The 71,325-nt window shown below is 43.9% G+C and overlaps 3 protein-coding genes and 1 pseudogene across 5 annotated transcripts in view; 2 read left to right on the forward strand and 2 right to left on the reverse strand.

Moving 5' to 3' along the window:
- Positions 1–24,379: 24,379 nt before the first annotated feature.
- On the reverse strand, positions 24,380–43,921 carry UPF3B (UPF3B, regulator of nonsense mediated mRNA decay). Of its 2 annotated transcripts, XM_025373597.1 has the most exons (11): positions 43,666–43,921; positions 42,664–42,770; positions 42,387–42,493; positions 35,152–35,250; positions 32,816–32,926; positions 31,338–31,381; positions 30,679–30,861; positions 30,245–30,283; positions 27,981–28,141; positions 27,371–27,665; positions 24,380–25,386 (listed from the first exon to the last, which is right to left on the reverse strand). In XM_025373597.1, exons 1-11 carry the CDS (start codon positions 43,819–43,821, stop codon positions 25,237–25,239), a joined length of 1,452 nt encoding a protein of 483 aa, XP_025229382.1. In that variant the 5' UTR covers positions 43,822–43,921; the 3' UTR covers positions 24,380–25,236. The 2 variants fall into 2 exon arrangements, with proteins under 2 accessions (XP_025229382.1, XP_025229383.1); XM_025373598.1 differs by lacking the exon at positions 30,245–30,283.
- A 15,946-nt stretch (positions 43,922–59,867) lies between these two features.
- Positions 59,868–61,796, forward strand: LOC112615541 (annotated as a pseudogene). Its single transcript, XR_003117401.1, has 2 exons — positions 59,868–60,388; positions 60,510–61,796. The product of XR_003117401.1 is annotated as a cyclin-I-like (transcript).
- Positions 61,797–68,000: 6,204 nt separating this feature from the next.
- RNF113A (ring finger protein 113A) lies at positions 68,001–69,294 on the reverse strand. The gene has a single exon (XM_025372291.1). It carries the CDS (start codon positions 69,083–69,085, stop codon positions 68,051–68,053), a length of 1,035 nt encoding a protein of 344 aa, XP_025228076.1. The 5' UTR covers positions 69,086–69,294; the 3' UTR covers positions 68,001–68,050.
- Positions 69,243–71,325, forward strand: part of NDUFA1 (NADH:ubiquinone oxidoreductase subunit A1) — a 5,524-nt gene continuing 3,441 nt past the window's right edge. The window contains exons 1-2 of the mRNA XM_025372292.1: positions 69,243–69,485; positions 70,756–70,845. Of these exons, the coding sequence (XP_025228077.1) occupies positions 69,384–69,485; positions 70,756–70,845 (192 nt within the window). The 5' untranslated portion in view covers positions 69,243–69,383. The remainder of the gene's footprint in view (positions 69,486–70,755; positions 70,846–71,325) is intronic.

A 71,325-nucleotide genomic window follows, 5' to 3' on the forward strand; every position in this document is an offset into this window, starting at 1 on the left:
ACTTGTAAGAAGGGACAAGACGATGTTGACGATGAAGCCTGCAGCAGCAGGCCATCCACATCAATATGCAAGGGAAAAAATTAGGCTGGGCGCAGTGGCTCACTACTGTAATCCCAGCACTTTGGGAGCCTGAGGTGGGCGGATCACAAGTTCAGGAGTTCAAGATCAGCCTGACCAACATAGCGAAACTCCATCTCTACTAAAAATACAAAAATTAATCAGGCTTGGTGGCATGTGCCTGTAGTCCCAGCTACTCGGGAGGCTGATGCAGGAGAATCGCTTGAACCCAGGAGGCGGAGGTTGTGGTGAGCTGAGATCATGCCACTGCACTCCAGCCTGGGCAACAGAGTGAGATTCCTTCTCAAAAAACAACAACAAAAAAATCCTCTTTGTGCTTTAACTGAAAAGCATCAGCCGGGCATGGCGGGTCACCCCTGTAATTCCAGCACTCTGGGAGGCCACGGTGGGCAGGTCATCTGAGGTCAGGAGTTTCAGACCAACCTAGCCCACATGGTGAAACCCTGTCTGTAATAAAAATACAAAAATTAACTGGGTGTGGTGGCAGGTGTCTGTAATCCCAACTACTCGGGAGACTGAGGCAGGAGAATCATTGAACCCGGGAAGCAGAGGTTGCAGTGAGCCAAGATTGTGCCACTGGCCTCCAGCCTTCGTGACAGACTGAGACCAATGATTAACAGCAAAAACAACAGCCATCACCATAGACATCACAATTGGTTCAGCTTACAAAATTCTGACTGAAAAATTAAAAGTTGAGCAAACTTTCCACTCGATGGGTGCCAAAACCAGATCAGCTGCAGACAAGAACAGAGGTTGCAATGGAAATTTTAAACAAGTGACATTAGGTTGCTGCATATTAATTGCGGTTTATGCCATGGAATGTCAAAAGCCGCAATTATGTTTGCACCAACCAATAGATCATGAAGCATCTATTGGGAAAGTGTAATAGGAGGTGATATGTGGGTTTCCCAGTATAACACTGAAGACAAAGCACTATCAAAGCAATGACTCTGAAGAGGTGGAAGTAATCCAGTCAAAACAAAACTGGACTGGTCAAGAGCAAAGGTCATGGCAATAGTTTTTTGAGCTGCTTGAGCAACTTTCCTTATTGACTTTCTGGAGGGTCGAAGAATAATAACACCTGCTTTTTTTTTTTTTTGAGACCAAGTCTCGCTCTGTCACCCAGGCTGGACTGCAGTGGCACAATCTCGGCTCACTGCAACCTCTGCCTCCCAGGTTCAAGCTATTCTCCTGCCTCAGCCTCCTGAGTAGCTGGGATTACAGGCATGCACCACTATGCCTGGCTAATTTTTGTATTTTTAGTAGAAACAAGGTTTCACCATGTTGGTCAGGCTTGTCTCAAACTGCTGACTTGTGATCCTCCTGTCTCAGCCTCCCAGAGTTTACAGGCGTGAGCCACCGTGCCCGAGCAACACCTGCTTATTATGAGAGTGTTTTGAGAAAGCCAAAGCTTTAGCAGCAAAATGCCCAGGAAAACTTCACCAGAGAGTCCTTTTCTACCACGGCAATGCTTCTGCTCATGCCTCTCATCAAATAAGAGCAATTTTGAGAGTTTCAATGGGAAACCATTAGGCATCCACCTTACAGTCAGGATTTAGCTCCTTCTGACACTTTTTGTTTCCTAATTTTAAAAAGTCTATAAAGGGCAACCATTTCTCTTCAGTTAATAATGTAAAAAAGATTTCACTGATGTGGTTAAATTCCCAGGACCTCCACTTCTTAGGGGATGGATGAAATGGCTAGTATGTAATTGTTGTGAGCAAGAGACATACATACATACATACATACATACATACATAAATGGCTAGTATCATTGCTTACGAAAGTGTCTTGACCTTGGTGGATCTTATGATGAGAAGTTTATATTTTTTTCTTTTATTTCTATTTTCCACAAACTTTTCTTTTCTGTTTTTACTTTTTTTTTTTTTTTGAGATGGAGTCTGGTTCTGTTGCCCAGGCAGGAGTGCAGTGGTGCGATCTTGGCTCACTGCAACCTCCACCTCTCGGGTTCAAGCGATTCTCCAGCCTCAGCCTCCTGACTAGCTGGGATTACAGGAGCCCTCCACTGTGCCTGGCTAATTTTTGTATTTTTAGTACAGACTGGGTTTCACCATGTTGGCAAGGTTGGTCTTGAACTCCTGACCTCAGGTGAAGTGCCCGCCTCGGCCTCCCAAAGTGCTGGGACTACAGGCATGTGCCAGCATGCCCAGCCTTTTTGTTGGTGGGGATGGAGTCTCCCTCTGTCGCTCAGGCAGGAGTGCAGTGGTGAGATCTAGGTTCACTACAACCTCTGCCTCCCGAGTTGAAGTGATTCTCCTGCCTGAGCCTCCCGAGAAATTTGGACTACAGGTGTGCTCCACCAAGCCCAGCCAAATTTCTTTTTTGTATTTTTTGGTAGAGATGGGGTTTTACCATGTTGGCCAGGCTGTTCTCAAATTCCTGACCTCAGGTGATCCACCCACCTTGGCCTCCCAAAGTGCTGGGACTACAAGGCATGTGCCACCATACCTGGTCTTTTTTTGAGTGTGGTGGGGGGTGGGGGTGCAGATGAAGTCTAACTCTGTCGCTCAGGCAGGAGTGCAGTGGTGATATCTCTGCTCACTGGAACCTCTGCCTCTTGAGTTCAAGTGATTCTCCTGCCTGAGCCTCCCGAGGAGTTTGGACTACAGGTGCGCTCCACCAAGCCCGGCCAATTTTTTTTAAAATTTATTTTTATTTTTTGGTAGAGATGGAGTTTCACCATGCTGGCCAGTCTGGTCTCGAACTCCTGACCTCAGGTGATCCAACCGCCTCAGCCTCCCAAAGTGCTGGGATTACAGGCATGAGCCACTGCCCCTGGCCTCTGTTCTTTTAAAAATCTATATAAAGCTGGACACGGTGGCTTATGCCACCGTGTAATCCCAGCACTTTTCGAGGCTACAGTGGACAGATTGTTTGAGCCTAGGCATCTGGCAAACAGATGCCATGTTAGGAAGGGCTGGCAAGATGAATGAAAATCAGGCAAAAGCTCAAGGATGTTGTCTCACATTTTGTTCTTATGGGACCAGAATAGTTGATGTAGTTTTGAAATTTGTCCCCACCCAAATCTCATGGAAATATAATCCCCAGTGTTGCAGGTGGGGCCTGGTGGGGTGTTTGGGTTATGGGGCAGATCCCTCATGGCTTGGTGCTGTCCTCTCCATAGTGAGTGCTTACAGAGCTGGTTGTTGTAAAGTGTGGCATCTCCTCCCCGCACTCACTCTCTTGCTCACTCTGTGATGTGAGACGCCTGCTCCTGCTTCACCTTCCACCATGAGTAAAAGCTCCCTGAGGCCTCCCAGAAGCTGAGAGATGTCAGATGCCATGCTTGTACAGCCTGCAGAACTGTGAACCAATTAAACCTCTTTTCTTATAAACTACCCAGTCTCAGGCATTTCTTTATAGCAATGCAAGAATACAGGAGTGAACCATGAACTGATCTTTCTCTGGTGGACAAAACAAAGACAATGCCTGTGAAGGCAGAAACTAATATCATTCATCTGCTTTCAATACTTTCAAGAGGCTAATTCAGTATCAAAAAATTTAATTTCTCAAAACTCACAGCTATTTACTAAAGTTACTCACTACACTTAGCTTCATAGTTGAATGCTGTTACTATGTATTGACATCAAAACAAAACACCTGAAACTAAAAGCTGATATGTAACAACAAGAGACATTGGTGCAGTTTCCTTCCTGGAGAGGAAGCACTCAGATCATGAGACCTGAGATGAAACAAACTAGATTGTCAAGAATCCAACAAGGACTACATTTTACCCCAGGCCGGGCGCGGTGGCTCAAGCCTGTAATCCCAGCACTTTGGGAGGCCGAGACGGGCGGATCACGAGGTCAGGAGATCGAGACCATCCTGGCTAACACGGTGAAACCCCGTCTCTACTAAAAAATACAAAAAACTAGCCGGGCAAGGTGGCGGGTGCCTGTGGTCCCAGCTACTCGGGAGGCTGAGGCAGGAGAATGGCATAAACCTGGGAGGCGGAGCTTGCAGTGAGCTGAGATCCGGCCACTGCAATCCAGCCTGGGCGGCAGAGCGAGACTCCATCTCAAAAAAAAAAAAAAAAAAAAGACTACATTTTACCCCTTAATAGAAAAAATGCTGGAGACAAAACGAGATGTTTAAAAATATTCTTCATGCTAAGCTTATGTAAGCAAATAAAAAAACTAAAGTAACCCTAAAACTTTAGGACATTAGATACAGAAGTAACATTACTAAATGTTTGCATCAATGAAAGTTTGTTCTATCCTTCCCTGTAATTATACTACAAGGACATGCTTGTTGCTTCTACACTACCCAAAGTCAACAGTTACATTAGCAATGCAATAGAAATAGATGGGAATAAGGCTTCAAAGTGACTCTGCTCCACCAAAATTTAGAAATTCAATTCAGGATGAACAACAGCTTTTGATTTTAAAACCAGCTCTTACTTTTCTCTTGTGTCATATGTGATGAAGTCCTCACTTGACATTTCCCCCTGCAAATTGCAATGCATGTCCTCGCCATCAGCATTTTCTGACACTTTAATTTATAGGAATTGCAAAAACAATAAAATTGTCCTTCCAATTCTGAACCTCTGATCGGATTCCTGCTTTGAGACAAAACTTACTCTTCTGTTGCGTACTCCTCTCCTCTTCTTTTCTTTCATTCTTTTTTTTGGGGCGGGGGAGATAGAGCCACCCTAGTGTCATCCAGGCTGGAGTGCAGTTGCATGATCATGGCTCACTGCAACTTCCACCTCCCGAGTTTAATCAATTCTCCTGCCTCAGCCTCCCGAGTAGCTGGGACTACAGGTGCCTGCAACTAAGCCCAGCTAATTTTTGTATTTTTAGTAGAGATGGGGTTTCACCATGTTGACCAGACTGGTCTCAAAGTCCTGACCTCAGGTGATCCACCCATCTCGGCCTCCCAAAATGCTGGGATTACAGGCGTGAGCCACCACGCCCGGCCTCTCCTCTTCTTTTCTATGTAATACCACTTTCCTGCTTTCTTTCTACTGCTGAATCTCCAGACTTGTCATCAGGGTGCCAGAGTTGACCTCGGCTTCGAGCTCCTGGATGGTAACGCTGCATCCGTGGATGATCCTGAAGTACAATGAAATATGATACTGTTACAACAATGCTACTAAGCTTTTACATGGGATTTTTGGGTTTTACTTTATATATTAATATATACTAAAGCCCAATCATTTAAGACCAAAAATGTGAGGGCACGGTAAATGACAACTTGCCCACTTCCTCTCTCCATCTCCAAAGAAAAGTAATCATTTCCTCATTATTATTTTATAAGGCTGGCATCACTTTTTTTTTTTTTTTTTTTTTGGCGACTTGGTCTCATTGTGTCACCCAGGCTGAAGTGCCAGTGGCAAGATCGGGGCTCACTGCAGTCTTGACATTCTAGACTCAAGTGATCCTCCCACCTCAGCTCCCTAGTAGTTGGGATTGCAGGCACGCTCTACCACACTGGGCTAAGTTTTAAATTTTTTAATAGAAATGGGGTCTCCCTATGTTATCCAGGCTGGTCTCGAACTCCTGAAGTTAAATGATCCGCCTTGGCCTCCCAAAAGTTAGGATTACCTGCATGAGCCCTCATCCCTGGCCTATTTCTTTCTTTTCTTTTCTTTCTTTTTTTTTTTTTTTTTTTGAGGTAAGTTTCACTCTTGCTGCCCAGGCTAGAGTGCAGTGGTGCCATCTTGGCTCATTGCAACCCCTGCCTCCTGGGTTCAAGCAATTCTCCTGCCTTAGTCTCCCAAGCAGCTAGGACTACAGGTGCATGCCACCATGCTGGGCTAATTTTTATATTTTTAGTAGAGACAGGGTTTCACCATTTAGGCCAGGTTCGTCTCCAACTGCTGACCTCAAGTGATCCACCCGCCTCAGCCTCCCAAAGTGCTGGGATTATAGGCATGAGCCACTGTGCCTAGTCTATAGTTATTAAGGACATGAAATTATGCTTTATGAGGAAGTGGTCCTCACCCCTCTTGCCTGCAACACAAGAAAGGAGAACAAGGCAGCAAATTAGAAGAAGAAAGGTGGCGCTGAGGAAAGGATATTAATTCAAGATGGATTTTAAAAATTGCTTAGCAGGAGGGAGGGCCCTCCTGTGGTTTCACCAGTTGATCTCCTTGAAGGGTTTTCTCCAGGATCACTTGCAGCTTAGGGGCAGGAGGCTCCCACACCACCCTGTACTACTACAACCCTTCTGACATTGTGCATCATGATCTGATTATTGCTATTTGTCTCTTGCCAACACTGAAACATGAGTTCCATATGCCCAAGGATTTATTTGAATCCTTGACCTCCAGGGCCTGGCACATAGTCAGTGATTGGTACATGTTTGCTAAATGAATCAGAGGGTGGAAGAAGTTTAAGAGGGTGGGGTGGGGATGGGTGGTTTACCCAGAGCTGGACAGGCAAGGCAAGTAGAACAAAAGAGGGAGTTGCTGACATGAAAATGGCCTTGAGATGGCTAGTAACAGGCTAGACAAACAGGCAATGTCAACTCACACCTCATGGTTCAGGAGCACTGTTTCTCCTCTAACCTCTACCTTGGCTACCATTTTCACCTGCCTTTGGAGGAAGTCTACAGTATTCACTGCCTCTTTCTCTTGGCTCTTCATCTTTCTAGAGCTTTCCTTTTGGCTTCTAAACTTACTTTCTCATACTTAAAATGATGCTTCATTAAAACCATTAACCTATGTATCTCCATTTCTTTCATAGCTGTATTAGATGTTTTCCCCACTGGTAGAAAGAAATGCCTGAAAATGGGTAATATATAAAGAGAAAAGGTTTAATTAACTCACTGTTTCCCATGGCTGGGGGAGCCTCAGGAAATTTACAATCATGGTAGAAGGGGAAGTGGGCACGTCTTATATGGCAGCAGACTAGAGGTGAAGTGCGAGCATAGGAAAAACTGCCTTGTTTAAAACCATCAGACCTTGTGAGACTTACTCACTATCACGAAATAAGCATGTGGGAAACTGCCCGCCGACCCTGAATCCAATCACCTCCCACCAAGCTCCTCCCTTGACACATGAGAATTACAATTTAAGATGAGATTTGGGTGTGGGCGCAGAGCCCAATCTTATCAACAGCCATATGAGAAGTCTTCAAAAAGTCCACGGAAAATGTGTATTATCAAGAAACTATGCATGGATTGCAAAATCTTTTGGCACCAAAATAAACTGCTACTAACTCGTTAAAAAATATCTCGACAGGATCTACCTTGTGGCATTAAAAAGGAGAAGTCATCAGTTTGAAAAGAGCCCCTATCAGAGCAAAATAGATTCTGCTAAAATTGAAGGAAGAACAAACACAAAATTTAAGATGAAGCTTGGGTGGAAGAACGGTAAAATCACTGATGCTTTACCCAAAGTTTATGAGGACAGTGCCCCTAAAGAGATCAGCAGTTTACAAATGGATAACGTGTAAGAAGGGACAAGATGATGTTGAATATGAAGCCTGCAGCAGCAGGTCATCCACATCAATCTGCAAGGAAAAAAATTAATCCTGTTTGTGCTCTAACTGGAAAGCTTCGGCCAGACGCATGGCACCCCTGTAATCCCAGCACTCTGGGAGGCCAAGGTGGGCAGATCACTTGTGGTCAGGAGTTCGAGACCAGCCTGGCCAACATGGTGAAACTCCATATCTAAGAAAAATATAGAAATTAGTTGGGTGCAGTGGAGGGTGCCTATAATCCCAGCTACTTGGGAAGCTGAGGCAGAAGAATCATTGGACCTGGAGGTAGAGGTTGCAGTGAGCCAAGATCGTGCCACTGGCCTCCAGCTTGGGTGACAGAGTCAAGTTCTGTCTCAAAAAAAAAAAAAAGGCCGGGCGCGGTGGCTCACACCTGTAATCCCAGCACTTTGGGAGGCTGAGATGGGCGGATCACGAGGTCAGGAGATCGAGACCATCCTTGCTAGCACGGTGAAACCCCATCTCTACTAAAAATACAAAAAATTAGCCGGGTGTGGTGGCGGGCGCCTGTAGTCCCAGCTACTCGGAGGCTGAGGCAGGAGAATGGCAAAAACCCGGGAGGCGGAGCTTGCAGTGAGCCGAGATCGCGCCACTGCACTCCAGCCTGGGTGACAGAGCGAGACTCTGTCTCAAAAAAAAAAAAAAAAAAAAAAAAAAAAAAAAAAAAAAAAAAAAAAACAACAACAAAAGAAAAGGACCAACAATTAACAGCAGAAACAACAGCCAACAACACCATACACATTTCAATAGGTTCAGCTTACACAATTAAAAGTTGAGCAAACTTTCTACTTGATGGGTGCCGAAACCAGATCAGCTGCAGACAAGAACAGAGATTTCAATGGAAATTTTAAACAAGTGAGATATATTAGGTTGCTGCATATTAATTGCAGTTTGTGGTATGGAATGTCAAAAGCTGCAATTATGTTTGCACCAACCAATAGATCATGAAGCATCTATTTGGAAAGTGTAATAGGAGGTTAAACATGGCTTTCTCAGTATGACTCTGAAGACAAAGCACAATCAAAATAATGGCTCCGAAGAGGTGGAAGTGGTCCAGTCAAAGCAAAACTGGACTGGCCAAAAGCAAAGGTCATGGCAATAGTTTTTGGAGCTGCTTGAGGAACTTTCCTTGTTGACTTTCTGGAGGGCCGAAGAAAAATAATGTCTGCTTATTATGAGAGTGTTTTGAGAAAGCCAAAGCTTTAGCAGCAAAATGCCCAGGAAAGCTTCACCAGAGAGCCCTTTTCTACCTCGGCAATGCTTCTGCTCATGCCTCTCATCAAACAAGGGCAATTTTGAGTGTTTCAATGGGAAACCATTAGGCATCCACCTTACAGTCGGGATTTAGCTCCTTCTGACTCCTTTTTGTTTCCTAATCTTAAAAAGTCTGTAAAGGGCACCCATTTCTTTTCAGCTAATAATGTAAAAAATATTTCATTGATGTGGTTAAATTCCCAGGACCTCCACTTCTTAGGGGATGGATGAAATGGTTAGAATGTAATTATTGTGAGCAAGAGACAAAAATAAATAAATAGATAGATAGAAAGTATCATTGCTTACGAAAGTGTCTTGACCTTGGTGGATGTTACATGTTACAGTGAGAAGTTTATATTTGTTTCTTTTATTTCTATTTTCCAGGAACTTTTCTTTTTTCTTTTTTCTTTTTTTTTGAGATGGAGTCTGGCTCTGTCGCCCAGGCAGGAGTGCAGTGGCATAATCTTGGCTCACTCAACCTCCGCCTGCCGGGTTCAAGTAATTCTTCTGCCTCAGCCTCCCGAGTAGCTCAGATTACAGCCCTTGCCACTGTGCCCGACTGATTTTTGCATTTTTAGTAGAGATGGGGTTTTGCCATGTTGGAGAGGCTGGTCTCAAACCCCTGACCTCAAGTGAAGTGCCCACCTTGGCCTCCCAAAGTGCTGTGACTACAGTTGTGTGCCATCACGAGCGGCCTTTTTTTTTTTTTTTGCCGGGGGTGGGGGCTTTGGGGGGTGCTGAGTCTTGCTCTGTCGCCTAGGCAGGAGTGCAATGGTGTGATCTCTGCTCACTGCAACCTCTGCCTCCTGGGTTCATGCCATTCTGCTGCCTGAGCCTCCTGAGAAATTTGGACTACAGGTGCGTGCCACCACGCCTGGCTAAATTTTTTTTTTTTGTATTTTTTGGTTGAGATGGGGTTTCGCCATATTGGCCAGGCTGGTCTCACACTCCTGACCTCAGGTGATCCATCTGCCTCGGCCTCCCAAAGTGTTGGGATTACAGGTGGAAGCCACCGTGCCTGGCCTCTGTTCTTTTAAAAATCCATATAAGGCTGGACACGGCGGCTCAGGAAGGGCTGGCAGGATGCATGAAAATCAGGCAAAAGCTCAAGGATGTTGTCTAAACATTTTGTTCTTATGGGACCAGAATAGTTGATGTGGTTTGGATATTTGTCCCCACCCAAATCTCATGGAAATATAATCCCCAGTGTTACACAGGTGGGGCCTGGTAGGGTGTTTGGGTTACGGGGCAGATCCCTCATGGCTTGGCGCTGTCCTCTCCATAGTGAGTTCTTACAGAGCTGGTTGTTGTAAAGTGTGGTATCTCCTCCCGCACTCACTCTCTTGCTCACTCTGTGATGTGGGATGCCTGCTCCTGCTTCACCTTCTGCCATGAGTAAAAGCTCCTTGAGGTCTCTCAAAAGATGAACAATGTCAGATGTCTTGCTTGTATAGCCTGCAGAACTGTGAACCAATTAAACCTCTTTTCTTATATATTACCCAGTCTCAGGTATTTCATAATAGCAATGCAAGAACGACCTAATATAGGAGTGAACCATGAACTGGTCATTCCCTGGTAGACAAAACAAAGGCATGCTAGTGAAGGCAGAAACTAATATCATTTATCTGCTATCCAAACTCCAAAGAGGTTAATTCAGTAACAAAAATTTCTCAAAACTCACAGCTATTTAGTATTCGTTACACTTAGCCTCATACTTGAATGCTGTTACTATTTTTTTCTTTTTTTGAGGTGGCATCTTCCTCTGTTGCCCAGGATGGAGTGCAGTGGCATAATTTCGGCTCACTGCAACCTCTGCCTCCTGGGTTCAAGCAATTCTCCTGCCTAAGCCTCCCGAGTAGCTGGGACTACAGGCACGCACCAACATGCCTGGTGTTTTTTTTTTTTTTTTTTTTTTTTTTAATATTTTTAGTAGAGATGGGGTTTCACCATATTGGCCAGGTTGGTTTTGAACTCCTGACCTCGTGACCTGCCCGCCTTGGCCTCCCAAAGTGTTGGGATAACAGGCGTGAGCCACTGCGCATGGCCGAATGCTGTCACTATTTATTGACATCAAAACAAAACAAGCTGAGACTAAAAGTTGCTATTTAACAGCAACAGACATGGGTGCAGTTTCCTTCCTGGAGAGGGTAGGCACTCAGATCATGAGCCCTGAGATAAAACAAACTGGATTGTCAACAGTCAAACAAGGACTACATTTTACCTCTTTTTTTTTTTTTTTTTTTTTTTTTTGAGACAGAGTCTGGCTCTGTCACCCAGGCTGGAGTGCAGTGGCCGCATCTCAGCTCACTGCAAGCTCCGCCTCCCGGGTTCCCGCCATTCTCCTGCCTCAGCCTCCCGAGTAGCTGGGACTACAGGCGCCCGTCACCTCGCCCGGCTAGTTTTTTGTATTTTTAGTAGAGACGGGGTTTCACCGTGTTAGCCAGGATGGTCTCGATCTCCTGACCTCGTGATCCGCCCGTCTCGGCCTCCCAAAGTGCTGGGATTACAGGCTTGAGCCACCGCGCCCGGCCTACATTTTACCTCTTAACAGAAAAAATCCTGAAGATAAAATGAGATATTTCACAATATTTTTATCCTAAACTCATGTAAGTAAACAAAAAACTAAAACTAATCCAGAAACTTCAGGACATTGGACACAGAAGTACCATGACTATTTAAATGTTTGTATCAGGTGGGCGCGGTGGTTCACGCCTGTAATCTCAGCATTTTGGGAGGCCTAGGCGGGCGGATCACCTAAGGTCAGGAGTTTGAGACCAGCCTGGCCAACATGGTGAAACCCCAACTCTACTAAAAATACAAAAATTATCTGGGTATGGTGGCAGGTGCCTGTAATCCCAGTTACTTGGGAGACTGAGACAGGAGAATTGCTTGAACCCGGGAGGCAGAGGTTGCAGTGAGCCGAGATTGCGCCACTGCACTCCAGCCTGGGTGACAAGAGTGAAACTCCATCTCAATATATAAATGAATGAATAAATGAATGTTTGCATTAACAAAAATTTGTTCTATCCTTCACCGTACTTGTACTACAATGACATGCTTATTGCTTCTACACTAAACAAAGTCAACAGTTATCATCAACAATGCAATATAACAAGATTGGAACAAGGCTTCAAAGCGACTCTACTCCACCCAAATTTAGAAAATTCAATTCAGGATGAACAAGAGCTTTTGATTTTAGAACCAGCTCTTACTTTTCTCTCGGTCATATGTGATGAAGTCCTCACTTGACATTTCCCCCTGCAAATTGCAATGCATGTCCTCGCCATCAGCTTTTTCTGACACTTTAAATTGTAGACCGGCCGGGATCAGTGGCTCCTGCCTGTAATCCCAGCACTTTGGGAGGCTGAGGCGGGCGGATCATCTGAGGTTGGGAGTCCGAGACCAGCCTGACCAACATGGAGAAACCTCATCTCTACTAAAAAATATAAAATTAGCCGGGCGTGGTGGTGCATGCCTGTAATCCCAGCTACTCAGAAGGCTGAGGCAGGAGAATCGCTTGAACCCAGGAGGCAGAGGTTGCGGTGAGCTGAGATCATGCCATTGCACTCCAGCCTGGGCAACAAGAGCGAAACTGCCTCAACATAAATAAATAAATAAATAAATATTAAATTGTAAAATTGCAAAAACAATGAAATAGTACTTCCAATTCTGAACCTCTGATCAGATTCCCGCTTTGACACAAAACTTCTCTGCAGTGTACCCCACCAGCACAGCAACCCCCTTTATCTCTATTCCTTTGCCCTCTGGATTGCCTAACATGCTCTTTGGCTGCCTAGACAGTCAGGACACCTAAGGCCATCTGGACTTATCACTCTTCTCCTCCTTCTTTTCTAAGATTAATACCACTTTCCTGGTTTCTTTCTACTGCTGAATTTCTAGACTTGTCAACAGGGTGCCAGAGTCGACCTCGGCCTCGAGCTCCTGGATGGTAACGCTGCATCCATGGACAATCCTGAAGTACAATGAAATATGTTACTGTTACAACAATGCTACTAAGCTTTTACATGAGATTTTCAGGTTATACCTTATATATTAATATATACTAAAGCCCAGTCATTTAAGACCAAATATATGAGGGCATGGTAAATGACAACTTGCCCACCACTTCTCTCCATCTCCAAAGAAAAGCAACCATTTCATAATTATTATTTTATATGGTTTCTTTGGAGATAGGGTCTCACTGTGTCCGCCAGGCTGCAGTGCAAGTGGCATGATCCAGCCTCGACATTCCAGACTCAAGGCATCCTACCACCTCAGCTCCCTAGTAGCTGGGATTGCAGGCCTGTGCTGCCACATTGGGTTAAGTTTTTAAATTTTAGCTGAGACGGGGTTGCCCTATGTTGCCCAGGCTGTTCTCGAACTCCTGAAGTTAAGTGATCCTCCTACCTTGGCCTCCCAAATGCTAGGGTTACCTGCAGGAGCCATCACGCTTGGCCCACTTCTTTTTTTTTTTTTTTTGAGGCGGAGTCTCACTCTGTCGCCCAGGCTGGAGTGCAATGGCCAGATCTCAGCTCACTGCAAGCTCCGCCTCCCGGGTTCACGCCATTCTCCTGCCTCAGCCTCCCGAGTAACTGGGACTACAGGCGCCCGCCACCTCGCCCGGCTAGTTTTTTTGTATTTTTAGTAGAGACGGGGTTTCACCGTGTTAGCCAGGATGGTCTTGATCTCCTGACCTCGTGATCCGCCCGTCTCGGCCTCCCAAAGTGCTGGGATTACAGGCCCACTTCTTTTCTTTTTTTTTTTTCCTTTTTATTTTTTCTTGTCTGAGATAGAGTCTTGCTTTGTCGACCAGACTGGAGTACAGTGGTGTGATCTCAGCTTGCTGCAACTTCTGCCTCCCCAGTTCAAGTGATTCTCCTGCCTCAGCCTCCCAAGTAGCTGGGACTACAGGCATGCACCACCATACCTGGCTAATTTTTGTATTTTTAGTTGAGACAGGGTTTTACCATGTTTTTCAGGCTGATCTCACACTCCTGACCTCAAGTGATCTGCTCGCATTGACCTCCCAAAGTGCTGGGATTATAGGCATGAGCCACCAACACTGGCCCCAGGCTTGTCTTGAATTCCTGGCCTCAAAGTGATCCTCTCGTCTTGGCTTCCCAAAGTGCTAGGATTACAAGCATGAGTAACGGTGCCTGGCCTATAGTTATTAAGGACATGAAATTACACTTTATGATGAACTGGTCCTCACCCTCGCTGCCTACAACACAAGAAAGGAGAGGAAGGGGGCAAACTAGAAGAAGAAATGTGGTATTGGGGGAAAGGATACCAATTAAAGATGGATTTTAAAAATTGCTTAACAGGAGGGAGGGTCCTCCTGTGGTTTCACCAGTTGATCTGGCTGAGGGATTTTCTCCAGCAACACTTGCAGCTTAGGGGCAGGAGGCTCCCACACCACCCTGTGCTACTACAGCCCTTCTGACATTGTGCATCATGATCTGATTATGGCTATTTGTCTCTTGCCAATACTGAACCATGAGTTCAACACAGACAAGGACTTATTTGAATCCTTGACCCCAGGGCCTGGCACACAGTCAGTGATTGGTACATGTTTACTAAATGAATGAGCAAATGGAAGAAATTTAAGAGGGTGGGGTGGGGATGGATGGTTTATCCAGAGTTGGACAGGCAAGGCAAGTAGAACAAAAGAGGGAGGTGCTGATATGAAAACTGCCTTGAGATGGCTGGCAACAGGCTAGACAAAGAGGCAAGGGATGTCAACTCATGCCTAGTGGTTCAGGAGCATTGCTTCTCCTAGGGCCAACTCCTCTAACCTCTACCTTGGCTTCCATTTACACCTGCCTTTGCAAGAAGCCTACAGTATTTGTTGTCTCTTTCTCTTGTGTGTTCATCCTTCTAGAGCTTTCCTTTTGGCTTCTAAACATACTTTCTCATATTTAAAATAAAGCTTCATTAGCACCATTAACCTATGTATCTCCATTTATTTTTTTTTTTCTTTTTTTTTTGAAAGAGTCTTGCTCTGTCACCCAGGCTGAAGTGCAATAGCGTGATCTCCGCTCACTGCAACCTCCGCCTCCTGGGTTCCAGCGGTTCTCCTGCGTCAGCCCCTTGAGTAGCTGGGACTACAGGTGTGCACCACCACGCCCAGCTAATTTTTCTATTTTTGGTAGAGACGGAGTTTCACCATGTTGGCCGTTCTGGTCTCAAACTTCTGACCTCAGGTGATCCACCAGCCTTGGCTTCCCAAAGTGCTAGGATTACAGGTGTGAGTCACTGCGCCCAGCCGTATCGCCATTTCTTTCACAGCTGTATTAGTCCGTTTTCACACTGGTAGAAAGAGATACCTGAGCGTGGGTAATTTATAAAGAAAAGAGGTTTAACTGACTCACAGTTCCACATGGCTGGGGGATCCTCAGGAAACATATAATCATGGCAAAAGGGGAAGCGGGCATGTCTTACATGGCAGCAGACTAGAGGTGAAGTGCGAGCATAGGAAAAACTGCCTCATATGAAACCATCAGATCTTGTGAGACTTACTATCATGAGATCAGCATGTAGGAGACTATCCCCATAATCCAGATTCCTCCCTAGACACATGAAGATTACAATTCAAGATGAGATTTGGGTGGGTATACAGAGCCAAACTGTATCAACAGACATATCAGAAGTCTTTAAAAGTCCATGGAAATTGTGTATTATGAAAAACTATGCATGGATTTCAAAATCTTTTTGCACCAAAATAAACTGGTACTAACTCATTATAAAACATCTTGACAGGATCTAGTTTGAGGCACTAAAAAAGGAGAAGTCATCAGTTTGAAAAGAGCCCCTATCAGAGCAACATGAATTCTGCTAAAATTGAAGCAAGAACAAACATCAAATTTAGGGTGAAGCTTGGGTGGAAGAATGGTAAAATGACTGATGCTTTACCAAAAGTTTATGGGGACAATGCACCTTAAAAAATCAGCAGTTTACAAATGGATAATTGTAACAAGGGAAAAGATGACATTAAAGATGAAGGCTGCAGCAGCAGGACATCAATTTGCAAGGAAAAAAATTAATCCTCTTTGTGCCCTAACTGAAAAGAATCAGCCAGGTGTAGTAGCTCATGCCTGTAATAACCGCACTTTGGGAGGTCAAGTGGATCCCTTGAGGTCCAGAGTTTGAGACCAGCCCGGCCAAGCTGGTGAAATCCCTTTTCTACTGAAAAAATACAAAAATTAGCCGCGCATGGTGGTGCGCGCCTATAGTCCCAGCTACTCGGGAGGCTGAGGCAGGAGAATCTGTTTGTGTCCGGGAGGCGGAGCTTGCAGTGAGCCGAAATCGTGCCACTGTACTCCAGCTTGGATAACAGAGTGAGACTGTCTCAAAAAAAGAAAAGGACCAATGATTAACAGCAGAAACACGGCCAGGTGCGGTGGCTCACGCCCGTAATCCCAGCACTTTGGGAGGCCGAGGAGGGTGGAACTGAGGTCAGGAGTTCGAGACCAGCCTCGCCAACATGGCGAAACCCCATCTCTACTGAAAATACAAAAACTAGCCAGGCGTGGTGGTGCGTCCCTGTAATCCCAGGTACTAGGGGATGCTGAGGCAGGAGAATAGCTTGAACCCGGGAGGCAGAGGTCGCAGTGAGTAGAGATTTACCCACTGCACTCCAGCCTGGGCAACAGGGCGCGACCTTGTCTCAAAAAAAAAAAAAAAAAACAAAACAGCAGAAACAGCCAACACCACAGACATCTCAATGGGTTCAGCTTACACAATTCTGACTGAAAAAGTAAAAGCTGAGCACTTTCCACTTGATGGGTGCTGAAACCAGATCAGCTGCAAAGAACAGAGATTTCAATGGAAATTGTAAACAAGTGGGATCTATCAGGTTGCTGCAAAATTAATTATTTTATTTGCCATCGAAAGGAATGTCAAAAACAGCAATGACTTTTGCTCCAACCGATAGATCATGAAGCCATCTATTGGGAAAGTGTAATGAGAAGTGATACGTGGCTTTCCCAGTATGACTCTGAAAACAAAGCACAATCAAGGCAATGACTCCAAAGAGGTTAAAGTGATCCAGTCAAAGTGAAATGGACTGGCCAAGAGCAAAGGTCATGGCAATAGCTTTTTGAACTGCTTAAGAAATTTTGCTTGTTGACTTTCTGGAGGGCCAGATAATAATAATATCTGCTTATTATGAGAGTGTCTTGAGAAAGTTAGCTAACTCTTTAGCAGAAAAATGCCCAGGAAAGTTTCACCAGAGAGTCCTTTTCTACCACGGCAATGCTCCTGCTTGTGCCTCTCACCAAACAAGAGCAATTTTGAGAGTTTCCATGGAAACCCATTAGGCATCCACCTTACAGTCAGGATTTAGTACCCTCTGACTTCTTTTTGTTTGCTAATCTTAAAAAATCTGTAAAGGGCACCCATTTTTCTTCAGTAAATAATGCAAAAAAAGATTGCATTGATGTGGTTAAATTACCACGATCTCCAATTCCTTGGGGATGGATGAAATGGCTAGTATCTAGGTGCTGCAAGCAAGAGACAAAAATAAATAAATAAATAAATGGCTAGTATCATTGCTTACAAAGTGTCTTGACCTTGGTGGAGCTTATGATGAGAAATATATATATATATATACACACACACACACACACACAAATATATGTATGTGTGTGTATATATACACACACATATATATACACATATATACATACACACACACACACACATATATATATTTTCGAGACGGACTCTCACTCTGTCACCCAGGCTGGAGTGCAGTGGCTGGGTTCAAGCGACTCTCCTGCTTCAGCCTCCTGAGTAGCTGGGACTACAGGTGTGCCACCACGCCCAGCTAATTTCTGTATTTTTAATAGAGACGGGGTTTCACCACGTTGGCCAGGATAGTCTCGATCATTCGACCTCGTGATCCATATGCCTCGGCCTCCCAAAGTGCTGGGATTATAGGCACAAACCACCGCGCTCAGCCTTTTAGTTCTATTTTCCACACACTCTTGGGTTTTTCTTTTCTTTTTTTTTTTTTTTTTTTTTTTTTTTGAGACGGAGTCTCGCGCTGTGTCACCCAGGCTGGAGTGCAGTGGCGCGATCTCGGCTCACTGCAAGCTCCGCCTCCCAGGTTCACGCCATTCTCCTGCCTCAGCCTCCGAGTAGCTGGGACTACAGGCGCCCGCCACCACGCCCGGCTAGTTTTTTGTATTTTTAGTAGAGACGGGGTTTCACCATGTTAGCCAGGATGGTCTAGATCTCCTGACCTCGTGATCCACCCGCCTCGGCCTCCCAAAGTGCTGGGATTACAGGCTTGAGCCACCGCGCCCGGCCTCTTTTCTTTTTTTTTTTTGAGACGGAGTCTCACAGTATCACCCAGGCTGGAGTGCAGCAGTGCGATCTCAGTTCACTGCAACCTTTACCTCCCGTGTTCAAGCGATTCTCCCATCTCAGCCTCCCAAGTAGCTGGGATTACAGGCACCCACCATCATGCTTGGCTACTTTTTTTTTTTTTTTTTGTATTTTAGTAGAGACGAGGTTTCACCATGTTGGCCAGGTTGGTCTGGAACTCCTGACCTCAGATGATCCGCCTGCCTCAGCCTCCCAAAGTTCTGGGATTACAGGCGTGACACCGTGCCCAACCTTTTCTTTCTTTTTTCACATTTTGTCTTCTTCTTTTTTCGAGACAGAGTCTTGCTCTGTTGCCCAGGCTAGAGTGCAGTGGCTCAATATTGGCTCACTGCAACTTCTGCCTCCCAGGTTCAAGCGATTCTCCTGATTCAGCCTTCCAAATAGTTGGAGTTGGAAGGAAAGGCACACGCCACCATGCCTCACTAAATTTTTTTTTGTAGTTTTTAGTAGAGACCAAGTTTCACCATGTTGGCCAGGCTGGTCTCGAACTCCTGACCTCAGGTGATCCACCTGCCTTGGTCTCCCAAAGGACTGTGATTACAGGCATGAGCCATCGCGCCTGGCTTCTGTTCTTTTGAAAATCCATATGAAGCCAGGCACAGTGGCTCATGCCTGTAATCCCAGCACTTTGGGAGGCTAAGGTGGGCAGATTGCTTGATCCCAGGAGTTTCAGACCAGCCTGGACAACATGGGAAAACCCTCTCTCTACAAAAAATACAAAAAGTAGCTGAGTGTGGTGTCACATGCCTGTAATCTCAGCTACTCAAGAGGCTGAGGTGGGAGAATCATCTGAGCCCTGAATGTCAAGGCTGCAGTGAGCCGCGATTGTGCCATTGCACTCCAGCTTGGGTAACAGAGGGAGTCCTTTAAAAAAAAAAAAAAATCCTCATAGGAACTTACTGCATATCATGATTCTTTCCTCCTTTTTTTGAGACGGAGTTTTGCTCTTGTCACCTGGGCTGGAGTTCAGTGGTGCAATCTCGGCTCACTGCAACCTCTGCCTCCTGGGTTTAAGCAATTTTCCTGCCTCAGCCTCCCGAGTAGCTGGAATTACAGGTGCCCACCACCACACCTAGCTAATTTTTGTATTTTTAGTAGAGACAGGGTTTCACCATGTTGGCCATTCTGGTCTTGAACTCCTGACTTCAGGTGATACATCTGCCTCTGCCTCCCAAAGTGCTGGGATTACAGGCGTGAGCCACCATGCCTAGCCAATTCTTTTTTTTCTGAGATGGAGTCTCGGTCTGTCTCCCAGGCTGGAGTGCAGTGGCGTAATCTCAGTTTACTGCAACATCCGCCTCCCCGGTTCAAGTGATTCTTCTGCCTCAGCTCCCAAGTAGCTGGGACTACAGGCGTGCACCACCACGCTTGGCTAATTTTTGTATTTTTAGTAGAGACAGGGTTTCACCATATTGGCCAGGCTGGTCTTGAACTCCTGACCTTGTGATCTGCCCGCCTTGGCCTCCCAAAGTGCTGGGATTACAGGCGTCAGCCGCCCTGCCTGGCAATTCTTTCTTATAATTATACTTTGATATGTTCAGAAGAATGTGAAGGAGGCCTCAGAGTAGAACTAAGGGTCCACAGACTTTTGAAGTTCCCTTGTACTTCTCTAAAAAGTTGTATATATTGTTTCCTTTCTCAACCCAGTCTGGCTTCCCTGTTCCATAATTGTAGGTCATCAATGATTTGCAAGTCACTGAATGCCATGGCCTTTGTCAGGCATCGTATTTGACCATTCAGCGGCATCCAACCCTGCTGGCCACTCCTCTTCCTTGAAACTTTTCTCTGGGTTACTTTGGATTAAGTAACCCAGAGTCTTCTGGTTTTTTTTCCTATTCTCTGGCTAGTCCTTCTGTCTTTGTAGATATGTTTTCTTACCTCTATGTAATGTTAGCATTATTCAAGACTGGGGCCTAGGTCTGCTTCTGTTCTTTTCTCTCTCCCCCTAAAGTGACAGAATCCATAGCCAAGACTTCAATGACCACCTAAATAAAAATGGATGAATTTCAAATCTATACATCCATTTCCCACCTGCCATTCACCCCTCACTGTAAACATGGTTTCTGTCTCTTTTAGGTCATCAGTTTCATTAGTTCACTAATGAAATCACGACTGCCAAATCCAATGAACACTTCCATTTCTTGTCTTCCTTAACCTCTCTGTGGCATGGGACACTGTCAGCCAATCTCCTTGAAATTTTCCCTTCCCTTAATCCTCTCTCCCAGTTGAGTCATTCACTTTCAATCATTATTGGGGGCTCTTCTACATGCCTCTTGGGCTACTTGTTTCTAAAAGCTGAGGAAACAAAAAGTGGTGATTTAGAAAGTAAAGGCAAACTGATGCCATGTTAGGAAGGGCTGGCAGAATGAATGAAAATCAGGCAAAAGCTCAAGGATGTTGTCTAAACATTTTGTTCTTATGGGACCAGAATAGTGGATGTGGTTTGAATATTTGTCCCCACCTAAATCTCATGGAAATATAATCCCCAGTGTTGGAGGTGGGGCCTGGTGGGGTGCTTGGGTTATGGGGCAGATCCCTCATGGCTTGGCACTGTCCTCTCCATAGTGAGTTCTTACAGAGCTGGTTGTTGTAAAGTGTGGCATCTCCTCCCGCACTCACTCTCTTGCTCACTCTGTGACGTGAGATGCCTGCTCCTGCTTCACCTTCCGCCATGAGTAAAAGCTCCCTGAGGCCTCCTAGAAGCTGAGAGATGTCAGATGCCATGCTTGTACAGCCTGCAGAACTGTGAACCAATTAAATCTCTTTTCTTATAAACTAACAAGTCTTAGACATTTCTTTATAGCAATGCAAGAATGGCCTAATACAGTAGTGAACCACGAATTGATTTTTCCCTGGTGGAAAAAAACCAAGGTAAGCTAGTGAAGGCAGAAACTAATATTGTTCATCTCCTTTCAATACTTCCAAGAGGTGAATTCAGTACTCTGTCTCAAAAATAAATAAATAAATAATAAATAAATGTTTGCATCAACGAAAGTTTGTTCTATCCTTCCCTGCACTTGTACTATGAGGACATGCTTCCTGCTTCTACACTACACAAAGTCAACAGTTACCATCAACAATGCAACAGAAGGAGATTGGAACAAGACTTCAAAGAGACTCTATACCACCCAAATTAAGAAAATTCAATTCAGGATGAACAACAGCTTTTGATTTTAGAAATAGCTTTTACTTTTCTCTCATGTCATATGTGATAAAGTCCTCATTTGACATTTCCCTCCTGCAAACTGCAATGCATGTCCTCACCATCAGCTTTTTCTGACAATAAAGTTAATTTGTAGAAATTGCAAAAACAATGAAATTGTACTCCCAATTCGGAACCTCTGACCAGATTCCTGCTTTGACATAAAATTTACTCCTCTGAAGTGTACCCCACCAGCACAGTGACCCCTTTTCTCTCTATTCTTTTGCCCTGAAGGCACTTTTGGATGGCTTACCATGTGTCCTTTGGCTGCCTAGACAGTCAGGACACCTATGTCATCAGGACTTATCACACACCTCTCCTCCTCCTTTTTTTTTTGTTTGTTTGTTTGAGATGGAGTCTTACTTTGTTGCTCAGGCTGGAGTGCAATGGCGCAATCTTGGCTCACTGCAACCTCCACCTCCTGGGTTCAAGCAATTCTGCCGCAGCCTCCCCAGTAGCTGGGACTACAGGCACCTGCCCCAACACCTGACAGATTTTTGTATTTTTAGTAGAGACTGGGTTTCACCATGTTGGCCAGGCTGGTCTCGAAGTCCTGACCTCAAGCGATCTGCCCGCCTCCGCCTCCCAAAGTGTTGGGATTACAGGTGTGAGCCATCGCACCTGGCCTCCTCCTTCTTTTCTATGGCTAATACTACTTTCCTGCTTTTCTTCTACTGGTGAGTATCTATAGTTGGTGCTGTCATCAGGAAAGTAGTGTTGATAGTGGCTTTGAGCTCCTGGATGGTAAGACTGCATCCCTGGATGATCCTGAAGTACAATGAAATATGTTACTGTTACAACAATGCTACTAAGCTTTTACATGGGATTTTCTGAATCATAAGTTATATATTAATATATCCTAAAGCCCAGTTATTTAAGACCATAAATATGAGGGCATGGTAAATGACAACTTCTCTACTTCCTCTTTCCATCTCCAACGAAAAGCAACCATTTTGTAATTACTATTTTATAAGCCTAGGTAGATTTCTTTTACAGGGTCTCACTGTGTCACCCAGGTTGAAGTGCAAGTAGCACAATTGCGGCTCACTGCAGCCTCGACATTCCAGATACTGGTGATCCTCCTACCTCAGCTCCCTAATAGCTGGGATTGCAGGCACACTCTCCCACACTGGGCTAAGTTTTAAAATTTTTTAGTAGAGATGGGGTCTCCCTATGTTGCCCAGCCTGGTCTCAAATTCCTGAAGTTAAGTGATCCTCTTGCCTTGGCCTCCTAAATGCTAGGATTACCTGTATGAGCCATCACACCTGGCCCATTTCATTCCTTTTTTTGAGAGGGAGTCTCACTCTGCTGCCCAGGCTGGATTGCAGTGGCACGATCTTGGCTCACTGCAATCTCTGCCTCCCAGGTTCAAGCAATTCTCATGCCTCAGCCTCCCGAGTAGCTGGGATAACAGGTGCCCACCAGCACACTTGGATTTTTGTATTTTTAGTAGAGATGGGGTTTTGCCATGTTGGCCAGACTGGCCTCAAACTCCTGACCCCATGTGATCCACCCACCATGGCTTTCCTAAGTGCTGGGATTACATGCGTGAGCCACCATGCCTGGCCTTTTGTGAGATTTCTAAGGACGACTAATCCTATGTATATAGCTGTCAGCATATACTTTCCAAGAATTCACCAAGTGTAATCTTGGCTACCTTGAATAATGATACAATTGGTATAATAAATTTTTGTTGTATAAAGGACAGCCCAGAGGCAGTAAAGAAAAATCTAGGCAGCCTGCCCCTACCCTGCCATCAAAAACATGTAACATACAGGACTCTTTATACCAACAAAAAGTTACAAAACCTCCTTAATTAACCTTTCCTCTATGGAATTAAAGATAACATCTGTGAATACCATAGAAAGTTACATCTTAATTTTATAATCAAAGCTTAATTACTATCTCCGGACTACCTTATGCATGCATGCTGTGGAGGGTGGTCCAGTTCCAGTTCCTCCAGATTTTGAAGGCATTAAAGCTTCATGAATGCCCAAGTCATCCTTTTTCACTGCCCTGGAACTAGTTACCCCCACTGCCCTCACTCTTTCAATTTTTCCTGCCTCCTTCCCTTAGCATCACTTCTCTCCACCAGAGCAGCTAACTCCCCATGGCTATAAGCATTGTGAGAAAGCAACCACGTTGTGTTCACTACCATAGTGTCAATGCCAACACATACTGAGGTGCTCAATTATTGTTTAGATAGCCAGGGTTTGAGTTGTCTCCATCCTACCTTTATTTCCAAAGAAATCAAACATGTATCTGAAGAAAAGGAGGCAGAAAATGAACAAACACTTGCTTTCCTATTGTTTCTAACAGTTTATTTTTAAATTATTATTTTTAAAAATTTTTTGAGGCAGGGTCTCACTCTGTAACCAAGGCTGGAGTGCACTGGTATGATCATGGCTCACTGCAGCCTTGACTTCCCAGACTGAAGTGATCCTCCAGTTTCAGCCTCCTGAGTAGCTGGGGCTACAGGTGCACACCACCATGCCCAGTTAATTTTTAAAAATTATTTTAGAGATGGGGTCTTGCTCTGTTGCCCTGGCTGGAGTGCAGAGGCACGATCTTGACTCACTGCAACCTCCACCTCCCAGGCTCAAGCAATTCTCGTGCCTCAGCCTCCCGAGTAGCTGGGATTACAGGTGCCCGCCACCACGCCCAGCTAATTTTATACTTTTAGTAGAGATGGGGTTTCACCATGTTGGCCAGGGTAGTCTCGAACTCCTGACCTCAAGTGATCCGCCCACCTAGGCCTCCCAAAATGCTGTGATTATAGGCGTGAGCCACTGCGTCCAGCCTATTTTGTTTAAATTAATAGACTTTTATTTGTAGAGAAGTTTTGGGTGAGATGACTGCTCCTGCTTCACCTTCTGCCATGAGTTAAAGCTCCCTTCGGCCTCGCCAGAAGGTGAGTGATGTCAGATGTCAAAAATTTAATTTCTCAAAACTCATAGCTATTTAGTAAAGTTAATAAACACACTTAGCTTCACACTTGAATGCTGTTACTATTTATTGACATCAAAACAAAACAAGCTGAGACTAAAAGTTGCTATTTAACAGGAACAGACATTGGTGCAGTTTCCTTCCTGGAGAGGGTATGCACTCAGATCATGAGACCTAAGATCAAACACACACTGGATTGTCAAGAATCAAACAAGGACTACATTTCACCTCTTAATAGAAAAAATGCTGAAGACAAAACATGATGTTTAAAAATATTCTTTATGCTAAGCTCATATAAGCAAACAAAAAACTAAAACTAATCCTAAAACTTTAGGACACTGGATACAGAAGTAACATAACTATCTAAATTTTTGCATCAATGAAAGTGTGATCTATCCTTCACTGTACTTGTACTACAAGGACATGCTTGTTGCTTCTACACTACCCAAAGTCAACACTTATCATCAACAATGCAATAGAACTAGATCGGAACAAGGCTTCAAAGCGACTCTGCTCTACCCAAACTCAGAAAATTCAATTCAGGATGAACAACAGCTTTTGATTTTAGAACCAGCTCTTACTTTTCTCTTGTGTCATATGTGATGAAGTCTTCCTTGACAATTCCCCCTGCAAATTGCAATGCATGTCCTCGCCGTCACCTTTTTCTGACACTTTAAAATTAATTGTAGAAATTGCAAAAGCAATGAAATTGTACTTCCAATTCTGAACCTCAGATCAGATTCCTGCTTTGACACAAGACTTACTCCTCTGCAGTGTACCCCACCAGCACAGCGACTCCCTTTCTCTCTATTCCTTTGCCCTGAAGGCACTTCTGGATTGCTTAACGTGTGCTCTTTGGCTGCCTAGACAGTCAGGACACCTAAGGCCATCTGGACTTATCACTCCTCTCCTCCTTCTTTTCTATGGCTAATACCACTTTCCTGCTTCCTTTCTGCTGCTGAATCTCCAGACTTGGTGCTGTCATCAGGGGGACAGAGTCGATTTCGGCTTCGAGCTCCTGGTTGATAAAGCTGCATCGCTGGACGATCCTGAAGTACAATAAAATATGTTACTGTTACAACAATGCTATTAAGCTTTTATATGGGATTTTTAAGAGTCATAGTTATGTAATACTCAAGTGAAGTCATTTAAGACCAAAAATGTGAGGGCATGGTAAATGACAACTTGCCTACTTCCTCTCTCCATCTCCAAAGAAAAGCAACCATTTTGTAACTACTATTTTATATGCTTGGGTAAATAAATTATTTTTTGGAAATAGGGCCTTACCCTGTCACCCGGGCTGAAGAGCAAGTGGGACGATCATGGCTTATTGCAGCCTCGATATTCCACACTCAAATGATCCTCCCACCTCAGGTCCCTAGTAGTTGGGATTATAGGCACGCGCTACCACGCTGGGCTGTTCTTACATTGTTAGTACAAACGGGTTCTCCCTATGTTGCCCTGGCTGGTTTCCAACTCTTGGGCTCAAGTGATCCTCCTGACTTGGCCTCCCAAACTGTTGGGATTATAGGCATAAGCCATCATGCCCGGCCCTAAGTGCCAGTTTTAAAGGAAGCACAGAAGATAGAGGAACATGTTAACACCACGGGGATGTAATCTGCCAATTCAGAACAGGAAAAGCCCTACAAGACAAATTGGTTTCTGCAACAAATGGTAGGAAAACAAGAGAAGGGGAAATTGTTTAAATTAAAAGAAAACTTGGCTGGGTGCAGGGCTCACACCTGTATTCCCAATACTTTGGGAGGATCGGTCGAGCTCAAAAGTTTAACACCAGCCTGAGCAACATAGGGAGACTTCATCTCTACAAAGAAAATTAAAAATTAGCTGGGCGTGGTGATGCATGCCTGTAGTCCCAGGTACTCTGGAAGCTGAGGTCGGGGGGATCGCTTAAGCCCAGGAGGTTGAGGCTACAGCGAGCTGAGATTATGCCACTGCACTCCAGCCTGGGTGACACAGCAAGACTGTCTCAAAAAATACATTAAAAACAAAAAAGAACTGAAGGAGACATTTCAAGCAAGTATAATTTGTGGAATTTGTTTAGGTCCTATTAAAAAAAGACATTAGGCTGGGCACGGTGGCTCACGCCTATAATCCCAGCACTTTGGGAGGCTAAGACAGGAGGATCACCTGAGGTCAGGAGTTCGAGACCAGCCTGGCCAACATGGTGAAACCCGGTCTCTACTAAAAATACAAAAATTAGCCAGGCATGGTGGCTCGCACCTGTAGTCCCAGCTATTCGGGAGGCTGAGGCAGGAGAATCACCTGAACCCGGGAGGTGGAGGTTGTGGTGAGCCAAGATCATGCCACTGTACTCCAGCCTGGATGAGCTGAAATTACAGGTGTGCACCACCACAACCAGCTGATGTTTGTATTTTTAGTAGAGACGGGGTTTCACCATGTTGGCCAGTCTGGTCTAGAACTCCTAGGCTCTAGCAATCCACCCACCTCAGCCTCCCAAAGTGCTGGGATTACAAGTGTAAGCCACTGCGCCTGGCCCATCATACTATTCTCTATTCTACTTTTGTGTATGTTTACAATTTCTATAGTAAGTTAATAAAAGCCCAGCCAAGACTGAAAAAAAGTTGGCCGGGCATGGTGGCTCATGCTGTAATTCCAGCACTTTGGGAGGCCGAGGCAGGCAGATCACGAGGTCGAGATCAAGACCATCCTGGCTAACACGGTGAAACCCCGACTCTACTACAAACACAAAAAAATTAGCCAGGCATGGTGGTAGGTGCCTGTAGTCCCAGCTACTCGGGAGGCTGAAGCAGGAGAATGGTGTGAACCCAGGAGGCGGAGCTTGCAGTGAGCGAGATTGCGCCACTGCAGTCCACCTTGGGCGACACAGCAAGACTCCGTCTCAAAAAAAAAAAAAGAAAAACAAAAACTTGCAGATTATTAAAGTTCCCCTTTAAAAAATTCTATAATAACAGTGAACTAGCCCTTTCTTTACACTTGCAGGAAAGGGGAAAAAAAAAAACCCTCATAAACAAGTTTAATGACAATCAGTACCTTGTTTCTTATTCGATCTCTCTTGACCACTTCTTCTTTCTTTTCAGTTTTTTCTGAGCTGCCTATTGATTCTGTACTTTCAGCCTTCTTTCCTTTATCCCGAAGTGTGTCTTTCTCTTTTTTCATTTCTTCTTCTTTTCTCTTAAAAGTCTTCTCTTTCTCATAGCGCTCCTTCTGCCTACGGCGCTCTTCTTCTTGCCGCTTCAGCCTCTCTCTTTCTCGAAGAATGCGCTCCTGATCTCGTTCATATTCCCGTTCTCTCTCCCTGTAGTCTCTGCCACTCTCATCTTCAGGTCTGCATGAAAAACAACTCTGAGACAGAACCCTGAAAGATCTTGTAATCACAAATGCAGAACACTGTGATTCTGATTTGGCCCCTGCAATGAGGTTGCACTTTTAGAGCAGAGTGAAAAATACAAGCGTTTTAAAAAGGAACAAAACCCCAAAACCATTCACCCAGATTAAGATACAAGGATATATCTGAAACCGTTCCTCCTCATCCCCCTGCCCTGCATAAAACAGCTTCTCTTAATTCAGGTATATGTCTAGGACATAGCAGCAAAACTAGCATGTATAAATCAAACATAACAAAGAGTCCTTGACTACTGACCTCTTTGGTTTTTCATCTTTAGGTTCACTATCAGAACGCTTGGGCAATGTACAACTTTGCCCACTGGCTCTTTCATCACTGAGATTCTCTTTGTCCAATTTCTTGGCTTTTTCTCTTTTGTCCAATTCTTTTTCATCTCCTTTTTCTGGCTTCTTGAGCAGCTTTAAAAAGAAAATGTTTATTTTTATTTTGAAGGCTGGGACACTATCTTCTGATTCTATTAAAAACCCAGTATACCAAATATTTAAAATTTAGACTAGACAAGGCCCCCTATCTCTGCAGGTGCGCTTAACCTTTCAGGTGAACAACTAGTGCACGAGAGCAGTAATTTACTAAAAGGATGCTATTAAAGTGTTATCCACTTGAACGAAGTGGTTTAATCACTTTGTGGCAATAGGATCAAGACTCCTTTGGCTTTTATTGTGAGGCAGGGTCTCGCTCTGTTGCCCATGCTGGAGTGCAGTGTCGTGAACATGGCTCACCGCAACCTTGACCTCCTGGGCTCAAGTGATCCTCCTGCCTCAGCCTCTTGAGTAGCTGGGACAACAGGTGCACGCCACTACATCTGGCTAATTTTTAAATTTTTTTGTAGAGACAGGGTCTCACCATGTTGCCCGGGTTGGTCTCAAACTCCTGGGCTCACACCATCCTTCTGTCTCCACCTCCCACAGTGCTGGGATTACAGGTGTGAGCCACTGTGCCCGGCCTCCTTTGGCTTTAAGTGGGTCAACCTTTAAGTGAACCAATGCATACTTTGAAGTATGCTTCTGTAGCAAACCAGCATTTTGATATAACTTGATGGGAAACAGCCCACAAATTTTAAGTGCTAGGCAGATCATTTCTGTTGGGACTGTTTTTATGTAGTGCTTGGAATGACAAATATCTTGGTCACCAAAGGAGAGATCCATTGCAGGAATAATTTTGCCTTGAGCCTGAGAATAACATACTTATGATGGTACAATTATCTTGCCATTAGAGATGAATAAAATAATTATTTTGCATTTGATTTAAAAATCTAAATGCCTTATACAACCAAATAGTGAAGTTCCATCTCTACTGAGTAGGAACTCTGTATTCAATGCCATAGATACTGACACATGTTCAAAAATGCCATTGTTTCTCACATCCCTGCTATAAATCTCTCGAGAATACCTCCAAGTGTTGGATAATCAGAGAGATTCTTAGGCAAAATAGAATAATTTCAAGTCTCAGAGTAAAGGCATCATACAAGGTTCATCTCAGGGTGAAGGCATCATGTAAATTACTAAGCAAAAGGCAAAGCACCACAAGACATAAGCACGAAGCACTTTGGCACGCAGACAGCCACTGCAAATGGTGAGTCCAAAATGCACACTGAGAAGCACCAGTGTGAAGTGAGGATACCATGTACAGGTTTCATTGGAAGTGCTCTTATTTCTCCAATGAACATCCTTATTAGAAACCAAGGTGTTCATTACTCTAATAAGAACATTAATGAATGTCTCTAGCATGGCTGGCTCTACCTTCTGCCTTGCTGATTGTTAGGAATAGCAAGTCAAGTCACTTGTGGCATAGCAGACAGAGAGATTGCTGGAAAGAATTAAGATGAGAAACTCCATCCTCCCCCAAGCCCCTCATCAACAGTAATGAGCCCCGTAGAGACTTAGGGAACCCTTACTACATAAACTGCTGAGTTTTCAGGAAGTAAAATAAGGAGACCCTGTCACCCTCTCTGTGAGATTTTCTTTGACTTTATCTGAAGTACTAGGTACTAGTACTTCCCCAGGAAATATGTTGAAACAAGGGCTACCCAAGCCACGCCCTCAGAAGGGAAGTGGCAAGATTGGGATCTTTCTGCAGATTTTCTTCTTCCCAAATGCAATGCATGAATCCGAATCTGCTGCTCACAGATTCCCAGCTATATGCAGGAAGATACTATGGGAGTCATGTGAGAGGGAAAGGCACATAATGCAGGGTATTTATCCCTAGTCCTCCCACAAGGCAGCCAGTTATGAGAAGCGTATAAGAAGATGAGGCATGGTTGTCCTCCGGCTGTATGTCAATGAAGCTTCTGGGAACACAGCAGAGCATCAGGAAGTCACCTGGGCTTCCTTTTAAAGTAGAAATTTATAATAAAATAGTTCAGCTTTTAAGAAGACTCAATTCAATCTGAAGGGGTTTTCAACAAGTAACACTACCACCACCACCACCAAAAGGACTTATTAGCTAAGACCTGTGTGTGTGACATGATACTAGATGCTCTGTATCATGTACTTGGTCCTTACATTTTTCTGATTCACAGCTTGTAACAGAAACCTGTGTACCTGAAGACAGTGGAAAACAAACAAATGAGGTAACTTCATGTATCAATTATGAAGGAAAAGCTGAATAAAACCCATAAATCATGCCAGCCAGCCCTAAGCCCTCATTTACTATGAATTTAGAGGACAGTAGTCTACAAATCAAACATTTTCAATGACAAAAATGGCACAGATCTGCACCAAAGAAATAACATACTACTAAATCCTTTTAAATGATCTTAAATTTAAAAACTAATACTATTAGCATTACAGGAAAGATTTTTATTGGATCACTTCCCCCCAAAAGAGCAAAAACAAAACAAAAAATTCATTTACACCAACACAAGACACATGCATATTTAAAGAAGTAGATACATGCAATTTTTAGCAACATGCAGTCAGCTTCAGTACTCTCATACCTTAATCTTTGGTTCATCCTTTAATTTGTCCCTTTCTGGAATTCTGTCTATCTTCTTTAACTTTTCTATATCTTTCCTTTTTCGTTTCTCTTCTTCTTTCCATTTCCTCCTCTCTTCTTCTCTTTGTCTTTTTCTTTCTATTTCTCTCCTCCTTCTTTCTTCTCTCTTTTCTTCTCTCATTCTCTAGAAAGAAACATCAACACAAGTCTTCAAATAAAATAATCATCACCAAAACCCTAATCAATCCCGAAGGCATGGTAGACCCCGACTAAATAATCTTTCCTTCCTACTTTCTACAAAGTGGCATTCTACCACCGTTACCCCCACTCCACCCAGAAAACGAAAGGCAATGAAGACCAGGACCTGCTAATATTAGTCTTCCACTGCTGCCTTACTATCTCTCCAGAGGCTTTCAGAGTATCAAAAGACTGTCTCTGGGACAACCTAAGAACATTCCAGGTTTGTAGAGTGAACTCCTGGTCCAACAACCAGAGTGAGAGAGAGGGCCAGAAAGTGAGACCAACAAGACAAATCCTTAAAGAGTAACGGTGGAAAAAGAATCTATTTATCCTCTAGAAACCCAATGCTCTTAAAATGTCTATAGAATGCAAAGCAATGAAATTAAAGTATTGAGAGAACTATAAAGACAAAAGATTTACCTGCTTGTTTTTCAGGAAGCTCAAAAGTGGGGTTGTCTTTTTAGCTACATAAATGTAAACAGATTATTAATAATACTTATCAATCCCTAGAAAGGATTCCATTTCTGACATTCCCTGCCAACCACCCAAGGTGGGAAAATGTGTACACCCCTTATGTGGAAAGATCACAATTGTAATATCAGAAAGAAGTTTTACAGCATTCGATTTCAACAATATGGGATTAAAATACCTTTTAAAAAGTGAAGAAATTCAAATTAAAACAACAAAATAATTTCTTAAAAGAGTTATTCCCAATTGATGAGAATTAAGTACTTAGGACATTCTCTTGTTTTACTGAGTGTAAACTTGTTCAACTGGAAGAAGTTGGGGGGAAGGGGCTAAAAATATCTAATCCTTTTGACCCCATAATTTCACTTCTGGGAATTTATTCTAAGAAAGTTACCGGAAATGGGCTTATACTATGCACCTATTAATAAAAGTCAAGTTTTGGAAGAATATTTTTCATTTTCAACATTCTGAATAAGCTATTAGCCTTACAGCCATTTTTTAAAACACGTATTCCTGGCCGGGCACAGTGGCTCATGCCTGTAATCCCAGCACTTTTGGAGGCCAAGGTAGGCAGATCACTTGAGGTCAGGAGTTCGAGATCAGCCTGGCCAACATGGTGAAAACCCCGGCTCCACTAAAAACACAAAATTGGCCGGGCGTAGTGGCGGGTGCCTGTACTTCCAGCTACTTGGGAGAATCCAGATACTGCAGCAGAATCGCCTGAACCCGGGAGGCGGAAGTTGCAGTGAGCCGAGATTGCGCCACTGCACTCCAGCCTGGGCGACAGAGCAAGACTCATCACACACACACACACACACACACACACAGAGAGAGAGAGAGAGACAGAGAGAGAGAGGGAAAGAGAAAAAGAGAGAGAAAGCAAACAACAACAACAACAAAAAAAAAACACAAAAAAACCCCACATATTCCTTAGGATAAATTCCTGAGTGGAAATCCTGGGTCAAAGATTATGCTCATGTTTACAGCTACTGATACAGTAGTGACAGCCTATTACTGAGAACCAACATCCAAGCTAGAATTCCTCAAGTAGTTTTCAATTTTGCAGTAACTAATTTCATTTTTTGGTATTTTCAAGTCAAAATTTTTTCAGGAATATGAACTTATTCCTAGAAAATACCAATTGACCTTCAAAGGCTTACCACTGTCTAAACGTTCCTTATCAGCCATCAAACTTTTTGTATTGATATTACATTTGTGTGACACTAAATAGGTCGAAGAATTTTTCCCACCTTATTAATGGATTCTCATAATGCTGTGAGGCAGGTATTACCATCTGCATTTTACAGTAGCAGTCTCAGAGAAGCTAGTAACTTCCCCGAAGTCACACAGCTAGCAACTGAGGGAGGTAGGAGACAGACTTAGGTACTGTGATGAAAAGGCTGTTGCCCTAATTCCTTTTGCCCACTTACCTATTAATTCTCTATTTTTTGCTTCTATTTCCTCTAGCAGTGTCTCCGGAGTAGATGTCATTTTCTCATTATCTGTGGCATAACTTTCCAAAAACTTTCTATATTCTGGATCTAAATAATCATTTAAGGAAACAGAAAACATAATAGACTTTAAGCAAAAAAGAAGACATTATCTAGGATACTGATTTATCAAATAATTTTTTACTTCATGGAAGATTAAAAAAAAACCAAACCATACCCACAAGGTAGACTATTTAGAGCTTAATTGGTCATTTGCTCTCAGAACTCCTATAACTGATACTCACTATAGGAATCTGGTATAACACGGAGGTCAGGAAAAATGAGACACCATGCATTATAACAGAACCACTAGGGGTATTACATAGTTTGCTTTTAAAAGTCACTGTCGGCCGGGCGCGGTGGCTCAAGCCTGTAATCCCAGCACTTTGGGAGGCCGAGACGGGCGGATCACGAGGTCAGGAGATCGAGACCATCCTGGCTAACACGGTGAAACCCCGTCTCTATTAAGAAATACAAAAAACTAGCCGGGCGAGGTGGCGGGCGCCTGTAGTCCCAGCTACTCGGGAGGCTGAGGCCGGAGAATGGCGTGAACCCGGGAGGCGGAGCTTGCAGTGAGCTGAGATCCGGCCACTGCACTCCAGCCTGGGCGACAGAGCGAGACTCCGTCTCAAAAAAAAATAAATAAATAAATAAATAAAAGTCACTGTCCTACTAAACTAAGTTAGGTGTTCCAAAAAGATAAATTAGAGAGAAGTCCTAGGTGTGGCACTTGAGGTGACTGTAATTCCTGGAGTTCTCTCCTAGACCTCTGACCTCTGACATCAGAAAGGGTGACACATCTAAGGCACTATATTGCTTGTTTCTATATGTCACTTGATCAAGTCTTCCAGATCTAAATCTGTAATAAAACCAATATCACAGCTATGTGTTATTGAGTCTTTACTGTGTTTTTTTTTTTTTATAAAATACCTGTAATAGTAACAAATGATGGAAATTAAACTAGATGATTCTAAAACATCAATCTGATATAAAATATGGGCCTAAGTCCTTATCCAACATAAAGAGTTGTGTAACAGCTATCTAACATAACATTACAAAGGTCTCAAAACCTGGAGCCAGTATACCTTAAATGGCAATTATTTTGGTTTTTCAGTTATTGTATTTCTTTTTTTTTTTTTTTTTTTGAGACGGAGTTTTGCTCTTGTTGCCCAGACTGGAGTGCAATGGCGTGGTCTCAGCTCACTGCAACCTCCGCCTCCTGGGTTCAAGCAATTCTTCTTCCTCAGCAGCCTCCCAAGTTGCTGGGATTACAGGTGCCTGCCACCATGCCTAGATATTTTTTGTGTTTTTAGTAGAGATGGGGTGTGTCACCATGTTGGCCAGGCTGGTCTCAAACTCCTGACCTCAGCTAATCTGCCCGCTTTGGCCTCCCAAAGTGCTGGGATTACAGGTGTGAGCAACCGCACCTGGTCTCAGTTCTTCTATTCCTGTTCAACCTATGTATGTAGCTAACTGTATATTCAAAGACCAGAAAATAGGAGGGACAACTTCAGCTACTTTATATAAAGTTACCTGGGTATGGAAATTTTCCTACGACACTTCAAACCTTCTTCTTTATAAATGGAAACCAAAAGTCAAATAAATAATCATAAAAATGGTGAGGCCTCAAGAAGCACCTGTTAAACTTTGAAACCTGATTTTTTGTCCACTATATTCTTTTTCTTTTTTTTTTTTTTTTGAGATGGAGTTTCACTCTTGTTGCCCGGGCTGGAGTGCAAGGGCACGATCTCGGCTCACTGCAACCTCTGCCTCCCGGGTTCAAGCAATTTTCCTGCCTCAGCCTCCTGAATAGCTGGGATTACAGGCATGTGCCACCATACCCGGCTAATTTTATATTTTTAGTAGAGACAGGGTTTCTCCATGTTGGTCAGGCTGATCTTGAACTCCTGACCTCAGGTGATCCGTCTGCCTTGGCCTCCCAAAGTACTGGGATTACAGGCGTGAGCCACCACGTCCGGCCTTTCCACTATTTTCTAATCAATAAACCTATGGTGATTTGTTACTCAATAGTCAACATTATATTGTTCAATGGTTGAAGAATGAAATGCCCTAGCCAAAGAGAGCAGAAATTCTGTGCAAGAAACCCTCTCTATTCTAACAATTAAGCAAAGCTTCCATTGGCAAATAACATTTCTCACTTACTTTATTTTGTATATTTTCTAATTTAAAATTTTGGGGTCGAATTAACTCTTGCAAAGATATTATTTTTAAAAACCCCACAGCAATAGCATTATATAATTAGAGCTATACTATACCATCATCGATAGTCCCGACTTTGGTATCTCTTTTCTTAGTCTTCTTTTTTGCAGCTTTTTGAAAAGGTGCAAATTCTACTATAGCGGGATATTCCTGACCTGTTTAGGAAAAAAATACCACACTTGCTATAACAAAGAAAATGTCAAAAGTGGATATAATGGAATCAATCCATTGCTTTCTAGGACTTTTTTGATGGCAGTCTTCTGAAGAGGGTCTCCCAAAGGCATAAAGCACACTGGCACAACCATAATCAACACAGTAAAAAAGGAGCCACAAATTCACACTGATAACATAATGAAACAATACGGCATGGAAGTAAAATATTCATTTAAATTCAACTTATAAAATGTGATATTTTAATGTGAAAAAGACCCTACAAACTAATTTTCATTTAAAAATGTTAGAAATCTCCAAAATAGGCAAATCTATAGAGATGGAACGTAGATTAGTAGCTGCCTGGAGTTTGGGGTAGAAGTGGTGAGAAGAGGCCGGGCGCGGTGGCTCAAGCCTGTAATCCCAGCACTTTGGGAGGCCGAGACGGGCGGATCACGAGGTCAGGAGATCGAGACTATCCTGGCTAACACAGTGAAACCCCGTCTCTACTAAAAAATACAAAAAAAACTTAGCCGGGCGAGGTGGCAGGCGCCTGTAGTCCCAGCTACTCGGGAGGCTGAGGCAGGAGAATGGCGTGAACCCGGGAGGCGGAGCTTGCAGTGAGCTGAGATCCGGCCACTGCACTCCAGCCTGGGTGACAGAGCGAGACTCCGTCTCAAAAAAAAAAAAAAAAAAAAAAAAAAAGAAGTGGTGAGAAGAATGAGGAGTGACAACTAATGGGTACGGTTTCTCTGAGGGGTGATGAACATGTTCTAAATTTAGATTGTGGTAATAGGCTCACAAGTCTATGGATATATTAAAATTCACTGAACTGTATACTTTAAAGGGTGAATATTTTAGGCATGTGAATTATATCTCAATAAAGCTGTTATTTTAAAAAAGTGTAACTATGTGAGGTGATGTGTTATGTGAGGTGATGAATGTGTTAACTTGATTGTGGTAATCATTTCACAATGTATACATATATAAAATAATCACGTTGGGCCAGGCACGGTGGCTCATGCCTATAATCCCAGCATTTTGGGAGGCCGAGGTGACAGGATGATCACTTGAGGTCAGGAGTTTGAGACCAGCCTGGCCAACATGGTGAAACACTGTCTCTACTAAAAACACAAAATTTAGCTGGGCGTGGTGGCATGCATCTGTAATCCCAGCTACTCCGGAGGCTGAGGCATGACAACTGCTTGAACTCGGGACGCAAAGATTGCAGTGAGCCAAGATCACGCCACTGCACTCCAGCTTGGGCGACAGAGTGAGATTCCGTCTCAAAAAAATAAGTAAATAAAAATACAAAAATTAGCCAGGCGTGGTAGTGCATGCCTGTAATCCCAGCTACTTGGGAGGCCAAAGCAGGAGAATCGTTTGAACCTGGGAGGCGGAGGTTGCAGTAAGCTGAGATTGTGCCACTGTACTCCAGTCTGGTAGAAAAAAAAACAAAAAAAAAACCCCCCAAAAAAAAATTATCACACAGTAAAATTTAAATATATATTATTTGTCAATTATAGCTCAATAAAGCTGGGGAAAAAAATCTATTAACACTTAAAAAAAATACACCAGGTCACCAAAAGCACAGGCAACAAAAGTAAAAATCCAGAGGGCAAATCTCATATTAAGTGTTCTTACCACAATAAAACAAAAAGATAAAGTATATCTCTTATTTAAAAAAAGTAAAAAATAGATAAATTGGACTATGTCAAAATTAGAAACTTCTGTGCATCAAAAGACACAATCAACAGATTGTTTCCACGTCTTCCATGGGTTGCCTTTTCACTACTCATGGAATGGGAGAAATATTTGTAAACCATATTATCTGATAAGGGGTAATATCTAGAATATATAAAGAACTCCTATAACTCAACAACAAAAAACCAAATAACCCAATTTAAAAAATGGTCAAGACACTTGAATGACATTTCTTCAAAGACAGTATAGAGATGGCTAACAAGCATATGGAAATACGTTCAACATTACTAGTCATTAGGGAAATGCAAATCAAAACCACAATGAGGTATCATCTCACGCCTATTAGGATGACTACTATCAAAAAAGCACGAAATAACAAGTGTTGGCAAAGATGTGCAGAAACTGGAACACTCATGTATTGGTGGGAATGTATAATGATGCAGCTGCCACGGAAAACAGTATGGCAGTTCCATAAAACATTAAAAATAGAATTACCGGGCCAGCCTGACCAACATGGTAAAACCCCATCTCTACTAAAAGTACAAAAATGATTTGGGTGTGGTGGTGGGCACCTGTAATTCCAGCTACTCAGGAGGCTGAGGCAGGACAATCGCTTGAACCCAGGAGGTGGAGGTTGCAATGAGGGAAGATCGCACCATTGTACTTACTCCAGCCTGGGCAACAAGGGTGAAACTCCATCTCAAAAAAACAAAAAACAAAACAAAAAACAAAAAAGAATTACCGGCGGGGCACAGAGGCTCACACCTGTAATCCCAGCACTTTGGGAGGCCGAGGTGGGCGGATCACCTGAGGTCAGGAGTTTGAGACCAGCCTGGCCAACATGGTGAAACTCCATTTCTACCACAAATATAAAAAATTAGCAGGGTGTGGTGGCCCGTGCCTGTAATCCCAGATACTCAGAAGGCTGAGGCAGGAGAATTGCTTGAACCTGGGAGGCGGAGGTTGCAGTGAGCCGAGATCGTGCCACTGTATTCCAGCTTGTGTGACACAGATAGACTCCGTCTCAAAATAAACAAGTAAATAAATAATAAAATAAAAATAGAATTATCAAATGACCCCAGAAATTCCACTTCTTGGTATATATCCAAAAGAAGTGAGAGCAGGGACTCGAATATTTGCACATCTGTGTTCATAACAATATTGTTCACAATAGCCAAGAGTGGAAGCAACTCGAATACCCCTTGACAGACGAATGGATACACAAAATGTGGTATATACATATAATGGAATATTAGTCTTAAAAATGAGGCTGGGGGCAGTGGCTCATGCCTGTAATTCCTAGCATTTTGGGAGGCTGAGGCAGGTAGATCACTTGAGGTCAGGAGTTCGAAACAAGCCTGCCCAACACAGTGAAACCCCGTCTTTACCAAAAATACAAAAAAAATTAGCCAGGCATGGTGGTGGGCACCAGTAATTCCAGCTACTTGGGAGGCTGAGGCTAGAGAATTGCTTGAACCCAGGAGGCGGAGGTTGCAGTGAGCTGAGATCACGCCACTGCACTCCAGCCTGGGCAACAGAGCAAGACTCCATTTCAAAAAAAAAAAAAAAAAAAGAAAGAAAATTCTGACACATGCTACAACATGGATACACCTTGAGAATATTATGCTAAATGAAATAAGCCAGGCAGACACTGTATGTTTCCACCTATATGTGGTACCTAGAGTAGTCAAACTCATAGAGACACAAAGTATAATGGTGGTTGCCAGGGGCTGCAGGAAAGGAAATAAGTTGTTTAATGGGTAAAGAGTTTCAGTTTTGCAAGATGAAAAAGTTCCCAAGATTGTTGCACAACAGTGTGAATATACCTTAATGCTACTGAACTGTACACTTAAAATGGTTAAGATGGTAAATTTTATGTTATGTGTATTTTACAATTTTTAAAAATGCAGAAGGAAGGCTGGGCGCGGTGGCTCACGCCTGTAATACCAGCACTTTGGGAGGCCGAGGTGGGCGGATCACAAGGTCAGGAGATCGAGACCATCCTGGCTAACACGGTGAAACCCCTTCTCTACTAAAAATACAAAAAAAAAAAAAAAAAAAAATTAGCCGGGCGTGGTGGCAAGTGCCTGTAGTCCCAGCTACTCGGGAGGCTGAGGCAGGAGAATGGCGTGAACCCGGGGGGCAGAGCTTGCAGTGAGCCGAGATCGCGCCACTGCACTCCAGCCTGGGCTACAGAGCGAGACTCCGTTAAAAAAAAAAAAAAAGCAGAAGGAATGAGGTAATGACATGTTATATGTTACAACATGGATGGACCTTGAAAACATCGTGCTAGGTAAAAAAAGCCAGTCAGAAAAGACCACATATTGTATGATTACATTTATATGAAATGGAGGGAAATCATAGATACATAAAGTAGATTAGTGGTTGCCAGGGGCTGGAGGGAGAGAATGGGAGGTAACTACTAATAGATATGGGTTTCTTTTTGGAGGGATGAAAACATTCTGGAATTAGTACTGATGGTTGTACTACTTTGTGAATATACCAGAAACCACTGAATTGTACGCTTTAAGAGGATAAATTTTCTATAGGTGAGTTATATTTCAATACAAAACCCTCAAGTGACTAATGGGAAAAAAATTCACAAGCACCCTGTCACAGAATGTCAAAAACAAGGTATCCTATCCTTAAATCACTGGCATATAGACATAAGAAAAAAAATAAAAATAAATAGAATTGACCAGAAGGCACTGCAAAGCAGTCATAGAGGAAAAATTATGTTGGGAATCCCAGTGAGTACAGAATCAGATTAGCTTCAAAACTGTGATATATTAGGCCAGGCATGGTGGTTCATGCCTGTAATTCCAGCACTTTGGGAGGCTGAGGCAAGTGGATTGCTTGAGGCCAGGAGTTCGAGACCAGCCTGGTCAACATGGTAAAACCCCATCCCTACTAAAATTACAAAAATTAGCTGGGCGTGGTGGCACGTACCTGTAATCCCAGCTAAGTCGACAGGTTGAGGAATGAGAATTGCTTGAACCCAGGAGGTGGAGGTTGTAATGAGCCAAGACTGTGCCACTGTACTCTAGCCTGGGTGACAGAGTAAGGCTCTGTCTCAAAAAAAAAAAAAAAAAGAAAAAAGAGAAAAAAAGAAAAGAAAAAAGGAAAGAAAATGAAAAAAACAAAAATACAAACCAAAAACCAAAATATATTTGAGAAGGAATAAATAAACCAGACTGAAACAGAGGGAAATTGTGGAAGACAGGCTGAAGAAACAGAAGTGAGGCCAGAATATGGAGAACCCTGACTACCAGGCTAAGGAGTTTGGACTTCTTTCCCCCAACAGTTAATTTAAATCATTATTTTCAAAAAGATTAATTTCATGGCAATATAATAGACTGAATTATACAAGAATGGAAAAAATGGAAAATCCTGTAAGTTTAGAGACAGTGGTTGTCTAGACATTAAGTGATGAGAACATAAAGTGTGACTGAAAGTCTAGGTGAACAAGATATTAAAAAAACAATAAAATCCAGCCTGGGCAATATAAGTAGACCTTGTCTTTAAGATTTAAAAACAAAACAAAACAAACGAACAAACAAAAACCACAATGGGGAAAGGATAGTCTCTTTAATAAGTGGTGTTGGGCTGGGTACGGTGGCCTGCACCTGTAATCCCAGCACTTTGGGAGGCTGAGGTGGGGGGATCACTTGAACCCAGGAGTTCAAGACCAGCCTGGGTAACATAGCAAGACCCCAGCTCTATAAAAAAATTTAAAGAAAATTAGCCAGGCATGGTGACACGCGTCTGTAGTCCCAGCTACTCAGGAGGCTGAGGTGGGAGGGTTGCTTGAGTCCAGGAATTCCAGGCTGCAGTGGGCTATGATTGCGGCACAGCACTCCAACCTGGGTGGAGACCCTGTCTCAAAAGATAAACAATAAATTGACAAGATTCATAACTTACATGTAAGAGATTTTAAAAAAGGAAAAAATTAAACACAACTCAGATTTCCAGGCTAAGTAACTAGAATCTAGTTAAATATCTACTGGAATAAAATAGTTGGAGTGGAAAAATAGCTGGCTTGGGGAGATTAATAAAAGTTGGACAAACACTGGCAATCCTTCAATTTTTACTGGCATAGTCCCTGACAAAAATTTAATTTTTACCAACTTTGAAGGAATATTGAAAAAAACAAAACTAAACAAGAAGACACACTATTTACCTATAATTGCAAACCAAAAAGAAAAGTGGCAAATGGCAGCTTAGACATTCTCTGGCTAAATGTTGTAGGTAGCATATAATAGAGTGTTAAAGCAGAAATGTGTCTTGCCTATAGACTGGACCTTTCTAGATATAAAGTAAGAGAAGTATCAAGTTTTTTTTTTTTTTTTTTTTTTGAGACAGAGTCTGGCTCTGTCACCAGGCTGGAGTGCAGTGGTGTGATCTCGGCTCACTGCAACCTCTGCCTCCCGGGTTCAAGCGATTCTTCTGCCTCAGCCTCCTGAGTAGCTGGGATTACAGGCGCCGCGTTCGGCTAATTTTTTTTAGTATTTTTAGTAGAGACGGGGTTTCACCATGTTGGCCAGGCTGATCTCGATCTCCTGACCTCGTGATCCACTTGCCTCGGCATCCCAAAGTGCTGGGATTACAGGATTACAGGCGAGAGCCACGCACCGGGCCGAGATGTATCAAGTTTCTTTTTTTTTTTTTGGAACGGAGTCTTGCTCTGTCGCCCAGGCTGGAGTGCAGTGGCGCGATCTCGGCTCACTGCAAGCTCCGCCTCCTGGGTTCACGCCATTCTCCTGCCTCAGCCTCCCGAGTAGCTGGGACTACAGGTACCCGCCACCACGCCCGGCTAATTTCTTGTATTTTTAGTAGAGACGGGGTTTCACTGTGTTAGCCAGGATGGTCTCGATTTCCTGACCTCGTGATCCGCTTGCCTCGGCCTCCCAAAGTGCTGGGATTACAGGCGTGAGCCACCGTGCCCGGCCAATGTATCAAGTTTCATGTTTTAATTATATACAACTTTGTGAGAATGTTCAACAGTATCCCAACTGGGAACTGTTGGCTTAATGGATTTGAATTAAATGTTTGTCTTTGAAGCAAAATAAGAAGTAAATATTTAAAACTTATCAAACAAGTTTAAGAGTCACTTATCAGTACTGCAGCTGAAACTCTATAGTCAAAACAGCAGGTTTAAGCCAGGGCAAAAAATTTGTCACACGAGGGGAAAACAGTTGCAATTTCATTCAGTTGATCAAATTAAAAAAATAGTAAGTTAATAAAAGTAACCAAGGACTGTGAAAAGTCACATGTCTATTTATAAGACTGCAACAAGCTTATCAAATGTGTAAAACTCTTTACTTAAATGTTGCACATTTTATCACCCAGGAAGCAACGCAATGCACACTGTCTTAAACATACAAATGACAAAGAATGACAAAGAAATTCCCTTTTTATTTCAGTTACCAGAACTCACCTTTATTGTCAAGGAATACATAACCATCAAAGCGATCCCTGAACAAAATAATGTCCTCTTGGTTTTTAAAGTTGATGTATGCTCTGGCATACATATGAGGATACAAACTGCAGAGAGGAAAGCAATTATGTAAATATACTTGCAGGTGTCTGGCCCAATTACAAGTATGCATATATTAAAGACAAGCTCAAAAATTAAATGGAAAACAGTAGGATAAAAAGAGTGAAAGAAACCTTTTTCATTTACCCCTTTCCTTTTTTTTTTTTTTTTTTTTTACCTCGTATCATTAGAAAAAAACTCAAAATAATCATGCTCAGGCATAGGTTGAAGATGTTCCTGAAGCTGCTCCTTGGTCAAAGTGGGAGGTAATCTTCGAATTACCACCTTAAGAAATGCATAAGGAAAATAAAATTAGTAAAAATCAATTTTCTCTCATACCTGAAAGAATCACAGTTCCTGAAGAAGACTGGGCTTTTTAAAATATGAGATCACTTGTAAAAACCCAGGAGAAAATATTCTGCAGCCCAATGCTCAGAATTAGTCAAAGATAATAGTAACGCGGTTTTAAAAAAAGCGCTTGGAAATGAGAACCACCTGGAGCAGGGAAAATCTCAGGTTTTGCTCTTTACAGCCCTGCAGTTTACCAGGTTTGTGCATCATTTTCGATCACCCATTTTTTAACAGATCTAGTGGCAAAAAATTAGTAAGCCAACCCCGGTCTTTGTGGGTGCCACGAAATCTTGATTTAGTAACAAGTTTCTCCCACGTCCAACACATCTTAAAACAAAATCCTTGCCCATTGAACTTAAGAATTCAAAACTCTAACGAATACAAAAAATCCACCCATTGCTCTCAAAATAGGATGCTCTCGATCTACCCTCCCGTACCATTAATCACCCTGAACTCTCCCCCAACTCGCCTCCATGAATAATATTCCCATCCCTCATGTCTCCTTCAGTATTTAATATTTCTCCCCAATTACACCTTTAGTTCCTCATTCTTTATACCGTCGCTCTCTCCTCCCATTATCACCTCACAGCTCTGACCTAAACCCTTCCCGTTTGGGGAGTCCCCCCTTTTCCTCACCCCTACCCAGGATTTGGCCGGGAGGGGCTCTCCCCATTTCGGGAGAAAGGATAAACCAGGATGGTGCGACTTCCATTCAGGCGAAGAGAAGAACGGGAACGTGAGAGAGAAAGGGGCCGGCCCCATTCCCAGCCATCCTCCCCGCGCTGCGGACCCGTCCCGCCCTCTCCCGGGCCAGCGGCCGACCGGGCACCTTGCTCAGCGCTTCTTTCTTCTCCTTGTTGCGATCCTGCTTATCTTCCCCCTTGGAGCTGTCCCCCGAGGTCCCACCACCGCTGCCTGTGGCCCCGGCGGGGGTTAACAAGGTTACTCGCTTCTCCTTAGGCCTATGCTCCTTCTCTTCCTTCATGGCTACGTCCCCCGCTGAAGCGGCTCGGCCGGAACGGGGCTACCCCGGGCACCAACGGCTCCAGGGAACCTCCCGTCAAAGCTCCGCCCCCAACAAATGCCCCTTATGATAAGTCAGGCCCCACGTTCCACTGGGGCCTGCCAAGCTCTCGCGAGACTTGGGCCTTTCCCAGTGCAAAGGTTTTAACACCTGGTTTTTACTTCCCGCCCGCCAAGTTCCTGTGCCACCCAATCCCCTCGCGGCGCAGACTCCCTCTGGGCCCGCCCCTTCGCGCGTCATTAGCAACTCCGCCATCTTGAAGTGACTCTGTCGGGGACTACAAGTCCCGGCATGCAAAGCAGCTGCCCGCTTTTGTTGGGCGTTCAGGAGCCAGAGGTATCTCAGGGTCCCTGTTTGTAAGTAAATCGAATCCTTTCATCTTCAGAGTTTTTCAGGTCGAAAGATACGTTCTGCACGCTTAGTTTCCATCGGATAAACTCAATGCCGTCCAAATTTTGCCTCACTAGGGGAGCGACTTGTATATTTTGTCTTTGAATTCAGAGGCTTTAGAATTTATTTTCCTACAACTCAAAGAAAGAGCCTAACATTAAAAAAAATTTATTTTCCTTATATTGATTAGGATTTACAGATACTTAGTAAACACTACAATATTAGCCGAGTTCAGTGGCGCGCGCCTGTATTCCCAGCTGCTAGGGAAGGCTGAGAAGGGAGGATCTTGAGCCCAGGAATTCGAGGCTGCAGTGAGCCATGATCGCGCCACTGCACTCCAGCTTGGGCGACAGAGCGAGACCCTTTATCTAAAAAAGAAGGATAATAATAAATAAACACAAGATACTGATATTTAAAGGAGTAATATGACCAAAATATACGAGATTTGTTTTCATCACCTTATTTTACAAAAGGATCATTCTCCCCAGGTACTGATGTCCCACAGGGAAGGGAATAAAAATAAAACCCAATTCGATTTAGTTGTGATCACCCTCTTCACTTAAAAAGGGCCAATTTTACATTATTTATAATAACTCCAAACTGGAAACAATCCAAATGTTCTCAACAGGCAAAGGGATAAAACAAAATATGGTACAGCCATAGAATGAAATGCCACTCAGCAATAAAAATTAACTATTGATATACGCATCAACATAAGTGAATCTCACAGTGATTATGTTGAGTAACAGAATCCAGACACAAAGAGAGTACATGTTGTACAATTCCATTTATATGAAATTTTAGAAAAGGTAAAACCACAATGATAGAAAGCACTTCAGTCGGCCGGACGTGGTGGCTCACGCCTATAATCCCAGCAATTTAGGAGGCCAAGGCGGATGGATCACCTGAAGTCAGGAGTTCGAGACCAGCCTGGCTAACTTGGCGAAACCCCGTCTCTACTAAAAACACAAAAAATTAGCTGGGCGTGGTGGCTCATGCCTGTAATCCCAGCACTTTGGGAGGCCGAGGCAGGCAGATCACCTGAGATCAGGAGTTCAAGACCAGCCTGACCAACTTGGTGAAACCCTGTCTCTACTAAAATACAAAAATTAGCTGGGCATGGTGGCGGGCGCCTGTAGTCCCAGCTATTTGGGAGGCTGAAGCAGGAGAGTCACTTGAACCTGGGAGGCGGAGATTGCAGTGAGCCGAGGTAGAACCACTGGACTCCAACCTGGGTGACAGAGTGAGACTCCATCTCAAAAAAAAAAGAGAGAGAGAGACAGACAGACACCCATAGAGGACAAAAACCAAAGTAAAGATGCAATAGGAGCCCAAGGCAGAAAGCTGCCTCAGGGCCAACTCCCATTTTTGCTGACCTCTAGAATATATTCCCCTGACTCTGCACTTAAATTTTTTCACTCTAATTGTCCAGCCTATTTTTGGATTCCTATTCCTGTGGCCAAAACTGTTTCCCTGTATTTGGGATCTGTTACTCTTTCTTTCAGTACCTGGCCATTCTTATGAGCCTTGGAAATCATCAAAGTCATGTATCCAACTGCCTATTTAACATCTCCACTTAAGACGTCTAACGTGTTCAGCCACTGAATGCATCCAAAACCGAACACTTGATCTTCCCCCACACCAACTGTATTAGCTTCCTATTCCTGCTGTAACATTACCACAAATTTAGTGGGTTTAAATAATGCAAGTGTATTATCTTACAGTTCTGTAGGTTAAAAGTCCAACAAGGTTTTAAGTTTGTCCTGTGAGGGGGCAAAAAATATAGTAAGGCTGAGCGTGGTGGCTCACACCTGTAATCCCAGCACTTTGGGAGGCCGAGGTGGGGGATCACGAGGTCAGGAGATCAAGACCATCCTGGCTAACACGGTGAAACCCCGTCTCTATGAGAAATACAAAAAATTAGCCAGGCATGGTGGTGGGCACCTGTAGTCCCAGCTACTCGGGAGGCTGAGGCAGGAGAATGGCGTGAATCCAGGAAGTGGAGCTTGCAGTGAGATTGCACCACTGCACTCCAACCTGGGTGACAGAGCAAAACTCCATCTCAAAAAAAAAAAAAAAGTAAAAATAAATAAATAAATAAATAAGCAGTCCAATATGGGTCTCACTAGGCTAAAATCAAAGTGTTGGCAGGACTGAGTTCCTTCCTGGAGGCTCTAGGAGATAATTGATTTCCTTGTCTTTTTCATACTCTTGAGGCGGCCCATATTTCTTGGCTTGTGAACCCTTTGTCTTCAAAGCCAGCAGCATAGCGTCTCTCTCTGACCCTGCCCCTACTTCTGTCTATTGTCCGTATCTCTTTTACTCTCTGCCTTGCCATTCCAAGTTTTGTTTTGTTTTTTCAGGGTCACAGCTCACTGAAGCCTTAAACTCCTGAGCTGAAGTGATCCTCCTGCCTTAGCCTCCCAAATAGCTGGGACTACAGGTGCATGCCATCATGCCCAGCTAATTTATTTTTATTTTTGTAGAGAAAGGGTCTCACTGTGTTGCCCAGGCTGGTCTCCAACTCCTGGCCTCCCCACTTTCCCCTTTCACTTTTAAGGACTCCTGTGTTTACATTGTGTCCGCCTGTAAAATCCAGGATAATCTCCCTATTTTAAGGACAGCTGATTAGCAACCTTAATTTCCTTTTGCTGTATAACCTAACATAGTCTTGGGTTCTGGGGATTAGGATGTGTACAACTTTGGGGGAGATATTATTCTGCCTAACACATACTGTAGACTTCCTTTTTAATGAAACTTTTAATTGCAGTATAACACGTGTACAGACAAGTGCACTAAAAGTAAGTATCCAGCTTGCTGAATTTTCACAAAGTGAACACACTTATGTAACCAGCATGCAGATCAAGAAACAAAACATTGCCAGCACTCCAGATGCTCTCTTCCTGCTTGTTCCCAGTCATTTTCACCATCAAGAATATCACTATCCATTTTGCTTTTTCTTTTTTAGCAGCTACATCCTTCTATGAATGACTTCTAATACTATTGAGTTTGTCTGCTTTGAACTTTACGTAAACTGAATCATACAGCATGTATTCTTTTATGTTAGTCTCCTTTCTCTCAACATTTATGACTGAGATTTATGTATTTATTTATTTAGAGACGGAATCTTGCTCTATCACCCAGGCTGAAGTGCAGTGGCACCATCTTGGCTCACATCTTGACTCACTGCAACCTCCACCTCCCGGGTTCAAGCAATTCTTCTGCCTCAGCCTCCCCAGTAGCTGGGACTATAGGCATGTGCCACCACACCTGGCTAATTTTTGTATTTTCAGTAGAGACGGGGTTTCACCATATTGACTGTTGGATACAGGGAGTTCTAGATTTCTCTTCAAAGAATCGGTATGTCAGTATGTTCAGTTCTTTGTCTTCCATTGTAAAGTTTAACTTCCTCGTAGTTTCAGTAAACAACCTTTTCCACCAGTTTTAATCAGTAGTTCACATCTGTTCCCCTGGTCACCTGCTCGGTCCTGACTCACCCTGGTCATCCGCTTTGACCTGAGTCACCCCTGGTCACTTGCTCTGACCTAAGCCACCTTTAGTTACCTGTTCCTAACCGTCCTTCCCGCCAAACTACTTACCCCGCCACTCTGTCTCATACCCCTGCTCTCTTTAAAGTAGCCAATCGGAATTAGCTTAGATTGTGCAGTCCAACCCTAGCCAATAGGGGAACGACACAGCAGTAGGGGCTACCTGTGTCAGGAATAAGAACCCCTTCCCCTCCCTTGTTCAGGTGAGCTCTTGCCGTTACTCCATTCACGAGTTGCACCCTTCTATAGAAGTAAAAATTGTCTTGCTGAGAAAATTAAATTTATGTTTAATTTAAATTTAAAAAAAGTGCTATTTCTTTGTGGCACCGAGGAACAAGCATTTTGTTTCTAACATTGGCCAAGCTGGTCTTGAACTCCTGACCTTGTGATTCACCTGCCTCGGCCTCCCAAAGTGTTGGGATTACAGGCGTGAGCCACCACGCCCGACTCATTTATGTTATATGTAGCTGTGGATTATTCCTTTTCACTGTTACATATTATTCCATTGTATGAGTCTACTACAATTTATCCCACTCTTAGGGGCTAATACTCATAGTGCTACTGGGAACATTTTAGAACATATTGTTTGGTGATTCATGTCAGATACATACCTAGGAGTGGAATTGCTGGATCACAGAGTAAGCATATGCTCAACTTTAGTAGATACTACCATAGAGTTTTCCAACAGGGTTGTACCAATTTACACTTATCAGCAGTGTGTGAGATTGCTTCATACTCTTCCCAACATCTGGTATTGTCTGGTAGGTGTGTAGGGGTAGCTTATTGTAGTTTCACTTTGCATTTCTCTGATTAAGTTGAGCACCTTTTCATACATTTTTTCACTGTGTGCCTTTCTATTCTTTTGGTAATTGCACCATGTTATTGTATTATTTATTCCAGAGCAAAAGAAACAAAACAAAACAGGGATGGTGATATGGCTCCTTTCCACCAAGTAAGGGGGAGAGCAAGAGTGTGTGCGTGCGTGTGTGTGAGAGAGAGGGAGAAAGAGAGCTGTCCCTAAAGTTCCTCGCACCACTGATTCTCTTAGGGGCTCCAAGTTTCCTCTTCCCACTTCCGATGATGAGCAGTATCATGTTTGGGACCCCACTTTAGAAAAACAGAAGGAGGCTCTGCCTGTAATCCCAACACTTTGAGAGACTGAGGTGGGAGGATTACTTGAGCCCAGGAGTTCGAAATCAGCCTGGGTAACATGGCGAAACCCATCTCCACAAAAAATGAGCCGAGTGTGGTGGCACACACCTGTGGTCTCAGCTACTCAGGAGGCTGAGACGGGAGGATAGCTTGAGCCCGGGGGTTAGGCTGCAGTGAGCTGTGATCGCGCCACTGCACTCCAACCTGGGCGACAGAACAATACCCTGTCTCAAAACAAAACAAAAACAAAAACCCAGAAAGAAAATATCTATACACAAATGGAAGAACCTACTTTAAAACATCTTCCCTGCCCTGCATTGAACAGGCTACTTTTAATAAATTGTCTTGCCCCTTTTTTATTCATTCCTTTCACAAATAAAACTCCTTGTGGAAATCTTGTGGAACTGGCTGGTGTTCAGCTCCACCTAGCTTAAAGGTGGTTTAACATCCAATTTCAAGATCAAATTGACTTTTATTTAAATGTTGTATTCATTGTTGTTTTTAATTAATTCTTGACCCAGATCAGCTCTGAAATTATCCAAATTCTAAACAGACAATTAGGAAAGGAGTTGGATAATTTGTACAGTACAAAAAATTATTTCACATGAGCGCCTGCTGATCCTAATATTACCTATGAAAGAAAGGGTAATATTTTATGAATTAGCCAAGTGAAAAATATGTATGAGAACGTTGGACTCTTTCCCAGTCAGTGCATAAAGGAGGCCTACATAGTATAATCATTTGAAGTACCTTCCCACAGTTTAAGGATTATAACGAAAGATGTTAACCAACTATTCCCAATGTCTACTGATGACATAAAACAGGAGGAGTTGGCCGGGCACAGTGGCTTAGTAATCCCAGCACTTTGGGAGGCCAAGGCGGGCAGATCACTTGAGGTCAGGAGTTTGAGACCAGCCTAACCAACGTGGTGAAACCCTGTCTCTACTAAAAATACAAAAATTAGCTGGAAGTGGTGGCGAGTGCCTGTTATCCCAGCTACTTGGGAGGCTGAGGCAGGAGAAACACTTGAACCCAGGAGGCGGAGGTTGTAGTGAGCAAGACTGCGCCACTGCACTCCAGCCTGGGCGACAGAGTGAGACTCCGTCTCAAAACAGGAGGAGGTAATGAACAATATAAGAAATTCAGTCACATGGGAAACAGAGATGAATTTCTCAATTAAGAAAAGTTTTTAGTTTAAAATCGGTAGCTGAGCCTTGGAGGAGTGACATTAGATTCTGAGGGAGAATACAAGTTGAGTATGCCTTATCTGAAATGCTTCAGGCCAGAAGTGTTTTGGATTTCAGAAGTGTTTCGAATTTTGGAACATTTGCATATATGTAATGAGATAACTTGGGGATGGTACCCAAGTCTCAACATGAAATTCATTTATGTTTCGTATGCCCCTTATACACAGAGCCTGAAGGTAATTTTATTTTTTTCCTTGGAGACACTGAATAAACTGCGTGTCGTGTGCCTATGTTTTGACTGTGGCCTGTCACACAAGGTCAGGTGTGGAATTTTCCACTTTTGATATCATATCAATGCTCAAAAAGTTTCAGATTTTGGAGCATTTCAGGTTTCAGATGCTCAAACTGTACCACACATGTAAACTTTATTTATTTACTTATTTATTTTTGAGATAGAGTCTCGCTCTGTTACCCAGGCTGGAGTGCAGTGGCATGATCTCGGCTCACTGCAGCCTCCAACTCCCAGGTTCAAGCTATTCTCCTGCCTCAGCCTCCCAAGTAGCTGGGATTACAGGCGCCGGGCATGGGGCTAATTTTTGTATTTTTAGTAGAGATGGGATTTCACCATGTTGGTCAGGCTGTTCTCAGACTCCTAAGCTCAAGTGATTCTCCCGCTTTGGCCTCCCAAAGTGCTGGGATTACAGGCATGAGCCACTGCACCCAGCCGCACCCATGTAAACTTGTAAGTAAATCCAGTAAGCTTTAAAAATCCTGAAGATGTGTAATTTTCTTGGGAATAATTTTACAGGTATCAGAGTAGAAAATTATCAGTTAATTCTATTTCTGTAATGTAGACTTAGAAAAATCCTACGTACTGAGAGTGAGATGAAATTTGGACAAAAGGAGACTTACAGACTTTCACAACAACGAAATAATCATGATCAAAGCTTATTTTTGCCCTGTGCCGGGCACTTTGTGTGCGTTAACTTGGTTGGTCCTCACACCAGCCCTATGAATTGGGTACTGTTGTTTTCCCTATTTCGCAGTGAGTGAAATGAAGACATTTGGTGGCTCAACCCAAAATTACATGGCTAGAAAGTAATACAGCTGATTCCTAAACCTAAATTACATCTCCAAGGCTGGTAGTTAAAAAAACAAAACAAAACAAAACAAAAACGCTAAATCCTGTGAGTTTGTGTAGGGGCTATTAAAAAAAAAAAAAAAACTAGAAAAAATTATAGAGTTATCTTAAAAATACTGGTAAATTCTCAGATGTAAAAGTAATGTTAATAAAATTAATAAAATGTTTGTCACATTACAAAAATATGAAGAGATTATTTATGTCAAATGTTAAATGCAGTAACACATTATACGGATATGAAAGTAAGGAGGCTGGGCGTGGTGGCTCATGCCTGTAATCCCAGCACTTTGGGAGGATGAGGCGGGTGGATCACTTGAGGTCAGGAGTTCAGGACCAGCCTGGCCAACAGAGTGAAACCCCATCTCTACTAAAAATACAAAAATTAGCCAGATGTGGTGGCATGCACGTGTAATCCCAGCTACTCGGTAGGCTGAGGCAGGAGAATTGCTTAAACCTAGGAGGCGGAGGTTGCAGTGAGCCAAGACCATGCCATTGCACTCCAGCCTGGGTGACAGATTGAGATTCCATCTCAAAAGAAAGAAAAAAAAAAAAAAAAAGAAAAAAGAAAAAAGAAAGTAATGGAAGATAATTAGAGAAATAATGGAACTTTTAGACATTCAAGTTTGAGGAATTTCGGGCTATAAAAAGCCTCCAAAGAAAAAGCACATCAGACCGGGTGTGCTGGCTCACACCTGTAATCCCAGCACTTTGGGAGGCCAAGGCAAGTGGATTACCTGAGGTCAGGAGTTCAAGACCAGCCTGACCAACATGGCGAAACCTCGTCTGTACTAAAAATACAAAAATTAGTCAGGTGTGGTGGTCCCAGCTACTCGGGAGGCTGAGGCATGAGAATCACTTGAACCCGTGAGGCAGAGGTTGCAGTGAGCTGAGATTGCGCCACTGCACTCCAGATGAGAGGAAGACTCCATCTCAAAACAAACAATCAAACAACAACAAAAAAAGAAAACACATCAAAGAAGAATATATAAGAAAAGAGATTGAAATCAGAAACATTTCTCCTTTATGTATGGCAAATAATTTTCTTTTTTTTTTTTTGAGACAGGGTCTTGCTCTGTGGGCCAGGCTGGATGTGATCATAGCTCACTGCATCCTTGAACTCCTTCTGCCTCAGCCTCATGCTGCTGCGCCCAGCTGGTAAACAACGAAACAGCAACTTATAAGGCTAAAGGGAAACAATGGTGCAAAATGAATACTTTTGGTCCGGCGCAGTGGCTCATGCCTGTAATCCCAGCACTTTGGGAGGCCAAGGTGGGTAGATCACTTGAGGTCAGGAGTTCAAGACCAGCCTGGCCAACATGGCGAAACCCCATCTCTACTAAAAATACAAAAATTAGCCGGGTGTGGTGGCGCATGCCTGTAGTCCCAGCTACTTGGGAGGTTGAGCCACGAGAATCGCTTGAACCCAGGAGGTGGAGGTTGCAGTAAGCCGAGATTGTACCATTGCACTCCAGCCTGGGCGACAGAGCCAGACTCTGTCTCAAAAAACAAACAAACAAACAAACAAAAAAACCCTGAAGTTAGAGAATATTTAAGACCCAGTTAGCTATGTAAGAAACTTTTTTTACATGTTTCTGAGGAGGATTAAATTGGACTATGCTTTATTCTTTATCATTAGCTACAGCGGTCCTCTCTATTATGCTTTCCCAGTTTTCAGTATAAGGAGCCAAGGACTCTTACCATGATGTTTTTACCAAAGAACCTGTCTTTACCTATCCAGTGTTAAGCCTTGTATTAACTCCAATAGCTTGTAAAACATGTTTTGTAGAATTTCGAGACATCAAAAACAGGTCTACTATAGAAAATAGTGCTAGTGGCTGGGCATGGTGGCTCACGCCTGTAACCCCAACACTTTGGGAGGCCTAGGCAGGCTGATGGCTCGAGCTCAGGAGTTTGAGACTAGCCTGGCCAACATGGTGAAACCCTGTCTCTACTAAAAATAAAAAATACAAAAATTAGCCGGGCCTGGTGGCAGGTGCCTGTAATCCCAGCTACTTGGGAGGCTGAGACAGGAGAATCGCTTGAACCCAGAAGACAGAGGCTGCAGTGAGCCGAGATCGCACTACTGCACTCCACCCTGGGCAACAGAGGGAGACCCTGTCTCAAAATAATAATAATAATGATAAACAATAAATGCTGATTTAAAAAAATAGTGCTAGCTCGGAAATTGTGTCTGTTATTGATTACTTAAGTTGCAGCGGGCTGGCAAACCACAAGTAAATAAAAATTGTGCTTCTAACAGGATTTATTTGCAGTGCAAACTCTTGCTCTCCCATATAGTTTCCCTTACTCCATCTTTATTATTTAGGGTTTTTTTTGGTTGTTATTTTTTTGAAATGGAGTTTTGCTCTTGTTGCCCAGGCTGGAGTACAGTGGTGCAATCTCGGCTCACCGCAACCTCCACCTCCTGGGTTCAAGTGATTCTCCTGCCTCAGCCTCCAGAGTAGCTGGGATTACAGGCATGCGCCACCACTCTCGGCTAATTTTGTAATTTTTTGTTTTGTTTTGTTTTGTTTTTAGTAGAGATGGGGTTTCTCCATGTTGGCCAAGCTGGTCTCAAACTCCCGATCTCAGGTAATCTGCCTGCCTTGGCCTTCCAAAGTGCTGGGATTATAGGCATGAGCCACCATGCCTGGCCTAGTTATATTTTTAAATTAAATCATAATTCAGTGTTAACATTATGACTTACATATTGTTCATAGCGGAAACACGTACATTTATACCGTTATTATGCTTCCTTCCTTTTTTTTTTTTTTTTTTTTTTTGAGACGGAGTCTCGCTCTGTTGCCCAGGCTAGAGTGCAGTGGCCAGATCTCAGCTCACTGCAAGCTCCGCCTCCCAGGTTTACACCATTCTCCTGCCTCAGCCTCCTGAGTAGCTGGGACTACAGGCGCCCACCACCTCGCCCGGCTAGTTTTTGGTATTTTTTAGTAGAGACGGGGTTTCACCGTGTTAGCCAGGATGGTCTCGATCTCCTGACCTCGTGATTCGCCCATCTCGGCCTCCCAAAGTGCTGGGATTACAGGCTTGAGCCACCGCGCCCGGCCTTTTTTTTTTTTTTTTTGACACAGTGTCTTGCTTTGTTGCCCAGGATGGAGTGCAGTGGTGCAATCATGGCTCACTGCAGCCTTGATTTTCTGGGCTCAAGAGATTCTCCCACCTTAGCCTCCTGAGTAGCTGGGACTACAAGTGTGTGACACCCTGCCTGGCTAATTTTTAAAAATATTTTTTGTGGAGATGAGGTCTAGCCATGTTGCCCTGGCTGGTCTTGAACTCCTTGGCTCAAGAGATCCACCCACCTTGGCCTCCCAAAGTGCTGGGATTACAGGCATGAGCCACTGCACCCGGCCTTTATGCTTTCTTCTTATATGACATTTTTTTTTCTCCTGGAGTTAATAATTACTTTGGTTATTTTATTTGTTTTATTGATTTGTTTCCTTTTACCTATTATGATTTACTCCATCAAACTCCTCCAAAGAAGTGGACGTGGTGGTGATGTGCACCTGTAGTCCCAACTACTTGAGAGGCTGAGGTGGGAGTTTCCCGTGAGCCCAGGAGTTTGAATCCAGCCTGGGCAGCATAGGAAGACCTCATTTCAATACATACATACATACATACATACATAAATACATAAATACATAAATAAATACTCCTCCAGAGATGTAAAACCCTACTCTATAAGGTCAGATGTATCAGGTAATTTATTAATTTATTGTTCTGTTTGGAGGCATCTTTTTCCTCCTGCCACCTCCCCTCCTACTCCTCAATTGCTTGCTTGATCGGCCTGCTACACAGGTGTTGTCCTGGGAATTCACTTTGCCTTTCTTGGATTCCCCTGTTTACTGGATGTCATTCTACCATTTTTGACCATTTTGGTTGTTTCTAATTTTGGACTAATATATAATATTGCTATGTACATTCTTGTGCATGCTTCTCCATGTGTGCATTTCTGTTGGATATATACCTAAAGGTAGAATTGCTGGGTCAGAAGTTGTGCATATGGGCTGGGCATGGTGGCTCATGCCTGTAATCCCAGCACTTTGAGCTTGGGAGGCAGAGGTTGCAGTGAGCCAAGGTTGCACCACTGCACTCCAGCCTGGACAACAGAGCAAGACTCTCTCTCTCTCTCAAAAAAAGAAAGAAGTTGAGCATATGTTTAACATGTGAACTTGGATGGAAAAAACTACATTTCTATTTTTACTAACCATTAACTGAAATTTAGCATTTCCTTCTATAACGAATGTAGGCAACACACCATACCAGTATTATCAGTACTTGTGATTTTGACTGATGGAAATAATAGATATTTTCTTAGCACATTACGGTTGTTGCAGATAATGTGAAATACTGGTAATGTTGATGCCTTCAGTTCCTGAGCTTTTCTGGGTTTCTGCAGAACAAATTGGCTTGTGTCCTGTTGGCTTCCCCTTGTGCATGTGTTTAGGTTTCACAATTTCTCCATTCAGCTAACCAAGCTTTACATCTTTCTGGGTCCATATCTTTTATAATTCTGTATTCTCACTTTAATGGGATTTCAGGGTGTTGTGGAGATGAAATTATGTTTGGCCGGGCGCAGTGGCTCACGCATGTAACCTCAGCACTTTGGGAGGCCAAGGTGCGCAGATCACCTAAGGTCAGGAGTTCTAGACTAGGCTGGCCAATATGGTGAAACCCGGTCTCTACTAAAAATACAAAAAATTAGCCGAGCGTGGTGGCATGCGCCTGTGATCCCAGCTACTCAGGAGGCTGAGACAGGAGAATCCCTTGAACCTGGGAGGCGGAGGTTGCAGTGAGCCGAGATCGTGCCACTGCACTCCAGCCCAGGCAACAGAGTGAGACTCTACTTCAAAAAAAAAAAGAAAAAGAAAATCAAGAAAATTAGCCAGGTGTGGTGGCACGTGCCTGTAGTCCCAGCTACTTGGGAGGCTAACTCAGGAGGATTGCTTGAGCCCAGGAGGTTGAAGCTGCAGTGAACCGTGATCACACCACTGCACTCCAGCCTGGGTAACAGAGTGAAACCCTATCTCTCAAAAAAAAAATTAAAATTGAATCTGTAGTTATGTCTCCTTTAAAAATATTTTTGGCTGGGTGCGGTGGCTCACACCTGTAATCCCAGCACTTTGGGAGGCTGAGGCGGTCGAATCATGAGGTCAGGAGATCGAGACCATCCTGGCTAACACGGTGAAACCTTGTCTCTACTGAAAATACAAAAAATTAGGCGGGCGTAGTGGCGGGTGCCTGTAGTCCCAGCTACTCGGGAGGCTGAGGCAGGAGAATGGTGTGAACCTGGGAGGCGGAGCTTGCAGTGAGCGGAGATCACGCCACTACACTCCAGCCTGGGCAACAGAGCAAGACTCCATCTCAAAATAAATAAATAAATAAAATAAATAAATTATATATACTCCTGATTTTTTTTTTTTTTAAGAGGCATGAACACAGCTCACTGCAGCCTTGAATGCCTGAGCTCAAGTGATCTTCCCACCTCAGCCTCTGGAGTAGCTGGGACCACAGGTGTGCACTAGTGCACAGGTGTGTGCCTACATACCCAGCTAAATTTTTTTTACTTTTTTTTGAGACAATGTCTTGCTCTGTCACCCAGGCTGGAGTGCAGTGGTGCCATCACAACTCACAGCAGCCTTGACTTCCTGAGCTCGAGCAATCTTCCTGCCTCAGCCTCCTAAGTAGCTGGGATCACAAATGCACACCACCACACCTAGTTAATTTTTTTATTTTTAATAGAGACGAGGTCTCACTGTGTTGCCTGGTCTGGTCTTGAACTCCTGGGCTTGAGCGATCCTCCGGCCTCAGCCTCTCGAAGTGCTGGGATTATAGGCATGAGCCACCTTGTCCAGCCCAAAACCACTTATTGACGAGACTATCCTTTCCCCATTGTTTATTCTTGGCACCCTAATTCAGTAAAGATGTAGAATACAAAATCAGCACAGAAAAATCAGTTGTGGCCAGGCACGGTGGATGACGCCTGTAATCCCAGAACTTTGGGAGACTAAGGCGGGCGGATCATTTGAGATCAGGAGTTTGAGACCAGCCTGACCAACATGGTGAAACCCCGTCTCTACTAAAAGTACAAAAAAATTAGCCGGGTGTGGTAGTGCATACTTGTAGTCCCAGCTACTTGGGAGGCTGAGGCAGGAGAATGACTTGGACCCAGGAGGTGGAGGTTGCAGTGAGTGTAGATCGCACCACTGCACTCCAGCCTGGGTGACAGAGTGAGACTCGGTCTCAAAAAATTAATTAAATAAATAAAAATAATGCCAGGCACGGTGGCTCATGCCTGTAATCCCAGCACTTTGGGAGGCCGAGGCAGGTGAATCACTTGAGGTCAGGAGTTCAAGACCAGCCTGGCCAACATGGTGAAACCCCATCTCTACTAAAAATACAAAAAACTGGCCAGGTGCAGTGGCTCACGCCTGTAATCCCAGCACTTTGGGAGGCCGAGGTGGGTGGATCACAAGGTCAGGAATTCAAGACCAGCCTGGCCAACATAGTGAAACCCCGTCTCTACTAAAAATACAAAAAAAATTAGCGGGGCATGGTGGCGCACACCTGTAGTCCCAACTACTTGGGAGGCTGAGGCCGGAGAATCACTCGAACCTGGGAGGTGGAGGTTGCAGTGAGCTGAGATCATGCCACTGCATTCTAGCCTGGGCAACGGAGCAAGACTCCATCTAAATAAATAAATAAATAAATAAAATTAAAAAAAAAAAAAAGCCAGGTGTCGTGGGGCACGCCTGGAATCCCAGCTACGAGGGAGGCTGAGACAGGAGAATTGCTTGAACCCGGGAGGCATAGGTTGCAGTGAGCCGAGGTCTTGCCATTGCACTTCAGCCTGGGTGACAGAGTGAGACTTCGTCTTTAAAAAAAAAAAAATTAAAACAAAAGAAACGAATTAGATTAAATAAAGCTCTGATATATAGAGCTCTTAAATCCCTCAGAATTTCCTGGGTCATGGTAGCATCTTTTGTTTTAATGAGGTGACTCTTGGTGGGATCCTGGATAGCCTCAGGATGGTGGCTGATTGCCAGGGGAACCAATCATGTAATTAGAGGGTTGGAACTTTCAACCCCACATCGCCCCACAAACCTAGACCTCTAGGGAGGGGAGAAGGGCTGAAGGTTGAGTTGATCACCAATGGCCAGTGATATCATCAATCATGCCTGTGTAATGAAGCCTCCATAAAAGTCCAGAAGGACTGGGTTCTGAGAGCTTCTGGCTAGCTGGACATGAGTTACCTTGAGGGTGGTTCTCTGAGAGAGAGAGCATGGAAGCTCTGGGCCCCTTCTCACATGCCTTGCCCTGTGCAGCTTTTCTATCTGACTATTCATCTATATGCTTAGTAATATCCTTTATAATAAATCAGTAAATTTAAGTAAAGTGTTTCCCTGAATTCTGTGAGCTACTCCAGCAAATAAATGGAACCTGAGGAGAGGGTAGTGGGAACTCCTGATTTATAGCTGGTGGGTCAGAAGTATAGATGACAACCTACTACTTACTATTGGCATTTGAGGTGTGGGGCAGCCTCGTAGGACTGAGCCCCAAATCTCTGTATAGGATCTATGGGATCTGATGCTATCTGCAGGTCGGTGGTGTTGGAATTGAATTGATTTGGAGGCGATCCAGCTGACGTCAGCTGGAGAATTGCTTGGTTGGTGTATGTGTGTATTTCCCCACACATTTTGGTGACCACAGGTGAAGTGTTCTGTGTTTCCTTGAGTGTGAGAGTAGGAAAAACACTTTGTTTTGTTTTGTCTTTAAAACATCCAAAAATCAGTTACTGTAATAGACCATGTCAGTAGAATAAAAAGCAAAAACCACATAATCATCTTAATAGATGCAGAAAAAGCATTTGCCCCAAATCCAACTCCTTTTCATGATAACAACACTCAACAAACTAGGAATACGGGGAACTTTTCTCAACTCAAAAAAGAGCATCTACAAAAACTCTCAGCTAATAACATACTTAGTGGTGATAGACTGGATGTTTTCCTCCTAAGATCAGGAACTAGAGAAGAATGTCTAATCTCACCACCTCTATTCAACATTGTCCTGGAAGCTCCATCGATGGCAATTGGGCAAGACAATGAAATAAAATGTATTCAGATTGGAAAGGAAGAACTAAAACTTTATTGGCAGATGACATAGTCATGGATTTCGTGTACATAGAATATTATGGTCATGTACATAGAAAACCCTAAGGAATCCAGCCCTCCCTCCTCAGCCTTCCCCGCGAGCGGACGCGGCAGCGCCTCTGTCTCGCTTTTTCTTATTTTTTACCCCTTTTCCCCTTTCTTCTTCTTTTTTTTTTTTTTTCTTTTCTTTTCCCCCCTCCTCCCCTTTCACCATTTCCTCTCGGAGGCGCTTTCCCCGGGCAGGGACAGAGCCGGTCTCACCCCCCCCCCCCCCGCCTCTCCCCGGCCCCTGCCGCCCTATGGCGAGAGGGAGCCCCCTCCCCACCCGGGCTCGAGCGGCGGCGGCCTCAGGCCGGGGGTCATCATGGAACTAATTCGCTGACCGACCGCGCCCCCCGACCCGCTTCCCCCTCTTCTCCCTCCTCAATGGGCCCCGTAGTCCTGCGCGCACCGCCGCCGCGCGCGGATGAGAATGAGGTGGTAACCGGCCCCCGGATGACCTCGCGTCACCACTGTGAGGCCTACAGCTCAGCCGGGGAGGAAGAGGAGGAGGAAGAGGAGGAGAAGTAGCTACATCAAGCTGGCTAGCAGGCAGATCCAAAGGATATCATGAAGTTTCCAGGGCCTTTGGAAAACCAGAAATTGTCTTTCCTGTTGGAAAAGGCAATCACTAGGGAAGCGCAGATGTAGAAAGTGAATGTGCGGAAAATGCCTTCAAATCAGAATATTTCTCCATCCCAGAGAGATGAAGTAATTCAATGGCTGGCCAAACTCAAGTACCAATTCAACCTTTACCCAGAAACATTTGCTCTGGCTGGCAGTCTTTTGGACAGGTTTTTAGCTACCGTAAAGGCTCATCCGATATACTTGAGTTGTATTGCAATCAGCTGTTTTTTCCTAGCTGCCAAGACTGTTGAGGAAGATGAGAGAATTCCAGTACTAAAGGTATTGGCAAGGGACAGTTTCTGTGGATGTTCCTCATCTGAAATTTTGAGAATGGAGATAATTATTCTGGATAAGTTGAATTGGGATCTTCACAGCCACACCATTGGATTGTCTTCATATTTTCCTTGCTATTGCGGTGTCAACTAGGCCTCAGTTACTTTTCAGTTTGCCCAAATTGAGCCCATCTCAACATTTGGCAGTCCTTACCAAGCAACTACTTCACTGTATGGCCTGCAACCAACTTCTGCAATTCAGAGGATCCATGCTTGCTCTGGCCATGGTTAGTCTGGAAATGGAGAAACTTATTCCTGATTGGCTTTCTCTTACAATTGAACTGCTTCGGAAAGCACAGATGGATAGCTCCCAGTTGATCCACTGTCAGGAGCTTGTGGCACATCACCTTTCTACTCTGTAGTCTTCCCTGCCTCTAAATTCCGTTTATGTCTACCGTCCCCTCAAGCACACCCTGGTGACCTGTGACAAAGGAGTGTTCAGATTACATCCCTCCTCTGTCCCAGGCCCAGACTTCTCCAAGGACAACAGCAAGCCAGAAGTGCCAGTCAGAGGTACAGCAGCCTTTTACCATCATCTCCCAGCTGCCAGTGGGTGCAAGCAGACCTCTGCTAAACGCAAAGTAGAGGAAATGGAAGGGGATGACTTCTATGATGGAATCAAACGGCTCTATAATGAAGATAATGTCTCAGAAAATGTGGATTCCGTGTGTGGCACTGACTTATCAAGACAAGAGGGACATGCTTCCCCTTGTCCACTTTTGCAGCCTGTTTCTGTCATGTAGTTTCAACAAGTGTTACCTTTGAGTGTAAACTAAGGTAGACTACTCTGGGAATGAGAACATGCAAAATCAGGAAAGGCTGTAGAAGGATATATACCTTAACAGGCTGATTTGGAGTGAGCCAGGAAAAAAAAAAAAAAAACTACTCTCATTATTTGTGTGGCTAATTATAATTCAGTGTTATTTAAACACATAAGGACCAAAAAAAAAAAAAAAAATCCAAAAGATCCAAACTTTTTTTAAACTTAAAAAATCTCTTTGTAGTATGCCAGTTGCACTTTTTTTCTGCCATAATGTAACGTAGCTTGCCCCATCAAAAATTCAGTTAAAATTCATAGCCAGCAAACCTGTTCCCCCTCAGCATCCTGATTTAATTTTCCTGTTGCTTTTGCTTGCTTCTCCATTTAAGTTACTGAACTTTATGCATGCTGATCTGTATTGATTCTCACTGAATAGGAAACCCCAAAATTATTTTTTAGCAGTCGAACAAATTATTTCAGTGTGACAGCCATGATGCAAGTTCCAATTAGTATGAAAGTACTTTGGAATTGTCCCATATTAATCAGAGACAGCAACAGAAAAAGTTCTCATATTACCAGGTTGATTTTGTGTCTCATTTCAAATTTTATTTTTTTATTTTTTATTTATTTATTTATTTATTTATTTATTTATTTTTTGAGACGGAGTCTCGCTCTGTCACCCAGGCTGGAGTGCAGTGGCCGGATCTCAGCTCACTGCAAGCTCCGCCTCCCGGGTTCAACGCCATTCTCCTGCCTCAGCCTCCCGAGTAGCTGGGACTACAGGCGCCTGCCACCTCGCCCGGCTAAGTTTTTTGTATTTTTAGTAGAGACGGGGTTTCACTGTGTTAGCCAGGATGGTCTCGATCTCCTGACTTCGTGATCTGCCCGTCTCGGCCTCCCAAAGTGCTGGGATTACAGGCTTGAGCCACCGCGCCCGGCCCTCAAATTTTAATTTAAAATTATGGTTTTCATTTTTGTTTACCTTAAAGTGATGCTTAAAAGTGGTATGTAATCAGGACACTTAGATTTGTTGAAAGCATTTTTGACATTTGTATAAAAGAATTTGTGATAAAGTTAATATATCCAGGTGCTCACCAAAGAAACATGTATGTAACAACTGAAATTAGATTTTTCTAACTGATAGTTTTCACTCATTTATAATCAGTAGGAGAGACTGTCTAGATGTTGGGGCAGCTCTGTGATTTGAGTCTGTAACATGTTATAACTGAATTTAGTACCCTAGTTTTGTTAAGCTATTAGGATTTTCTAATAGAACTTACTCCCCTGCTGCCTCCCCAGCCTACATATAGTTCTCTTAATGACTTCTGGATCCTGAGCTCCCTTTGCAGTCTGAAAAAGGTATTGCAGCCAGAACCGTGTACTGATGATAAAAGCCTCTGGTAGCAATAAAAAGTTGTCCTAAAAAAAAAAAAAAAAAAAAGAAAGAAAACCCTAAGGAATCCGGTAAAAAAACAACCTGCTAGGACCAATAAATGAGTTCAGCATGGTTCCAGTATATAAGGTCAATATTGGAAAAAAATCAGTTTTATTTCTATATACTGTTGATGAATAATCTAAAAATGGAATTAAGAAAATTATTCTATTTGCAATAGCATCAAGAACAAAATATTAGGAATACATTTAACAAAGGAAGCGTAATACTTATTCTGTAAATACTATAAAACATTGTCAAAAGAAGTAAAAGATTTAGCTGGGCACAGTGGCTCATGCCTGTAATCCCAGCACTTTGGGAGGCTGAGGTGGGCGGATCACTTGAGGCCAGGAGTTTGAGACCAGACTGGCCAACAAGATGAAACCCCATCTCTACTAAAAATACAAAAACTAGCCAGGCGTGGTGGCAGGTGCTTGTAATCCCAGCTACTTAGGAGGCTGAGGCAGGAGAATCCCTTGAACCGGGGAGGCAGAGGTTGCAGTGAGCCGAGGTCATACCACTGCACTCCAGCCTGGGTGACAGAGCCAGACTCCATCTCAACAAAAAAAAAAAAAAAGAAAAAAAAAATAATAATTAGCCAGGCACGGCATTGTGCACCTGTAGTTCTAGCTCCTCGGGAGGCTGGGGTAGGAGGATCATTTGAGTCTAAGAGTGTGAGGCTTCAGTGAACTATGATCTGGCCACTGCACTCTAGCCTGAGTGACAGAGCAAGACCCTCTCTCTCTCTCTCTCTCTCTCTATATATATATATATATATATATATATAAAGTTAAGCATAGACTTACCATATGACCCAGCAACTACACTCCTAAGTATATACCCAAAGGAATTGAAAACAGACGTTCAAACAAATACATGTACACCCATAGTCACAGCTAAAAGGTAAATGCGCAAATATCCATCAACAGATGATTGTGCAAACTGTGTTCTATGCATACAATGAAATACTGTTTAGCCATAGAAAGGAAGTACTGATACATACTACAATGTGGATGAACCTTGAAAACGAAATGAAAGAATCCAGACACAAAATATTACATATTGCGATTCAATTTATATTAAATATCTAACATAGGCTGGGCGCGGTGACTTACGCCTGTAATCCCAGCACTTTGAGAGGCCGAGATGGGCAGATCATAAGGTCAGGAGTTCGAGACTAGCCTGGTCAACATGGTGAAAACCTGTCTCTACTAAAAATACAAAAATTAGCAGGGCGTGGTGGCGCGTGCCTGTAATCCCAGCTACTTGGGAGGCTGAGGCAGGAGAATTGCTTGAACCTGGGGGGCGGAGTTTGCAATGAGCTGAGATCACTCCACTGTACTCCAGCCTAGGTGACAGAGCAAGACTCTGTCTCAGGAAAAAAAAAAAAAAAAAAAGAAATATATAACATAATTAAATCCACAGAGAATGCAGATTGGTGGTTGCCAGGGATTGGGGGGGTTGGCAGAGGGGAGGAGGGAATGAGGAACAGTTGCTTAATGGGCATGGGGTTTTCTTTTAGGGTGATGAAAACAATGTCTTGGAACTATACAGAGGTGGTAGTTGCACAACACTGGAAATGTGTTAAATACCACCAAATTGTTTGCTTTAAACTGGTTAATTTTATGTTATGTAAATTTCACCTTAGCAAATAAAAAAGTGTTTACAGAAAGGTTCAACAGCCAGGTGTGGTAGCTCACATCTGTAATCCCAGCACTTTGGGAGGCTGAGGGATGAGGATTGCTTGAGCCCAGGAGTTCCAGAGCAGCCTAGGCAACGTAGGGAGACCCCCATCTCTACCAAAAAAAAAAAAAAAAAAAAAAAGGCCAGGTGTGATGGCCCACACCTGTAGTTCCAGCTACTCAGGAGGCTGAGGTGGGAGGATCGCTTGAATCTGGGAGGCGGAGGTTGCAGCGAGCTGAGATCGCACCACTGCACTCCAGCCTGGGTGACAGAGTGAGACTGCATCTCCAAAAAAAAAAAAAAAAAAAAGTCAATACAGTGATTACCTGAGGGTGTGATCTGAAGGGGATCCTTGAGGGGCTGCTTCAGTGTTTTCAGTTTTGTAGTTCTTGACCCAGGTAGTGGTTATGCAAGTGTTCTTCTATAATTATTGGTTCTATTACAAAGTTGTGTTTTACGCACTTTCCTGCCTCAGGCCTTTGTACTAGGTGTTCTCTGTCTGGAATGCTCTTCTCCCCATATCTGTTTCATGTAGGTCTTTGCCCAAATGTCACCTTATCAGAAGAGGCCCCTCCCTGACTACCATATATTAAATAGCATTCCGCTACACCCCTGCACTCTTAGCCCTTTACCTTGCTTTATTGTTTTTCATAGCGCTCATCGCAATCTGATATATATTTGTGTCACTGTCTTTCATGTAAATTCTTTTTTTTTTTTTTTGAGATGGGTTATCTGTCACCCAGACTAGAGTGCAGTGGCATGATCACATCTCACTGCAACCTCAAACTCTCAGGCTGAAGGGATCTTCCTGTCTAAGCCTCCTGATTAGCTGGGACTACAGGCAAATGCCACCATCCCTTGCTAAGTTTTTTATTTTTTATTTTTTGTAGAGATGGGGTCTCACTTCGTTGTCCAGGCTGGTCTCCAACTCCTGGCCTCAAGTGATCCTCCTGCCTCAGCCTCCTAAAGTGCTGGGATTACAAGTGTGAGCCACTGTGCTCACTTCATGTAAGTTCTATGAGAGCAGGGACCTGTGTGCTTTTGTCATGGCTGTATCTCCGGTGCTTAATGCCTGTCATGTAGTGGGTGATCAATACAAATTTATTAAATTAATGTTCACAGCTACCAGTCTAGTCCAGCCTACCATCATCTCACTTGGACCAGTGCACCACCCCCATAACTGATCTCCCTGTTTCATGTCTGGCTGCCTTCAATCCATTCCCCACTCTTCAGAATTATCTTTTTGAAATCCAGATCTGATCATTTCATTTTCCTTCTTAAAACCATTAAAAAAATTATGTTTTGGGACGAAGTCTCGCTCTGTCACCCAGGCTGGAGTGCAGTGGCGCGATCTTGGCTCACTGCAACCTCCGCCCCACCCCCTGCCCCAGGTTCAAGCAATTCTTCTGCCTCAGCCTTCTGAGTAGCTGGAATTACAGGCACGCACCACCACGGCTGGCTAATTTTTGTATCTTTAGTATAGACGGGGTTTCATCATGTTGGTCAGGCTGGTCTTGAATTCCTGACCTTATGATCTGCCTGCCTCAGACTCTCAAAGTGCTGGGATTACAGGTGTGAGCCACCGCACCCAGCTCCCCACTTTTTTTTTTTTTTTTTTTTTTTTGAGACAGAGTCTTGCCCTGTTTCCCAGTCTGGAGTGCAGTGGCGCAATCTCGGCTCACTGTAACCTCCGCCTCCCAGGTTCAAGGGATTCTCCTGCCTCAGCCTCCCAAGTAGCTGGGATTAAAGGTGCCTGCCACCACGCCTGACTAATTTTTTGTATTTTTACTAGATACGGGGTTTCACCATGTTGGCCAGGCAGGATCGCTTGAACCTGGGAGGCAGAGGTTGCAATGAGCCAAGATTGCACCACTGCACTCCAGCCTGGATGACAGAGCAAGACTCTGTCTTAAAAAAAAAAAAAGGGGGCCGGGCGCGGTGGCTCAAGCCTGTAATCCCAGCACTTTGGGAGGCCGAGGCGGGTGGATCACGAGGTCAGGAGATCGAGACCATCCTGGCTAACATGGTGAAACCCCGTCTCTACTAAAAATACAAAAAACTAGCCGGGCGTGGTGGCGGGCGCCTGTAGTCCCAGCTACTCGGAGGCTGAGGCGGGAGAATGGCGTGAATCCGGGAGGCGGAGCTTGCAGTGAGCCGAGATCGCGCCACTGCACTCCAGCCTGGGCGACACAGCGAGACTCCGTCTCAAAAAAAAAAAAAAAAAAAAAAAAGGATGTCTTTAAACGGATTAATGAATGTGAATAAAAACCACTAACCCAGAATTTATTCTTGCATCTGTTTTTTGGGATTAGCCCAAATTCTAGCCATATCAATAAAAATTTACTAATCATTTGGCCTAACTGGCCTCCCTGCCTCTTGTCTTCCATCTCCCTTGTGATCCATCCTATAGCCGCAACCACAGTAACACTAAAACAAACAAAAAAACCCGTCTGATTGTGTTCTCTTCCCAAACCTCTGCTATCTCCCCCACTGCCTACGGAATACAGTCAGTGCTCCTCAGCTTGGATTCAAGGCTTTGGCCCCAATCTCCCTTTTTAAACCTCTCCAGGCTTATTTATTAAGTGCTTATTATATGCCAAGCACTAGGCTAGTCACCGAGTTCATAAACCAGTTGGAAAGACAGGTACATCCACTAATTTTAATAAGGTGTGATCAACACTATTACAGAGACTGTGAGAACACAGATAGTTTCAGGTAATGGATGATAAAATACTATGTTTTTGCCCTCTGCAGGTTCACAAGTTCAGTCTACAATAGCAATGTCCAATACAGTGGTCAGCCACATTTCAAGTACTCAACAGTCACATGAGGCTAGTGTCTATCACACTGGATAGCTGAGCACAGTTACTTTTATCATCCATGGAAGAGGGGGTTAACTATAGCTGCTTCCAAGACAGTAAGGGGGCCGGGCGCGGTGGCTCACGCCTGTGATCCCAGCACTTTGGGAGGCCTAGGTGGGCGGATGCCGAGGTGGGCGGATCAAGAGTTCAGGCGATGGAGACCATCCTGGCTAATATGGTGAAACCCCGTCTCTACTAAAAATACAAAAAATTAGCTGGGCGTGGTGGCACGCGCCTGTAGTCTCAGCTACGCGGGAGGCTGAGGCAGGAGAATCGCTTGAACCTGGGAGGCGGAGGTTGCAGTGACCTGAGATCGCGCCATTGCACTCCAGCCTGGACAACAGAGCGAGACTCCATCTCAAAAATAAATAAATAAATAAATAAATAAATAAATAACCCAGACAGCAAGGAACATTTCCCATATGTGAAGCCTGTGGTACTAGCTACCAATTCCCCAAACGCAACCCCTCTCCCCCACACCTTGGCTCCGGTATATTTTGTAGTACAGGCTCCCAAGAGAAAGAATGCATGAAAGTACTTTGTAAACTATTAAGTGATACAGAAATGTGATATGATAAACAGGCTCAGAGTTCTTACTTTCATCATAGCTTTGGCTACTTCAAGCAAATTATAGCTCTTTTCTCAAACTATTCCCACCCCTATAATTGATGCCAAAGTGTTCTGAAAAGAAACACAGGCAAAATGGTTATCCTAGGGCTAAAAATCCTGATTATACCTACCTTGAGGTTTTTAATCCAGGACCCTACTTCACCACCCGCCTTCTCTGTCACTGTCTCTACAAAGGAAGGACACGAATTAAGACTTCCAAAAGAACAAAATATTTATTTTTTAAATTTAAGAATTATCAGAAACCTAAGTAACGGGAATTGGATCCTCATCGGGGTCTTCTGGCAAGTCGGAAGCACCACCACCCTCTCCTGTAGCTCGATGCTTCTCTAGTTTAGCAATCAATTCTTTCGCTGGATTGAAGACGCCATTGGTCTGCTGGTCACACACATAGCAGCGCGGGGTGGTGCGGAAATGCTGCAGTGCACAGCTCTCGCAGAAATAATGCCTGCACTTGGTGACAACTGGGTTTTGGAAGCTCTGGCGACAGATGAAACACTTGAATGGTATTTCCTCATCATCGCTTCCCACTTCATAGTTTTCATCCTCATAGACACCATAGCGACCCTCATCAAGCTCACGTTCGATCTGCCACCCATGCTTGTAATCTGAACGGTCATGGAGGAATTTGCAGCTGTCTCCGAAGCCGCAGAAGCCAGTCTCTTTGTAGTCCTTACAGATGTCGGGCTGGTAATCCCAGCGCACGGTGGCACGTAGATGCTCGGGCGCTCGGATGGGGCCCTTCCTCACCATCCCGGAAGAGGCATTGCCCATAGACGTATCCTTGGGCTTCATGTATTTCTGATAATTGTTGATTCCCCGATAGATCTTGTCATCCTCCTTGCCCCTCAGCTCCTCCTGGATCTTCTGGCTGCGCTCAAAGATGGCTTGTGCATCGCGCTCTTTCTCTGTGTCCAGCTCATAGACAGCTGTCGCCCCCATATCCTCTGGTCCCACGGGTTTCGCCGAGCGGGTGGATTTATAAACCACGCCGAGACTCTCGGGCTCATTTTCCTCCTCCTCCTCGCTGCTCAAGTCGCCGTAAGCTGCCTTCTGTTTACCACTGTCACGAGTCTTCTGTATCATTGGATTGTGAGTCGCCCGCTTCTTTTTCGGTCGAACCACAGTGCAGCCTTCGTCGCTACTGCTGCCGCTGTCTCCGGGCTCTGGGTCGCAGGCCGGGCGCTTTCTGCGTCCAGCAGCCCCTTTCCGCCCAGGCTTTTTGAAAAGGAAGGTGCACACCTGATCTGCCGTCTTCCCTGGAGAAAACTGCTCTGCCATTTTAGAGTCCCGAGCTCCGAAACGGCCGTGACTGCCGGGGTTGCACTTGGCCGCTGCGCGTTACTCCACGTCGCGCGCTCCGCCGGGAGTCGAAGCAAAAGACACTGACGGAAGAGGACTGCGAGAGCGCGAGCGCCAGCCTCTCTTGAGCCCTGGCAGATCCCGTCGCTTCCTCCGGAGCCGTACGTGGCACCGCCCCGCTCGCGGGCGGCCGCGGGGCTTACTGGGAAGGGAGCCGAAGCCCGGTCACCTTTCAAGGACCCAGAAGTAGGGTTTTGGCCTAGATAACGGGGCAGAGATGTGGTTCGAGATTCTCCCCGGACTCGCCGCCATGGGCGTGTGCTTGTTTATTCCGGGACTGGCTACTGCGTACATCCAGAGGTTCACTAACGGGGGCAAGGTAAGGCGGCTTCCTGGGCCCGGGGGCTGACTCCACTGGCTGATTTCTGAAAAGGATGGTGGGCAGAGAGGCCGTCAGCCTGCGGACCCTCTCTCCGAGGCCGGCCCTCTACTTTCTTCCGGTTGCCTAGAAGCCGAGGCTTGCGAAACGAAGCGCGGTAGAAACCACATCCTGCTCTAGTGAAAAACAGCGTTTCTGGGTGTATCAAAGTGGGCCTTAGGGCAGAGTAGCGACGCGGGGGCCGGAAAGGTAGATTAGAAGAGGTGGCTCAAGCCTGAGAATCGCTCACTGCAACCTCCGCCTTCCGGGTTCAAGAGATTCTCCTGGCTGGGCGCGGTGGCTCACGCCTGTAATCCCAGCACTTTGGGAGACCGAGGCGGGCGGATCACCTGAGGTCGGGAGTTCGATACCAGCCTGACCAACATGGGGAAACCCCATCTCTACTAAAAATACAAAATTAGTGGGGCGTGGTGGCGCATGCCTGTAATCCCAGCTACTCGGGAGGCTGAGGCAGGAGAATCGCTTGAACCCAGGAGGCGGAGGTTGCAGTGAGCCGAGATCGCGACACTGCACTCCAGCCTGGGCAACAAGGGCGAAACTCCGTCTCAAAAAAAAAAAAAAAAAAAAGATTTTCCTGCCTCACCCTCCTCCCGGGACCACGCCCGGCTATTTATTTATTTATTTTGGTAGAGACGGGATTTCATCATGTTGGCGAGGCTGGTCTCGAACTTCTGACCTCAGGTGATCCACCCGCCTTGACCTCCCAAAGTGCTGGGATTACAGGCGTGAGCCGCCGCTCCCGGCCACCCTTGACTTTTTTATTCCCCACTTTCTCTTGCAAGCGTTTAGGAATTTACTGCAAGGTCTTGTGTTTTACATCAGGATTCATTTTCCCCTCTTAGCCCTTCACATCATCTCTAGAGTACAGAGTATAAATTTATTTACTTTTTGAATTTGTGATTGTCCACGTGTGATCTACAGCTGTTGTTTCTTAGTGTCCCAAAAGGCAACAACTAGATATTTCTTTTTTTAAAAAAGGAAAAAAAATTCATGTTGGTTAAAATAGTGTAAGAAGTCACGGTCACCAACTTAATCCTAAAGTGTAGTGGTCTGATTTTATTTAGGAGATTCTGTTCTTGTACTACTAATTTGCATTTTTATTTGAATGATGATTCCATTTCTCTAGAATGTCCCTTCTAAAAATTGTAATATCCATCAATTGGGTCACTCACTTTTATAAACTGCAACAATAATTGTCTCTTATTTGAAGGAAAAAAGGATTGCTCATTTTGGGTATCACTGGAGTCTGATGGAAAGAGATAGGCGCATCTCTGGAGTTAATCGTCACTATGTGTCAAAGGTAAGAAGCCACTCTGATGCCAGCCTTCTGCCAGGGTTGAGGTGGGTTCTGGTAATGCCTTGCCAAGGGTCATACAATGCTAATATATAACTAGCATTTTCTTGTCTACTAGTGAGGTTGGCATCTTTTTACATATTTAATCTTTTATGTTTCTTATTTTTTTTAGTTTTTCTTACTGTCATATATTTCTTGTTCTGTGGATTGTTGCCTATATCCTTTGCCTGTTCTATTGTTTTGTCTTTTTTCTTTTCAATCTATAGTTCTTTATATATTCTAGACTTTTAATTTTTTGTCTATTTTATATATGACAAACATTTTTCCCAGTCTGCTGTTTGTCTTTTTCACTTTATGATGTTTTTCATCAGGTAGTTTTAAATTTTGATATTCAATTTATCATGTTTTGTTGCTCTGGATTCTGAGTTTTTATGTCTCCCATACAAAGGCCTTTTCTACCTAAGGTTATAAAAATACGTTCAAAAA

This window comes from Theropithecus gelada, chromosome X, assembly GCF_003255815.1.
Source record: "Theropithecus gelada isolate Dixy chromosome X, Tgel_1.0, whole genome shotgun sequence".
Classification (NCBI taxonomy): Eukaryota; Metazoa; Chordata; class Mammalia; order Primates; family Cercopithecidae; genus Theropithecus; species Theropithecus gelada.

Excerpts from the sequence above, each read along its gene's own strand:
- RNF113A (XM_025372291.1), bottom strand. The coding sequence starts at position 69,085 with ATGGCAGAGCAGTTTTCTCCAGGGAAGACGGCAGATCAGGTGTGCACC.
- UPF3B (XM_025373597.1), bottom strand. The coding sequence starts at position 43,821 with ATGAAGGAAGAGAAGGAGCATAGGCCTAAGGAGAAGCGAGTAACCTTG. Across the intron at positions 30,284-30,678 it reads AGGATGAACCAAAGATTAAG|GTACACAGGTTTCTGTTACA; the intron begins GTATGAGAGTAC and ends CACTGTCTTCAG. Across the intron at positions 25,387-27,370 it reads GAGATCGAATAAGAAACAAG|GATCGTCCAGCGATGCAGCT; the intron begins GTACTGATTGTC and ends ATTGTACTTCAG.